The sequence below is a fragment of the Melitaea cinxia genome, chromosome 5 (genome assembly GCF_905220565.1).
Source record: "Melitaea cinxia chromosome 5, ilMelCinx1.1, whole genome shotgun sequence".
NCBI classification, from domain to species: Eukaryota; Metazoa; Arthropoda; class Insecta; order Lepidoptera; family Nymphalidae; genus Melitaea; species Melitaea cinxia.
Window position 1 is genome coordinate 11,530,000 of NC_059398.1, and position 72,089 is coordinate 11,602,088.

General features: G+C 33.0%; 2 protein-coding genes across 2 annotated transcripts; one reads left to right on the forward strand and one right to left on the reverse strand.

Annotated features, from left to right (window-relative positions):
* Window positions 1-14,455: 14,455 nt before the first annotated feature.
* LOC123653600 (cytochrome P450 306a1) lies at window positions 14,456-21,635 on the forward strand. The gene is made up of 8 exons (XM_045589596.1): window positions 14,456-14,574; window positions 16,838-17,156; window positions 17,234-17,379; window positions 18,874-19,073; window positions 19,145-19,595; window positions 19,661-19,807; window positions 19,925-20,099; window positions 21,384-21,635. The coding sequence occupies exons 2-8, from the start codon at window positions 16,838-16,840 to the stop codon at window positions 21,563-21,565; spliced, it is 1,620 nt and encodes a 539-aa protein (XP_045445552.1). The 5' UTR covers window positions 14,456-14,574; the 3' UTR covers window positions 21,566-21,635.
* A 172-nt stretch (window positions 21,636-21,807) lies between these two features.
* Window positions 21,808-25,061, reverse strand: LOC123653601 (cytochrome P450 18a1). The gene is made up of 6 exons (XM_045589597.1): window positions 24,536-25,061; window positions 24,075-24,196; window positions 23,758-23,982; window positions 23,469-23,673; window positions 23,104-23,368; window positions 21,808-22,972 (listed from the first exon to the last, which is right to left on the reverse strand). Exons 1-6 carry the CDS (start codon window positions 24,918-24,920, stop codon window positions 22,552-22,554), a joined length of 1,623 nt encoding a protein of 540 aa, XP_045445553.1. The 5' UTR covers window positions 24,921-25,061; the 3' UTR covers window positions 21,808-22,551.
* Window positions 25,062-72,089: the final 47,028 nt, after the last annotated feature.

Sequence of the window (72,089 nt, forward strand, 5' to 3'; positions counted from 1 at the left end):
TATGGTTTAATGAAGACGCTTACCTGGTTATTTATATAAAGTGTATTCAATTACTAACTGCGTTCCTTCAAATGAGAGATTCTGTAGATGTTATACAATTACTTCTGCATACCCGTCCAATACTATTTTGTTTGCCCTAAAAACGTCGATAAATACCTGTATAATCAATACCTGTATATACAAGTGTATTAGGTCGAAAGTAACAATTCATTCAGTACTCGAATAAATGTATTTTTTATGAAACGTGAGCCCACCTATGCGTCGTGTATAGTTTCTAGCTTTTTGCGAGCATATCGTGCTCCCCACCCCCGGTGTGGGGCGTGAAAGCACTGCGATCGTGTGCAGGCGTAGCTAAGTATGTCACGCAGGTCGACGAACGCCGGCCTAGACCCACATACTGCAATTGGGGCACAATCAGCGACAGTACAGCGAGCGCATTGACCCCGCGCGGTGAAATGCCCATCTTTCTCCTTTACACTCTTTCTCTCAACGTCGGCACTTAGCGACGGCTTTCCCATCGCCTTGTCGACTCTCCAGTGCTTCGCTTGTCTTTAACGTAGGGAAGTTGTTTGAAAGTACTAATTTTATATAAACATAGTAGTACTGTTTCGTTATAAGATAAAATAGGTATGATATGGAATTGTAACTAATAACTTTCACAGTATTCAAACTTTCGAAACGTAACCACGTATAACAATAAACAAAACCATCTTTCGTCTTTACGCCTTGAATATATGTACGTTATATAGAGATATCGTGTTACATTGTCAATGTTTTTAATTTCTCTCGGGGATACCGATTGCATGTCGCCATCCGAACTATTTAACGGAAATGACACATATGAAACTGTCATTAAAATATCAACTAATACGAGGTAAATTTTTTGCTCTAGGTACTTACTGGTATTTAATGCGATGAGATACAAGCAACCGCTATAAATTATCTCAAACGAACGCTGCGCGTGTATGGCTCGTGAACAGTGAGTTACGCGCGATGCACGTAAGCACAATAAACATTAATATTATTTCCTTTTCACTTTCATGTAAATGGACCAAGAATATATTTTCTGTTTTTGATGAGGTCTTTTAGTTTTTGTTTACGTAGCTAATTTGTAAACATTTCTCTATGTAAGTAAAAATTAATCGCCCAAACGTATGTGTATATTCTTTATTGCACTTAAAAAAAACAATTACAAGTCATTTTTACAAAGGATGTTGGCAAGGGCGAACAATTATCGATAAAACAAAAAACGATCTCTTACAGAGATAACTCTGTAAGACATCTCTACCAGTCTATTCATGGTGGTGAGAAATGATGTTACCGCGGGACTCATAAGCGCAATTGTGATAAAGTGAAAAAAAAAAAAAACTGAACAAGGTTAAAAATAATAAATGTATGTACGCGTATATCTCCCGAACAGCACCAAATTGGATTTTTTAAAATTTTTGTGTTCGTTATTGTCAGAACAAGATTTGTGTAAAACTAAAATTAAAAAAAAAATATTCTATCAATAATTCTATTTGAACATAAAATTGTAAGGTAGTAAAAATTAATTGCAATGGATCGCTTCATAAAAAATAAATATCTGTGTCTGTTAATTAAGACATTTTAGCATAATGTTAATATTCAGAAAAAGTACGTAAAATGAATTTGCGAGTTGATTACAATTAAAATAATATTAATATTTCTGATAACAACATTTTTTAAATTATATCTCTCTGAAGGACTGCTTTTATTGCTATTTAATGAAGGACCGGACCGGACATGTCCGATCTGGACCGGATGAGATATGTAACGCAGAAGATTTGACTGAACCTGATCAGGATGAGATGAGATTTCCTGATCGGGTCCAGATCAATCATCTGCGTTACATACCTTTCTTGGTCCGCGTCGAGTATGCCCGGGCCGGTCCTTTTAAAAAATACGAATGTATATTTTTGAAAAAATTGTTTAATAAAAAAAAGTGAATTGAAATTATATGTTACTTAACATAATTATTATTATATTTATTTCCGTTTATTTTTTCCAATGAATTATTTATTTTTATTTTTACTTTAAATATCAATTATTTTTGTTTATTTTTATATTGTTAATTACCTAATTGTTATTATGAATTAAATTTTATTTATTATCTTCTATAAATTAACTACTAATTAACTACTTTCTACTTACGACTGCTCCACAGTGTAGAAATGGACTCTATGTTAGACTGTCCTGATAACTGATATACTAAGTGCGCTTAAAAACATCGATAGCGCGATTCAGGCTCAGTTCGCGTAATTTCTGTCAGGCTATCCTGATCTGGACCAGACCTGGTCCTGATGCAGTTATGTCTTACCATACTTGATTATGTTTTACACCAGGCTATCTTTATCTGGACCGGACCAGGTCCTGATCCAGTATGCCTTACCAAACTTGATTATATTAGGCTATCCTTGTCTGGACCAGACCTGGTCCTGATAGAGCTCTGGATCTGGCATGCCTCATTCCATCCTGATTCGGTCCAGATACTTGATCTGGTTTGTGCCTGTCTTTTTTTCTAGTCGGGTGAAAAAATCAATTAAATGATAATGGAAAATATTATATTAGTGTTTTTTTATTGAGTTATTTATTAGTGCATACAAAAAAGTTATAACGTTTTAATTGTCCGTTTCTAACTTATAAACCAAAAAAATAAAGTTAGAATATGTAATAATAATGAACAAGAGCGAACGGAAAAGAAAGTAAAAATGAGCACAATGATATAAATAAGAACTAAGCTAACATGTTGTGAATCGAGAAACGTGTGCAAGCGAACGCAGTGATTCACCTCTTCTAGGGAGAAAAAGTGATTGCAATCCGACTGGAAACTTCGGTTTTGGAGCGAGTATTGTCTCCCGTGCTGTCTCGCGTTCTCGCTACTTGATGCAGTTGAATCACATTTTTCCCTACTTCTTCACTTTCTTCCTGTGTATACTTTCTAGGCTTTATTGTGAAACGTCTACGATTTCTAATGTAGCATTAGTGCAAGTTTTTCTTTCTTGCAATGAAAACGAGATGATTATAAATCCATGACCGTGTCGATTAGTTAGTTAAATATACAATATTGTTAAGGGAGAAGTATGATATTGCCAGTATACAAAATGACCCGCCTCTCTTTATCTATTATTTCGCTTTGTTACCTCCGTATTTAGGTTGCAATCTATATGAAGGCTTGCTCTGGAAATCTGCATAGACGGATGTTGGTGCTATTAGATATTGTAAGTTTCTCTATCGGAGAAACTTTTGGTTCGAGTTAAGTGTGTCGGGCCGCGGGCCCGGCGATTCGTGGTCGTGCACCCACGGAAATGGGTTCGCGACAATAAGCTATAAAACGTGTCTATGTAGGTCATCGCCGAGTGTCGCGGGCGCGGGATAGTCGTCTACTGATCGTTAACCGAGCACTATGCAAATCTGTAGGAACTTTCTTCCGCCGCGGCGGTGACTGCCACGCGGTCGTTGTATCGATTTCACCGGAGCAGGAGATCATAATCGTCAACCCGAAACTTACATATAGACAAAGTTATTTGTTTTGTATATTAGAATTTGCAACTTTTCCATTTTTTTTTAATTTAGAACATAATGTTGTAGTGTTATGGATAAAGATATCTAGTGCTATTTAGTAACAATTGTTTTTTATACATTTTTTCCTATATACTAAGATAACAATTTGTTTGATTTTAAAAAGTTTTAACTAAAAAAAAATATTTATATTAATCAACAAACTTGTTACATGAAAATTTGTCTTATTGCAAAATATACGTGATTTATGTTTTTTGTGGCTAGGTTGAACCAATATGTGGATGACCAACTGGTTGTACGCTCTTAGTTTCGGAGGTGGTCGAACCACGACCCGCGCAATACGGCTCGACGAGGTGCGGGCACGCGGGCGCTGCTGTGCTAACCTACTTGGCGTGCGTTGATCTCTTTGTTTGTAAACATGGCGTCGCCGTCGACGCTGCTGTCCACTACAACTTCCACGCCACGCTACACCGAATTTCCATTTTAATCACTTATACTCACATAACGTAGATATATTTAGATATAATTAATAGGTGTAGATGAAAATAAATATTTGCTTCAATACATATAAATTATTTAATTACGGTATTAATAAAAAATAGTAATATAATAAACATGTACGAGTATAACATAGGTACACATACGGTCGTCTGTTCCTACGGTAAGCAACTTAAGGCTTGTGTTATAGCCGACCGATATGGCTACATTTTTTTTATAAATACATATAAAAAACACTCATTTATAAGGAAATACATATATCACAATCGAGGCAGGAATCGAGCCTGTAACCACCGGAAACATAGCATTTAAAAAGTCACTGCTAAGTGTGCCAACGGGCAACGGGCTAAAATAAATTTACAATATGGTATCAACAAATCCTTAAAATAATCTACTAATTAATCTTAAGCGATAGCTATGGTAAATAAATAGTTTTTGAAACTAATTGTTAATTTATATAAATGTGATAAACTTTTTATATATTATAGTCCACTTTGTTATTTAAGTGTTTCGTCAAGGTATTTGTTTTTTTTTGGTTATAATTTACATAAAAGGTAAAGTGCGTACGTTTACTCTATACCAAAAATATTCCATGTCAAGCAATAATATAAAAATTACGAGAGGCTGTAATTGAAGTAAACGAGTTATGTTTAAAGCGTCTAAATATAAATAATTCAAAACTAAATAGCTTTAAACAAAAGCGTTTACAATTATATTAAAGATCTTAGTAGCGGTTTCTTATCTTAGTGCTTAAAGAGAATTAATAAAATACTTGAAAGTTTAAGCGGAATAATACTTTGTACCATTATTATTGTTATTTGGTAAATAAAATAAAACAAAGTATACCGTTAACCTTGATATGTGACGAGACTTGTCAGTTTTCAGTCCACAGTTGGTTTTGTTTTATAGTCCACTTTGAAATGTCAGGACTGGCGAAACTTATAATAACGATCTTGGATTTTTTAAAGCAACAAAACTTTATCATTTCTTTATTGTTCGGTACCTATTATCTTACGGTTAATTACTCAAACTACACATTTTTATTTAATAATGAAAAAGAAAAATAATTAAATGGCCATTTTTAGACCTAAAATTGTTATAGTGTTACTATACCTAAGTATTGTAGTAGCAGTATGAGTAAAATTTAATAAACTTTGTATCTAGGATACATTTGAGAGGTCTTATTAGCTAAATACTAAGCTACATTGTTCTAACATCAGAACACTTCGTGCGTATAATATATAAGTCGTTCGCAAGATTTGACCTCAATACTTGACTATTTATGCTCACGACGAAGCTGATATAACTTGTCAGATATTCAATGAACACTTACAGGTAAACACAGTACAGTTTCTCTATAAATTCTTTTATATTTTTTTCTTATATTGTTACAATTACTTCGTAAGCAATCTCGGTATAAAATGTGGAAAATATATCTTTCCAGAGCTTTCTTCCATCATAGACTAGCGATATGACTGACTAGCTAGGCAAATAATTCTTACGTCGACATGATGCTTGTAAATATTAGTTGCGCGATATTTGCCTCCCCAAACAAATATTACAACATATCCTTTTAGGTTTTGTTTGGACATGCGTGCAAAACGAATAGGTGCTAAAAATGTGGTTTAATTGGTTGTAAGTGTGATGAAATAGTTTTATATTATATTAAATGATTTTATTTAGTGTTTATTTTTTGTTAATTGCCTATTTTTAAACATAAGAATTTGTAAGCTATTATTACGACAGTATGACAATGACTGATGTACATTGAATAGCTATATTATTAAAAAGTACTCATATTATCCTTCTATTCGTTTGTTAAAAAGGATTCAAATACATATCATTCAACAATATAAATAGTGGTACACAGGCGATATTGTATCGGTTGCTATAAATAGTAAAGTGATCCACGTGTACGTTAGGAATTCTAGGAATCTTTGTGAATATTGTGCAACACCTGCCCCGACGTCAGGGTAAAAACCTAGAATACATTGCCCTCATCTCCATGGCTATCTTTTTTAAATAAAACAAAAACTAAAAGAGGAAAGATGTGTGCACGGGATGCGAACATTCTAGACTGGAGTGGATGAAAAAGGAATAAAATGATCTAGTCTGTTCAGTGGCCCCAGGTGAAGTAGACGACCGAAGTCGACGGCCACGGACATAGCCCAAGTTGATATGCGGTCGACAGTAAAAGAGGATGTAGACTAGCTTTGATTGTGATTACTTCGTTGCGCCCATTGACAAGAGAGCTCATTAGATCCTATTGATACTGAGTGTTGCGAACTTGCGACCGCGCCGCGCGCTTTAATCAAAATAGGCTTTTATTGAGACGAGTCTTTGGCAGATATAAATGTAAAATAAAATACATATGATGAATACTCACAATTGAGTGAAATTGCAGACTCCAAAAATGTGGTTACTCGATTATTATTTCAAACGATTTACTAGTTACACGCTTACCATATATTTATTTATATACGCAATAAAAAACCATAATATACAATAATATTTACACAAAATTTCATAAATGAAAATAAAGTACTGTTAAAAAAAATGAGTATTTTCAAAGATCACAATTTGCCAGTCACATTCTTTACGTAGTTGTTACGAAGAAAATGTTAAAATTATGTATATGAGGATAAGCAGTGATTGTATTTTTATCTCAACTAGGAACTAGTAAAAAGTTGAATAAACCCATTTTTCGTTACAATTTTCTTCGTGGTTTGTCCTGCTTGATTCGTTCGTGCCGATAATGTGTAAATGTCCTTTCAAGTGTTCGGAGGCAAGCTGTGCGGGCGTCTACCTCATGTTAACCTTGCATTGTGTCAGTAACACTGGTCGCTGGATAACTGTACGGTGGTTGAATGAAAATAGAAAAAAAAAGACCTCGATAATTCTGGAGAGTCAGGACTCAGAGCCTTCGAGGCGGCTCGTCAGCTGCTGTAATTACATATGGATAATCGAATTGTGTTAAAAGGTTTTCAATTTTTAATTTAGGTTTTCATGATAAAACAAGAATTTTCACTGATATGACTATTGTTAGTCATCATATGCATATAAAAATTTAGGAATTCTCAGGTATTTCTGATTTTTTTAAATACCATGGTATCTTTAACTTGAATTTTTGTGTAATGCATTTTATTTCTATAGGATTAAGTTAACTAGAAAAGCATTTTCTGTAGTTTAAAGGGTTTTTCTCGTACAGCTTGTATTTGTGCCATTTCAAAAGTATATTTGTTATTTATTATTAGATTATTTGAGTAAGAGATTATCTACATTTTATAATTTCCAATCAAACATCCTATCTACATTTTATGATTACAATTTTGTCGAAGTATACGTTCTCTGGAGCAAACATACGCAGAAATTAATTTGAATGCTAGTGAGTGTTTGTCATTTATACACAGGCCTCTTGTAGCAATGATCATTGAAGGCAGCACGTGGACAGGCATGTATGCATTAGTCGGTAGGTAGTACTAGAGCTAAGTCTGTTGATCGTTATGATTGGTCCGATAACAGTAGCTCGGCCGCTGACCGACCTTCACACTTCTCGCCGCTTGCGCCCGTGCCTGCGCCGAGCGCGACCTCGCTGTCCGTCTCACGCTGCTCAACCTATCTTATGCATTCATATAAACTAGCATTTTATTGCCTTACAGCCTTCCGCTACAGCACGAACGCCTTAATCTCGTAACTTAATTTTATTAAGAGAATAATAGCAACAATTATTGCTTTGACTTTAAGATTACATTTTTAATAATATGTTAATAAGTAAAATAACTTCTTAAATGTGAAGTTAATTAAATATACCTACGATACAAAAATCTAGCGCGGTTTGTGACTAAGATTTTTGAAGTTATAGGTACTTCGTTTGGCGCGTTAGAGAAAATGATGAGAGTACCTAAATTTTTACGATGCGCGCGCCCTGAATTTAGCTAGTCAACGAAGAAGAAGCTAGCAACGTGAAGTTAGTTAGCCAATGAAGTATAACTTCATAAGAACAGACACACTTTTTTATTTAAATTTTAACAACTTATTCGTTTAAGCAGTAAAATATTATTTGTAAATTAATTTAATAAACGTATTTAATTTTGTAAATTAATTTATATTAACCGCAATTTTGTAATTTAACGCCTATCTGTTACACTATTACAAGGTAGATCATAGCTTGCTTGTTAATTGCAGTTTAAAAAATAGTGACATAAAAATATTTTTGTGTCACTATTAAGTAATTTACTACCTGATAAGTATATTCGGAACTAATTCGTATCCTGTGATACCTGTACCTACAATATAGAGGAATAAATGAAGGAATATTTTGCTGATATTTAGAAACTCATTTCCAAAAGTAAGAAAAACGTTCCTTTCTTAGTTTGGTTTGGTTGAAATCTGAACGACTGTACCAATTTTTCAATGTAATTTTATACATAGTAATTATTTAATAATTAATTTTAATGTTCTTGTTAAAGCGTTAGGGCAAGTAAGTTGTATATTTAGGTTACAATATTTATTCTTATATCGCAGTTAAATCAAAAAACGCCAGTTTAATAACACGTGTTATATATATTAAGACTATTATATTAAACTTTACTTTAATATCAACCCATTTGACCAAGACATTCGCCTATAAATAAAAAAATAGGCATATATCGTATATTAGCGTAATAGTCAATTTTACAACTTGTGATAAAGAACCCTAAAAGCTTTAATTCACTTAATACAAATGGAAGACGGATCTTACAAGCAACATCTTTTCAACTAATTAACAAGAAGAAAACAAAACTTGCTTTATGCTAATTTTTAATTTTTACAAGTTCCATTAAATATGGTACCTTTAACCTTTTGGTTATTCTACCAGGAAGCTTTAATTTACAATATTATAAGCCTATTATTTCGTGTTATAATATATATATTTTTTATTATTATACTAACAACAACCACGGGAGGGATGCTCAATGCTCATGCCATTTGTCGCTCGTCGCTTCAGCCTGTAATATCTCACTGCATAGGCCTCTTTTCTCATGTAAGAGAAGGATCAGAGCGTTGCTCCAATACTGGTTGGTTGATAATGCCATTTGTATTACTTACATAAAATATTTGTTTCCCTATCCCTATCTTTTTTATTGATTCCTTATATAGCATCTTAAGTAATATAAAAACAAAAAAATTACTACTAGTTGGCGATCTTAATATTAACATTTTACCTAAACAAACAAATGATCGGTACACTAAAATCTATTTATCATAACTGGTGTACTATGGTCTTATACCAGCAACCGACAAACCGACTAGAAAACAGAAAACGTGTATAGATCACTTCACGTTAAAAACACGCAAACAATGGCAATCTTTTATATTTAATGAGTTAACTGACCATTCTCCAATTATGATCACCACTCTTAAACGACTACGACAGAAATAAAATTTCATACTAAAACAAAAATTGATTTTGAAAGTATTAATAACGCATTATCTATCACTACATGGGACGAATTTTATAAAATAACAGATGCTAATAACGCTGCAGAATTTTTAATAAGTAAGCTAAAAACAACAATAGAACAATACCAGAATATTAAAAAAATACATAATAGAAGAAAACCTTTGAAGCCATGGATAACACAAGGACTAATAAGATCAATACGCAATAGAGATAAGTTACATAAAAAGCTCAAAATGAGTCCGGATAGTGATTCTATTAAAAATCATTATATAAATTATAGGAATCTAAGTAATAAAGTAATTAAAAATGTAAAAAAGAAATATAATGAGACACAGTTTACTAAATTTTCAGGTAATAATAAAATGACATAGAAGCTCATCAAAGAGGTTGGGAATCTTACTGAGCAACCAAAATTGCCGAGCTCACTTCTAAATGTCAAACAAAACTTAAATAAATCTCTTGATGATGTTAACACATATTTTGCTTCTGTTGGTATAAATATGGCCGGTAACATTTTAGAAAAACTAAAAACTACAGACATACTTTTAACAGTTTTTCAGTAACCAACCTAATTCTTATTCTATGCTTCCAACTGATCCCTTGGAAATTCGTGACATAATAAGTGGTCTTAACAGGGACAGTGCTCCCGGATGGGATGGTATTTCTACTAGAATATTAAATGTATGTAAAGATGTCCTAGCGGGACCTATAGCTCATCTCTGTAACTTAAGCTTTGGGACGGGTATCTTTCCTAAGATATTCAAAATTGCTATAATAATACCTATATACGAAAATGGCAATGAATCTTTGCCCTCTAACTATAGGCCTATCTCACTCATAATACCACTCATTAAAATAATAGAGAAGGTTGTTCATAAAAGACTTACACAATATATGAAGAAATACTATCTTTTATCTCAATTCCAATTTGGATTTAGGCACAATAAATCCACTGATGATGCTGTTCTTTGCTTAACTTAAAAAATTGTTCAGTATATTGATAAAGGGCAAAAATGTTTAGGCGTCTTCTTGGACCTGCAGAAGGCTTTTGACACAATATCTATCCCTATACTGTTAGCACGCATGGAAGGATACGGTATAAGAGGTGTTTCACTCAACTGGTTTCGGGATTACTTGACAAACAGAAGTCAGAGAGTTAAAATAGAACAACACTTTAGTAATTTTTCAATGTGCACGTATGGCGTACCGCAAGGTAGTACGCTGGGACCGACATTATTTATATTATATTTTAATGATCTATGCAATTTACTATGTCATGGAACTGATACTGTTATGTTTGCAGATGATACAGTTTTTCTTTTTGAGGAAATGATTGGGAGACAGTATTCAAACATGCTGAAAGAGGTCTAACGAAAATTTCTGCTTGGCTAGAAGACAATCTCTTGAGTTTAAATATTAACAAAACTCATTATATTACATTTTGTAAAACTGATGCTACAAAACCTAGTAATAATCTTAAGCTGAAAATACATACCTACCCATGCAATAGAGATTTACTAAGCCCTAAGATATATAACTGTCCACACGTGTTAAAAAGTGATAAAATCAAATACCTTGGAATAATATTAGATTATAAGTTAACTTGGGAACTGCAAATATCTAATCTTTCAAATAGAATAAGGAAATTAATATACGTGTATAAGAACTTGAAAGAAAATATACACGAAAAACTCATGATGCGTATATACGAGGCACTTGCAGAAAGTTTAATTATGTATTGTATCAGTTCGTGGAGTAGAGCTTCAAAAACATACTTCTTAGAAGCTGAAAGAGCGCTACTTAAAGTCATAAAAGGCCTATCTATCATACAGATTCTCGACATGAGAATTATACAAGAAATGTGAAGTACTTACTGTAAAAAAATTATATCCTTGCGTAGATATCACCCTAACACCATACCTACACATATAGATAACAACAAAAGGATTACAAAATTACCGCTGCCACCTTGTAGAATTCAGTTTGCCAAAAGACATTTCAATTACAATGCCTCAAAACTATTTAACATTATATATAATAAAATTAAAATTAAAGAATTAGGATCCCATGATTTAAAAAAGATAATAACTAATTGGCTTAAAACACAAGATTATGAAAATATTGAAAATCTATTCGTACCAATAAAATAATAGGTCAAACTCACTCCAAATCACAGCAAAACGCAGACACATATTTACATAGTCATACGCACACACGTGCACATACAAACACGCAAACACACACACAGACACACACACACACACACACACACACCCACCCACACACACACACACACACCCACACACCCACTAACACACACCCACACACACACACACACACAGACACAATCACAACTAAACACATACTAATGAAAAATATTTTTTTTCCATACTTTAATAATTGTCAACCTTTTTTGTTTTCAATTTTTTGTTTTATTATTGTGTTATTGTCATCTTTGTCTACTCACTTATGTTTTCGCTATCTGAACGCAAAGTCTGATTATGTAACAATAAACTAATTTTTGGGGAAGACACTGTAGCCTGTAACACAGCTTTTTTTAAGCTAGCACGGGTCGCAGGGCTTCTAGATAAAGTAAAGCACATAATTTGAGCAAAATAAAAACTATTTTATTATTATTATTATCGGCGTGCGTTCTTTACAATAGTTTGACTTCAAACCGGCAGTTTTAAAACTATCTAGAATTGCTAGGATGGTCCAACAATGACAGCTTTTTGTTGGTATAAAGATTTTAAATATGTAATAAGTATTTCAAACATATAATAAATATATTAAATACATAATAAATACATCTAATATATAATATGATATAATACATTTTTTAGATTTTTTGGTGTTTTTTTACCACATTACTATATATACACATATAACTAAACTACTACTACTACTATTACTACTACAAACTACGTTATGACAATATATACAATACTAGCTTTTACCCGCGGCTTCACTTGCATTTTTTTTAATAAAAAAGTATCTCCTCTATTACTTCTAATACCTCCAAGAATATGTGTACAAAGTTTCAAGATGATCAGTTAAGTAGTTTTTGCGTGAAAGCAAACAAACAAACTTACATTTACATTTATAATATTATATTAGGGATGTCAAATCTCTATTTCCTAAATATGATACAAACACTATGCCTAATATCGAATATTCGTCTAATTTCATGATCGAAATGCTATTAAGGCATTTTCAATTTACTTTTTGTACACTTTCTTAACGTCTGTTGTCAGAGTCGCACGTAAATAATAATAGATACATAAATTTAATTATTATTTACAAAATTTAATGTAACTAACTACATAGTATTTCTTACAGTATAAATTACTACACTTCGCTACATGGCGCTATTAAGCTTAAATTCAGGCTGCAGCGCAGTAATAATATAAGTAAGCAGATATATTCAGAAGCAGGTATAAATTATGCAGGTATATATTATAAAGTATGAGGAAAATCGTTTGTTACATAGCCAGATGCAGAAAAAAAAGATTATTAATTTCTCGATTCAAGGTAAATTGTAAATACTAAAGTGCTTATTTGATAATTTAATGTAACTCCATTTCACGCTTTTAATAGAATTGGCTACTTGGCAGAATAACAGACAACATTAGTACGAAGCGAGGCGAATTTTTGTGATGTTCCTTACATTATTTTAGAAATAGAGCTAATGTTTAGTAGTAATCTTAAGTTAAGCAATATACAGACGCCGCGTTGCACGGTCACAGCACTGGTTTGTGTTGATTCCCGCACATGACAAACATTTGTATTGGCCATACAGATATTTGCCGTCAACCCGCATGGGAGCAGCGTGGTGGATTAAGCTCTGATCCTTCTACTACATGGGGAGAGGGGCCTCTGCCCAGCAGTGAAATATTATAGGTTAAAAAGAGAGTAAGAGATATAAAAGATTTTAATGAAAACACAGTTGCACACACACATATATATAGCCTTTGCTACCACTAGTTTAAGAATGCTAAATCGAAGGCTGCATATCTCCAAGTAGTTCCTCGGCGTAGTACTTATGCGCCAATAAGATCGCACTCGTATATGCCTACCTTAAATATATACGTATAAAACTATTAGCGCAACCCGTACTGTAATCGTATATCTCATGGCAAAACTGAGTTACATATTAATTTAAAGTTTATGCATTACTTACTATATTTTTTTATATCGCATCTGTGTTTTATAGTATGATTGTCATGTTGCGTCTAAAACAGACTCATAACAATTTAAATGATTTGTTGATGTAAAGATTTTCGTTACATAACCAAGAAATATTTAAAACTCTAGAGTTTAATACAAATTGATTAAAAATAATGGTATTAACAATGATGATAAATGTGTTTTAAATTAATATTCTTTAATAATATTACACCACAGCAATTTTATATTATCAAATTAGTTTGTATAAACACAACATAGTTATTTTTTAAAGATATTATGCTATAACTTATGATTACAAAATAGTACGACTATATTTATATTTTTTAAATATGTCGGTGTAGATTAGCCCGTGTAGGTATGTAGTTCGATTAAAAATAGTAATCGTCAGTACTCAGTATCGTTATTGTGAGAGAGGAGTCATGTGATCGTTGTAATGTGATATTCATTCATTAAAATATACAACATTTGATTGTTTTATTTATGTTATTCATTTGTGTATATTTTAGTCTTTAAAATAAATATTTAGTGTGAATTGTTTAAAACAAAGTGTTATTATGCTCATAAATCACATTCAAATTGTTTATTCATCAATCATCGAATCCAACAAATTATCGTAATATTTCTGAATACGTAACATTGAAACTGTTTACCTGAACGCCCTGATCCCGAATTTAAAATGAAGTGACCGTTCTGGAAAGATTTTTGCATACATTTTAAAATCAGATATCTTTTTGAATACCAAATTATTTCATGTAGCTTCACGCTCATAACTTTATTTGTCAGTCCAATATAGTCGAGCCACGTAACCAGTAGAGTCGTAGATGACTGCGCTGGATCACCAGTTCACTTTTGATCACATTGTGACATCATCGCGTCAAGAACACCTATTATAGACGAGCAGTAAGGTTAGTCTATTTATGTATTTAATGAACAACTTTATTCAATGTTTAAAGAACCGATAGTGTATTTATAGAACGCATGCCGAACTATGCGTCATATTCACGTGCGTACAAGTTAGCTAAGGTTGGCAGTACTGTTTATTGTGAACAATATTTCAAAGGTTACGCTTAATGACATTGAATATTACATAGATCAAATGTTATCGAACTGTTGATAGGATCGTTGATAAAATTTAATACTTTTCGAATGTATCGAATGTTTCTTTTTTCATCGTTTGCTATAGAATTTTTTTTATTTTCTTTATTTGTACAAATAAGTTTTGTCTATAAGTGGTCAGTGTTTTATCGATACATTTGAAATATCTACTGCGTACTATATGTGCATGCCGTGTGGTGTCGGCCGAGTAGAATAGCACCACCCCCTTTCTTCCCGTGGGGGTCGTAAAAGGCGAGCGAGGGATCAACCTGCCTCAAAATCATCACGGTCCTGAAAAAGGAAAACTTCATTTCAAACCCGGGATGTCTCCGTCAAGCATTCGTGGCATAGCTCTAAAATGCGAAAGACTCCTGCAGCCGAACTGGCTTCACACGTATCGACTCGTCGTTCCTGTGGGCCTAGCCAGTGAGGTCGAGAGGGTGGCGCAGAGCTTACACAACTCTGCGTCTTTCTGAAGAGTGTCCTAGGCGACACAGTGTCTGTCTGACACTGTCTAAATCGTCTGCAATAGACGGACTAAGGCCAGTGATGATGATGATCACTGTATGTGCATACTATACGTGTATACTATATGTGCATACTATACGTGTATATTATATTGACTCGGAATACCTCACCAATTCATTATCAGACCACGAATAACACGTATTTATAAACTGTTAATTGAGGTCAATCCATTATAACAAAAACAGTTGTGCTATGTATAGTACGAGAATGATTATAAACAAAATATTGTTTTGTACGTACGGTCTTTTTCCATCGGCCTTACAAAAAATTTATTTTCATTTAATAGATGATTCAACCTGAACATCTCACTGCTGTGTGGCTACGGCACCAAAGAATATAGCCACCCCCTCTCTTCAATATATAACAAGGTTCCACTACCACCTGGGCACTTAAGAAGCCGACCGGTGGCGGGATAACCATCTAACCGCTGGCTTTGAAAGACACAGGCCGAAGACGGGCAGCAGCGTCTTCGGTGCGACAAAGCCAGCCCTGCGGTCACCAACCCGCCTGCCCAGCGTGGTGACTATGGGCAACACACATGAGTTCACGCATTTTTGTTGCGAACTTGTGGAGGCCTATGTCCAGCAGTGGACTGCAATAGGCTGGAATGATGATGATGATGATCCCACTGCTGGACAAGCATCCCAGCTCCATGTAGGAGAAGGATTGGAGCATAATCCACCACGCTGCTCCACTGCGGGTTGGCGGATATGTTTTCTACTATGAGTAACGACCGCTATCAGGTTTATATATGACAACAACCGGGACCAACGGCTTAACGTGCTCTCCGAGGCACGGTGGGGAGACCCACAAGGACAGACATCCAAAGTGGAAAGAAATATTTTTACAAATACAAATACCCAATCCGAGCGGGAATCGAACCCGCGAACCGTCGGTGTTTTAGGCGACTATACGCATTACATCCAGAGATGTTGTTTCAATTCAATAGCTTTTAACGAAAACAATTTCTTAGAAAGTATTAACTACTAGATGTCACAATCTTGTATTACTTTTGATTTGCTAATATCGATTGAGAAGTTCTGAAAAATATCCAGATACAAATCAATCAAACCCTACCTCCTCTATGAGACTTGGGTAGTTCTAACATAAAAGAATAACACAAACAGAGACAAATACACATTCTGCTGCTAGTGCGCGTTATCGACCTTACATTCGACGTTCTCAAAAGCTCTGGCTATGTTACTCACTACTGGAATGCATGACTACTTGTGAGGATTATTGTTGAGTATTACTTCTGTAAAATTGAGGCACTTCCCTACTCAGGCTGCTCCGAAATCACAAGCTAAATATATATCTTGTATACCTCGATCGATAATTTTGTTTGGATCTCTAGGGATTTCTTTATATTCCCATCCTAAATCCCATATTATTAAAATTTAACTAAATTGTCACTACAAATAAAATTCTTCTTTATTTAACTTAATTATGTATAGTTTTCTAAAAACTTACTACAAAACATATTTTAAATTGAGAAATATAATTCAAATTTATGTTTATCATAATTACATAAAGTGTTAATTTTAGATGGACGTTTTTTTCTTGTGGCTTGGTACATTTGTACTGGGATTTTGGATATTCAACAAAATAAACCAATGGAAAAATCTACCACCTGGACCCTGGGTATTTCCTATAATCGGATACCTGCCATACTTGGACCGCCAGCATCCTCATTTAACGTTAACAAAACTCTCTCAACAATATGGGCCTATATACGGAATAAGCATGGGCAGCATCTATAGCGTTGTTCTTTCTGATCATAAATTAATAAGAGAAGCTTTTTCTAAAGATGTATTTTCCGGACGTGCGCCATTATACTTAACACACGGAATAATGAAAGGAAACGGTAAAATTTCACTTTTTGCATTTTTTTACTAAGATTAGTTCATACGTATTCAAAGTTAACAATTTGTACGATAACAGGAATTATATGCGCTGAAGGAGCACTTTGGAAGGATCAACGAAAACTAATAACATCATGGCTTAAAAGTTTCGGAATGAGCAAACACAGCATAGCTCGTGACCAACTGGAGAACCGAATTGCTATTGGAGTTCACGAACTATTACAAGTAATTTAGATTTTATGTTTAATAATCTACTTTAGCATGTAACTATATTTAGGCTTATAAAAACCAACAACTTTCGGTTAATGATAAAAACTAATAATAAAATTGAATAACCAAATAAAATGTTGTAAAGAAAAAAAAATCTACATATATATAAATTAGCAAGAATCACTAGAATAATTGTGTTTGCTCGCAAACGAAAAAAACCGACTTCAATTACATCGACGAGTAATACAACGTAGATCGACGAAAAAATAGTCAAGTAACTGCGCGTTATCAAAGATTACTCAAAAAGTAGTTATCAGATCTCAATAAAATTTATATGTGACCAGATGACAAACATCAGCTTTTGATTAAATTAAAAATTATTAAAATCGGTACACCCAGTAAAAAGTTAATGCAGATTTTTAAGAATTTCCATCAATTTCTCTGGGCTCCCATCATCAGATCCTGGTTTCCTTATCATGGTACTAAATTTGAGATATCTCCTTTCCAACAAAAAAGGAATTATCAAAATCGGTACATCCAGTAGAAAGTTATGCGGTATAATACAACGTAGGTCGACGAAAAAAGCGTCAAGTAAAAACGCATTATTAGATATAGCTCGAAAAGTAGTTGTTAGATCTCAAATATATATCATATCTCAAATATATAGTTATATCTCATAATATAATACTCAATACCGAAATAACTTTTTTTAACAATTTTTTTTTTGTGTCTGTCTGTCTGTCTGTTTGTTCCGGCCAATCTCTGAAACGGCTGGTCTGATTTTGACGTAACTTTCACTGGCAGATAGCTGATGTAGCAAGGAGTAAGTTAGGCTACTTTTATTTTATAAATTTATTTATTTTATAACTCTGCGAACTGAACAAAACCTTTTTGTTAAATTCCACGCGGACGAAGTCGCGGGCACAGCTAGTTAGAAATAAGAAAATTAATATATGTACAGGATGGTGGTGTAGCTATTATTTGCTTTTAACGTTATCAACGTAGAAGTTTGTGACGATATACGTTTGTTTCTTTTTCGTGCCAACTGAACTATATATTTTTAACGAACTTACGAAAGTAAGACTGCTTTTATTACAATAAATCTTTATGAATGCTTAATTATAGGTATTTAAAATGCTGACGCTGTCTAATTTTATAACTTGCTATATTCAATATAATTTTTTATAACTCTAGTAATCGATCGTGGCCTCGCTAAGATACGGTCAGATTAATGTCAAAGTCCGGACTAAGTTATTTTTATCTAGAGAAGCAGACCTCTAAAATTTGATGTTTTTATAAGCAACAAAAGACGTCATTAATTCTTAAAGTGACCTTTTAATGGCACTGACAAATGTGACCAAGATTCGAGCAAAAAATACGCTTTATATTTTTATAAAACGCTGGTGTTGCCATTCATAACGTATTTGGTTTTTATTTGCTTAACAATGGATTTATTTTGATTCAATGTGAAATATTCGCATATATTAAGTTATGAAATTATAATTTTAGGACATTAGAGAAGCTTCTGGATCACCAGTTTCACTGTCTAATATGATCACACACTCAGTTGGGAATGTTGTGAATGACATAGTATTTGGGTTTAAATTTCCACCGGAAGATAAGACATGGCGTTGGTTTAGAAAAATACAAGAAGAAGGTTGTCATGAGATGGGTGTGGCCGGTGTTGTAAATTTTTTGCCATTTGTTCGGTACGTACGACAAAATTTTACCTGAATATACTATTTTTATTTTTATATAAGCCCTTTAAATTATTTTGCAGATTTATATATCCGTCTATTCAAAATACCATTAAAGTACTTGTGCGCGGACAAGCACAAACGCACAGGCTTTACGCTAGTATAATATCTAGACGCCGACAAATGTTAGGACTACAAGTACCTGAAAAGGCTAAGTACTCTGAACATGCAAATTTATTTAATGAACATCCAGAAGGTTTTATTAAATGTATTAAATACAGCAATCTCGCGTCGAACACTGAAGTTCATTATTTTGACCCAAAAGTACTTATTGCTTCAAAAGACGAATGCATTCTAGATAACTACTTAATGGAACAGAAGAGACGTTACGACAATGGCGAAGCAATTGCATGTTTTATGACTGATGAACAGATGCATTTTCTTTTAGCAGATATGTTCGGAGCTGGTCTTGACACAACATCGACTACTCTTTCGTGGTATTTATTATACATGGCATTATATCAAGAGGAACAAGTATGTACTATACTTTTTAAACAGAGTATTTAGTTAACAATAAAATAACTGCAATTTTTTGATAGGAGCGTGTCCGAAAAGAAATTATTACTGTTTATCCAGAAGATTGCCAAGTAGATAGTTCAAAATTAACATACCTTATGGCTACGGTTTGTGAAACCCAACGAATACGTTCAATTGTGCCTGTGGGTATTCCTCATGGATGCTTACATGTGAGTAATCATTCATATTTATTAATTTACATTTTAACTGTTGCTCGTAGTTTGATTAATGACAGTGATTTTGAGTTTATGGATTGATATTTTCAATATTATGTATTTATGTTTCAGGATACTTATTTAGGAGGGTATCGAATACCAAAAGGAACTATGGTGGTACCTCTTCAATGGGCTATTCATATGGATCCTAATGTTTGGGAGAGTCCTTACGATTTTAGACCGAGTAGATGGATTGATGAAGAAGGCAATTTATTGAAGCCTCCTGAATTCATACCTTTTCAAACTGGTTTGTATTAAAATTTTGTAAGCAGAATAAAAAATGACAAATTGTTAAAAAATCGACGCTCTGAGGAGATGAGTGGATGATGTGTAATCATCCACTTTGGGTGGAAAACGAACGCGTAATTCTTGACGTTGATAGAGATTTTCATAGTACTAGAGAACTTATTACCTTAAGAAAAACAGTAAGCTAATAATATTATTTTTTTACTTTTCATGAAAAAAAAAATTGCAAAATAGTTTGATAAGGATCATGATAAGGATGAGGAGTCCGATTAGGACAAAAAAGGACTTTGATAAGAATCGTAACACCGAATCCTGATAACATCATAGTTTTTAAAAAATCAAATAAAAAGAATGGCAAAAAAGCCCGGTTTACTTTTTGAGAAACGAATTTAATCTCCTTTCCTCATTTAATATCCTTTATACATAGTGTTGGTCGGATCTACAATTATGAAGATACAATCGATGATAGACTAAAGTTCATTGGTCTGATTGCGGTAGGGCACAGCGGGGAATAACTTAATCCTATCTGGAGCAGTCCAACTGCAGAAGCATCTTAACGTTACAGAAGATTACAGTCACATAATTGGATCTTTTTGGGATACGTTGTGCAGACGGGAGAGTTGGGGTTTGCAAAGCGTTTGTTATTTTCTTGGTACTGCAGTCGTATATAAGTTGTAACCTCTTTTTTCCACCTTAGTGATATAAAAAATGTTCGTAGCACTTGCCCATGCTCGGTTTACTACTCTGGCAGATTTAGATAATTTCTTTATAAAATGTTAAAAAAATCTCGTGTTGCGGTGTTTGTAGTTAAACTCCTCCGAAACGGCGTGACCGATTCTCATGAAATTTTGTGTCCATATTGGGTAGGTCTGAGAATCGAACAATATCTATTTTTCATAGCCCAAGTTATAAGGGGAGGAGGGGGGGATTAAGGGGCTTTATAACATATATGGCAAAACATCGTTTGCGGGGTCAGCTAGTATATATATGTGGTATATTCGTTTTCGTACTACGCAATACCTACAAAACTTATCCAGATTTCATTTTCACAATTGTGATTGTAAACGTATAACTTACGGTGGTGTATTCTGGTATGCAATGCATTATTATCATCTTAATCACTAAACATTTTAGATAGAATAGAGAAATCTCATTGATCTGGTAAATTTATAAAATTTAGTAATAGCATACCAAACATCTAAATGAATTATGATAGTAAGTTTTTCATATGTACAAAAATATGTATGGAAAAATAAGATGATTAATTAACTAATTTTTCTTGTAGGTAAGCGCATGTGTCCAGGAGATGAGCTCTCTCGTATGATATCAGTCGGACTAATAGCACGGCTCTTTCGTTCATTTCGAATATCTTTGGCCTCTAAACCTCCAACAGACGGTGAAATGCAAGGAAAAGTTGGTGTTACTTTGTCAGCTCCCGAAGTTTTATTTAGTTGTGAAGCTCTGTAATAACTTTCTAGCAATTGTATAATATATTTTTTTTTATCTTGAAATAAATTTTCATACTTGTTATATTCAACATTAAAATTATTATTGAGATACTACTTAGAACATTTGTATTATTGTTTACTAGCGCATGTAATAAACATATTTTTATTTTATTTTTGTTTCAAGGAAAGGAACGTGAAATCAATAAGCTATTCAATAGATGGGAGAAATGAAAAGGTAGTATTTAAAAAAAAACCTTAACATTTATTTTAAAATACAATTTTATAATCTATTTTCATGAAGCAGCATTTACAAAGCGAGTTAAAGATGTACATTCATCGTTTTGTTTTAAAAAGCAACTTGGTTGCACACAATGTCGTTAAGAATATGTAAGATAAAACATTATTTTAAATATTGTTAAGTTATGTAATGTAATGATATACTTATAGCGACAAATGTTACCGCTCTTAGACTAGTTGCTGGTTTTTACGCTACCATGGAATGTTACTTAGTATATTACTCATGATAGGTACGTATTTAGCTACAAATATAAAATGAACACTTACAAACCTTAAACAAATACTACTAACTCTCACATGAGATCTCACACAACAAGCTACACTAACAAGTAGTACCTACGAATAAATAACGTTTTACAATGTATATTTATTTTGGTATAGGAAACTAGAGCTTAAATGTAAGTGAACTAACTACATTTCTATACGAAACTCTTTAATTAGATCCATACAAGTCACACCGATCTCATAGATCGATAATCAACACATAATACTGAAATTATATAATCGACAATCTCAACGATGGGAATTTCAGTATACCTAAAATAAAGTTCGCTTTAATATTTTATTGAACACTTTATGCACAGCCTCGACATTTACCTTAGCAATGTCGTTAATTACTAATAACTAAATTAATTTGTTATCGATGCGCTCTAAAACGAGTGATCATGGAATACTGGTGGGTATGTTGTGGTAATGTGACTGATGCGCTTAGTGCGCGCCGACATGGCGCAAGTGCAGGTGATCGTGCAGGACCACTGCAGGCGGAACGGGTGGGGCGCGTGGTACAAACATAACATCAAATTTTTGCGGTGAGATTGTGGCACCAACGGTGCCTTCAAGAGAGGGTGGTGCTGCGTCCGGCTCTATTTGTAAATCGAATTGATGCATCATACTCGCAAAGAACATGAATAGTTCCATTCGAGCTAAAACGTCACCAAGGCACATGCGTCGTCCAACTCCAAAAGGCATGAAATATTCTGGGCGTTTAATTTTTCCACTCTCGTCTATAAATCTACTTGGGTTGAATGTGTTAGGTTCATCCCATAAATTTGGGTCCATGTGCACACAATTAATGAGTGGCACGACTTGTGAACCCGCCGGAATTCTGTAGCCATTAAGATTCACATCTCTAAAAAAATATATATTTTATTAGTTTTTTAGTCTCCCAAATAAACATTAATAATAAATTACAAAAAATTTAACAAATTACAATAAAATTTAACAAATTACAACGAAATAAAAAGGATATATAAAACTTACTTCGTAGGTGAATGTGTAGTTGCTAAGGGGACAATACTGGACATGCGCAATGTTTCAAGTATTGTAGTTTCTGTGTAAGGAAGATTTGGCATATCTTCAATTGTAGGCAGTCGTTCACGACCGATGACAGTATCTATTTCTTCTTGAACACGCCTCTTAACATCAGGGTTTCGTAGCATGAAGACAATCATCCACAACAAAGATGATTTAATTGTTTCCATACCAGCAGAAAACAAATCTCCAAGAATTTGCTTAAGTTGTAATTCTAAAAAAAAACATTAATTATTATTATATATTACGTCTAAGGAACATTATTTAAACATCAATGAATTATTACTTAACATCAATTAATTCATAACACTTACCATGATCTCTTCCTTCAAATAAGTCTCCTTCTTTTCCTTCAAGTTTTGCTTTTTCAATTTCGATCAAATAAACGTCAATTAGATCTCTGACATTATTCGCATCAAGAGTATTGCGATGTTCATCAATCAGTTTTTGGTAAAAATCAAACATTTCTTCTCGATTTTGTGCTACCTTTTCTTGAATTAATGCTTTTCCAGGCAGATACTGTAAATAATTAGTTGTGTTAAGGTTTTCGTGTAAAATAATATAAAGCCACATTTTACAGTGATTTTAATAAAAAAATCTTACATTATAAAGTGGTATATATTCTCCGTAGTGAATTTCTCCAAATAACCTCATGCCTTCATCAATTAAATGATTAAGTCTTGTAAATCGTGTGTCGCCGTGACTGAAGCGAACAGACATAGTGATACCGCAGATTACATTTGATACGCCCAGAGCCAGTAGCGGGTTTGGATCTATCGACTTGCCTCCCGTTCTTTGCAGGTTCGCAATCAGATCATGAACTTCATTCTAGTGGCAAAATTATATTTGTTAGCGTTATAATTATATCAAAAGAAATCATAGAACTAATCTTATTTTATAGTAATAAATACGATTTATACCTTGATACGGCCTTCCATTATTTTTTTGCCATTGCCCATGTAAGTCATGCCAAATTCACGTAATTTTTCATGCAAGAATCGACGTTGGCTTTTCCAAAGACGACCCTCACTATTGATGATACCTGTACATAGAGAGGAAGTGAGGACTATGTACGTAGGCGTTGCCTTACGGCTACGGGTGAGATAGCGGGACGTCCCATGCGCATGTGGTTGCATGGCATGCATGCGGTGGATATATTATTATATATCAATATATATATTACTTAAAATTACTTATATATATTCAATTATGCAATGTACATATATATTTATATGTACATTGGATAGATAGCTCAATCATTTATGATACTGATATATTTATATGTTTATCTATTATATTTTAAAACAGAGAGGAAAAAATTATTTCGTTAAAAAGCTATTTTCCTTATTTATTTTACATAGCAAAAGTTTTTAGTATTTACCCAGTCCATTCAAAATGTGCATCAATGGAGTGCTAGGACGACCCGTGAACTCTTCCCGGCGAAACGCTTCTCTGATTAACTTATAGTCACTCATCACAATCGTTAGCTGGTTTCCAAGACGGGCGGAGAATACGGCACCATAGTTTCTAGCAAGCTCCAAAAATGTTTTGTGACGAACTCCGAGGAAAGGCAGATAACCAACGACGGGTGGACTCCATGGCCCAGGCGGCAATTTACGGATTTCACGAACGAAGTTAATCAGCTGCTTTGCCAAAAACATAGCGCCAAGGGTCAGCAGCAATAGCAGTGTTGTACGCGAAGAACAGTAGCTCACCATTTGCCACAAACCCCACAATAATTTAGAGTTTGTCAGCATTGTTACCATTTTGAAACTTTAGTTGTATATTCGTTACAAAGTGTTTATTTATAATCAACTAAACATAACATTAGTGCACGGAGTATAAATCGCGACGATGCAGTGTCCTGAACACTATAATCGTATACCGCGTGCGACTGTTGTCTGCGCACTGGCGCGATGCTGGCGTGGCCTTGCGAATAAATACGCGCGGGTGGCGCGCGCGCAGGCTCGTCCCACCGGCACTCCTCTCTCCGCGGCTTTTCCGATGGCCGGTTTGCTACGGCGCGCGTAGCATTTACGCCGTAGAGGTACTTTTGATTTCAGACACTAGTGAAATGCTTTTTAACCGACTTCCAAAAACGGAGGAGACTCTCAATTCAATTGTATATTTTTTTATGTACGTTACCTTAGAATTTTGACTGGGTAGACCGATTTTTTTCGTTTATCTACCTATTACTTGTCGATGTATCTAAAGTCGGTTTATTTTTTTCGTTTGCGAGTAAACACAATTAATTTTATACTGATTTTTTCATATTAATTTTATTACTACTTTTTTACTTAATCGCGTGCTACAATGATGTGGATATGAGAGCTGCATTAATAGTTAAATGAGCAGGCACAAAATTTGGCGAGGGGCGAGAGGGGGCATCGAGGTCGCGCGGGTGCGCATGCAGATGATAAGATTAACGAATTGCGTAAGCAAGGTGACGGCGGGTCGACGACTCACACCAGAAAGCCTTGAGCGAAGTTCTACGCAGTACGACCTCTAAGTGACGAAAATATCGCGTTCGGAATCTATTTATCTCTGATTTGATAATTTTATCACATAAAAAATATTTCTATAAAGAAAAGGATTGTTAGATCAATAAAGGAACGCGACATTGCAGACGGTTCTCAGTCACATCAATCCAAAAATATTTGAAAAAATTGAATTCGTAACTAACTTAAATCATATAAAAGCAGCAACACGAACGAAACAAAATAAAATTAAGATGCAAACAAGTATTGAGCTAAAGTAAAGACCATATGCAAAAAAAAAAATACAGTTTCAAGGCAATCATATTATTTATAGATATTTTTTGTCATGTTTTCAATTTAGCGGCTTATTATTAAATGTTTATGTATTAACAATACCTATAGATTTTATATTTATTTATTTTTTATTATGTTTTTTTTTTGCTATTTTTACTAATTATGTTTTTGTATTATAAGTATATAAAAATAAAATTATTCTAACACTTATGTACGAAACAATTTGCAAAATGAACAACATAATAAAATATTCTTGTATCATAATATAATATATTTAAAATAATACAGTAGAATTAAAGAATCTCATACAAAGCAATAAAAGAACGAAGCAGGTACATACAGGTGTACAACAATTGAAAACTGGTTATACGACTCAATAGGTATATAGAAATAATAAAACAAAAAAATTAGATTAACCTTTGAAAGACATGCAAAGATTTTTCAATAAAAAAAAGAAAAAATAAATAAATGTGTTTCACCGTCATGAATTTAAAAGATTTTTTAAAACCTTCATCAAAAATTATTCAAGTTAAAAAGTGCCAAAGTATTATTTATATCAGTCACATAGTAAATGTTGCTACTAAAGCATACTAGTCATTACTTGCACTTGATTGTCTATTCCTTTCTTTACAGTGTGTCTGGTGGTGATGATTTTTATTTATTTAAACAATATGTATGGCATACTTTTTAACTGGTCATTACATACAAAATTGTATCTAAGATTTTTTTACATAACTTAAATTTTTACGTTTTTTTTATAAATACATAACTTAAACTTATATCAGAAACAGAGGCAACAAAACTGAAATAATTAAAAAAAATATATATTTATTATATAGAACACCAAAGCATGTAAAAAAATGTCGTTTTTTGCGTGAATGTTATAGTCACAGTATAGAATGTCTAGATGTATACTCTATACTCTAACATATATGTTGGTCATAATATGAAAATATGAAATATTGAACCTAAAACTAATATAAAAATATATCACGATGTCATAAACTTAACCAAAAAAACCATAATTAATCATATTTTATGGGTATTTTCTTTTATACATTGGACTCTTTAAAATATTCAGTTTTACTATTTACATTTGATTTCTAATATACAACATATTATATCGAACACGTATAAGACACATACGCATATATTTTTATGACTTGTTTTGACATATATATATCAATATATTTTAGTACTGACAACTTTAATACAACATAATATAACAAAACTTATAAAGTAGAGCATTAGAAAATGATTGCAATATGTTTTTTAAGAGCTTAAACAACAAAAAAATATTTACTTACGCTTTATAGTGTCCGACCGAAAGGTCGGTTTCGGTTTCAGTCGAGTTTCAGCAAAAAACGGGTTTCAGGCTAGTTTCGGTTTCGGTGGCAAACCTGCAATCTGTATTTTATTTCTGTACTGCTTTTTTTTTTCTTTTTGTTACTACGTAAAAGTGTTTAATTATATTTATGCAAGAAGTAATAAATAAATAAGACCGAAACCGAAACTGCATTCAGAAGTTCTCGTGCTGCGAGTGAATTATTTAGTGCTGCTGGACAAATTTACTCAGACAGAAGGAGCAACTTACGTGGCAAAAATGTTGATGAACTATTGTTTCTTACATATTATATAAGATTGTTTAATTATGAATACTAATATGAAATAACGATTACATAGACAAACTTGAAATTATCAGTAACTAGTCGTTGACTTTTGCATTCTTATAATTATATTAGTCTATTATTTAATCGTACAGCTTTGTTTTTTCTACTTTAGTGTCATACAAAATGATAAATTTAACTTTAGAGGAAGTTTTGTTCTTAAGATAGAAATGATTGATTTTGTTTGGGTTATTATTTAAATATTAAATACACACACCTATTGTGATATTAAGTATCAACTTAAATAGGTAATGTTTAATATATTTTTAAAACTTAACTAAAACTAAACTTAACGATTTTCGGGAAAGGGGACGGGCGCTTTTATGGGACGCAACCTGCGTTGACAAACTTGCTCCGTCTCATGTCAGGGAAACTTAAGGTCTTAAAAGCGGGAGCCGCAGCGGAAAAAGCTGAAACGACTAAACGGCACAAATATTCGTCATTAATTCCAAATTACATCTTTGTGCCGTTTACAGTCGAAACACTTGGACCTTGGAGTAGCAGTGTTAAAAATTTTATAAATGAGATAACTCCTCGCCTTATTGCCTCCACTGGTGACAGAAGGGCTGGTGCATTTTTTGGCCAGAGAATCGGCATAGCGATTCAACGGGGAAATGCTGCCAGCATTCTTGGCACAATTCCACGCGGACATGATTTATACCAAAACTATCTGTAAATATTTAGTTCTTAAGTTGTGAATTGTAAATATGTATAATGTTTTATTAGAAAATAAACATAATTATTATAAACGATTAATATTTTTTCAAATAAATAATCTACCTACTCAAATAATACACCTTACTTATTCTAAGTAATGTGTAAATGTTGATTATCAGTAAGTGAAGATGTCAAAGACTGAGCCATTTTAATAACGTTTTCTTTATTTTACCCTCAAAACATGATCATTGTAAGAAAGTTTAGGTTTCGGTTTCGGCTGAAACTGAAAACCTTGCTAAGTTCGGTTTCGGTTTCGTTCGTAAAAACCAGTTTCGGTCGGACACTAACACTTTATAACTAAATATGCTAATAAACTTATTATTAGCTGTTTTTCTAAAAAATAACCTGTTTTTATAAAAGTATGATAATAATCTTATTTTATATATCACGCAAAGTTGGAAGAATTAACAATGTTTGCAAAAATAATATATTTTAACATTATTAGTATAGTATATTTTATCATACTTTTTTATGATAGACAAATAAAATTGTTTAAACAACCATAAGACATAATTATATTATAATTTTCGACATAACAAGATTAAGTTCACTGGTCACGAAGCAGGCGAGTAGGTACTCGGCCAAAAGAGCAACGACCGTCCCTTTCGATCTATCATTGTACTCCGTTGTAGGTAATATCACTTAAGGCGTGCGTATATTTGATTCATAAACGACGGCAGATTAGTTTTAAAAAGTATGGCAACGAGCGACTCGAGCCATTAAGAGACCTGTCGGCACAGGTGATGCATATAAAATAAAATGAATATATAAATGAGAGAAAAAAATTACGACATAAAATATGCAGAAGTATTTCGAAATCATTATCTCTAGACTTTGTGAAGATTGTGAAAATTGATTCATAAAACTTATAAAATATATATGACTTCTGACATATTATGTATTTTATGTACGACATAATTATATCGTCGAACAACGGATAATGTAAATGATTAACAAAAACGAAGTTCAAATTTCTTCTATTTTTACGTGTAATAAATATTTTTGGCGATTCAATTAAAAAATATCTCACGCTCAAAAGAAAAAACTCGGTATATCTTACATTACTTTAAGGGTCTAGTATGCACAAGTCGCAATTTTCCTGCTTTCACCATCGTGGCCTAGAAAGCCTTAAGAAGTTATACAATGCTGATATACTTCAATAATAATACAAATTATAGAAAATAAATAGTGAAAAATAATCGTATTCATATTTTTTACAATACAATTTTATTCAAATAGGCTTCAAAAGCACTTTCGAATCGTCATTTAACAAATTAAAATTTTAAGGGGATTATAATTTTTTTTTTTATAATAATTTACATTTAATAATCTACAAAGATATCTAATGCGCGTTGGCGGATATATTATACTATGAGTAACGATCGGTTTCAAGTGTACATAAGAACAACCGGGACCAACGGCTTAACGTGTTCTCCGAGGCATGGTGGGGAGACCCACAAGGACTGCACAAACACCCAGACCACGGCAAACATCTGTATGGCCAATAAAGTTTGTCATGTGCGGGGATCGAACCCGCAACCGCCAGCGCAACGGCTACAAACTAGTGCCGGGACCGTTGCGCCAACGCGTCGTCATTATTGTGTGCAGAGAAATTTATTACCTCAAACAATTTTCATTTACTCATGTTAAAAAATCCAGCAACAATTAAAGTTAATTTTTGTATTGTAATAACTTGAACTTCTTTTCTCTTTTTAGCCGACTTAAAAAAAAAGGAGGAGGTTACTCAATTCGACCGTATATATATATTTTTTTTTATGTATGTTCGGAGATAACTTCTTCGTTTATGAACCGATTTGGATAATTCTTTTTTTGTTGGAAAGGAGATATTCATAGTTTGGTACCATAATAAGGAAACCAGGATCTGATGATGGGATCCTAGAGAAATCGAGGGAAACTTTCAAAAATCGTAAGGGTGACTAGTAAATTTAATCATGTTTTTATTAAATACTATAAAGCACTACTATTTAATAAAGGTCTGGAGTCGATTTGATGATGGAGAAGAAAGAAAGTCGAGGGAACTCTTCAACAATTTATAGCAATTACGTGCTTTTTGAACTTAATTCGTTTTTATTGATGACAACTTTGCACCTGTATGAGTTATAAGTGCCATTACAGTCTGATGATGGAGACAAAAGTTAGGCGAGGGAACTCTTTAACGATATATAGCAATTACCTGCTATTTGAACTTAATTCGTTTCTATTGATGAGAACTTTGCATATATATGAGTTATAAGTGCCATTTCAGTCTGATGATGGAGACGAAAGATAGTCGAGGGTACTCTTCAACGACTTATAGCAATTACCTGCCGTTTGAACTTAATTCGTTTCTATTGATGAGAACTTTGCACCTATATGAGTTACAAGTGCCATTAAAGTCTGATGATGCAGACGAAAGATAGTCCAGGGAACTTTTCAACGATTTATGGCAATTACCTGCTGTGTGATCATCTGTGTCGCAGGACCAGGTTTGATGATGGAGCCCATAAACACTCGAGGGAATTTCTCAACAATTTACAGCAGTTACCTTTTGTTGTTTGACGACCGCTTTGATATAATGGTGCATGTGCCGTGTCGGCGGCGCCTAAACACCGACGGTCGCGGGTTCTATTCCCGCTCGGAGTGGATATTTATGTTTACACAAATATTTATTTTCGGTCTAGTTGTTAATCCTTGTGGTTCTCCCAACCTAGCCTCGGAGAACACGCTAGGCTGTCAGTCCCGGTTGTTATTACGTACACGACAAAAGTTAGTCGAGAGAACTCTTTAACGATTTATAGCAATTACCTGCTATTTGAACTTAATTCGTTTCTATTGATGAGAACTTTGCATATATTGAGTTATAAGTGCCATTTCAGTCTGATGATGGAGACGAAAGATAGTCGAGGGTACTCTTCAACGACTTATAGCAATTACCTGCCGTTTGAACTTAATTCGTTTCTATTGATGAGAACTTTGCACCTATATGAGTTACAAGTGCCATTAAAGTCTGATGATGGAGACGAAAGATAGTCCAGGGAACTTTTCAACGATTTATGGCAATTACCTGCTGTGTGATCATCTGTGTCGCAGGACCAGGTTTGATGATGGAGCCCATAAACACTCGAGGGAATTTCTCAACAATTTACAGCAGTTACCTTTAACTGTTTGACGACCGCTTTGATATAATGGTGCATGTGCCGTGTCGGCGGCGCCTAAACACCGACGGTCGCGGGTTCTATTCCCGCTCGGAGTGGATATTTATGTTTACACAAATATTTATTTTCGGTCTAGTTGTTAATCCTTGTGGTTCTGCCAACCTAGCCTCGGAGAACACGTTAGGCTGTCAGTCCCGGTTGTTATTACGTACACCTGATAGCGAACTTTACTCATAGTATGTCGACGCGTTAGCGCAGCGGTCACAGCACCGGCTGTTGCGCTGGCGTTAGTGGGTTCAATCCCCGCGCACGACAGACATTTGTATTGGCTATATAGATGTTTGTCATGATCTGGGTGTTTGTGCTTGTGTATTGTGTATGTTTCCGAACCCCCGACATAAGAGAAAAAGCATTCTTGTCAGGTCTACCCATCACTAAAAATTGTAAAATAAAATAATTTTTAACAAAAAAAAACCGACTTCAAAAAGAAAACTACATACATACATACATATAATCACGCCTCTTTCCCGTAGGGGTAGGCAGAGACCACTTCTTTCCACTTGCTACGATCCTTACATACTTGTTTCGCTTCATCCACTTTCATTATTCCCTTCATACATGCTCGTCGGTTTAGGGTACTCTTGACCTGGCCTTTTTTCAAGACGTCCCCGATTTGGTCTTGAAATGTCCGCCTAGGTCTACCCCTTCCAACACTTCCACTCACACTCGCCTTATACACTTTTTTCGTCAGTCGTTCTTCATTCATTCTCTCGACATGACCAAACCATCTCAGCATACCTTTCTCAATTTTTGTCACTACATCTTCTTTCAGACCACACCGTTTCTTTATCTCACTATTTCTCATCCTGTCACTCAGTTTAACTCCTATCATACTTCTTAACGCTCTCATCTCAACTGCATTTATTCTGCTTTCATGTCTCTTCTGCCATACCCAACTTTCACTTCCGTACATGAGTGTCGGGAGCAACACCCCCCCATGCACAGCCAAACGAGCCTTTTTAGACACCTTCCGACTGCTCATAAAGGAGTTCAAAGCTCCGTTCACCATGTTTCCTGCATTCACTCTTCTTTCAATATCACTCTCACACTTTCCATTTCTTGTAAACTTCGAACCCAGATACACAAACTCATTCACCTGTTCAATTTGTTCATCTCCAATCACGATATTACAGTCTGTCACTACCTCATCTCTTTCAAACACCATCACTTTCGTCTTCTTTACATTCATCTTCATTCCCTTTCTAACAAAAGCTCCACTCATAGCAGTTACCATCTCCTGCAACTCCTCGGCCGAGGACGCAAGTAGTACTTGGTCATCAGCATAGAGAAGACATTTGACGAGTAACTCACCCATTCTCAACCCACTTTCATTCTCTTTTAACTCTGTCAAGCAATTGTCCATGAACAAGTTAAACAGCCACGGTGACGCTACACATCCCTGTCTAACACCTTTTTCGATATTAAACCATTCAGTGTATGCCCCGTTTATCCTCACACAAGCACTAGAATCCCTATAAAGAGATTGTAGTGCTCGCATGAGTGCGCCGCTCACACCGTATACGGACAATGCTGACCACAATTCATTCCTCACCACTCTATCATAGGCCTTTTCCAGATCCACGAACGCGCAATAGACCTTTTTGTTTTTTGCTAAAAACTTTTCGGCTATGCACCGCAAGGAAAAAACCTGATCCGTACATCCCATTCCCTTTCTAAATCCCGCTTGTGCATCCCATACTTTTTCATCTGTTTCATTCACAACCCTTTCAATCAACACTTTCGCATACAATTTACCGACGACGCTGAGAAGGCTTATACCGCGGTAATTTATGCAGTCCTGCCGTGACCCTTTTCCCTTATACAACGGCACGATTACGGCTTTGCACCAGTCTTCCGGTACTTGCCCATTTCGCCAGCACAAATTGAAAAGGCAGTACAGCTGGCTAGCCACTATACCCTGTCCAGCCCTCAGCATCTCGACGGTGATCCTGTCATACCCTGCAGCCTTACCTAATCTCATACTTTTCAGCGCTTTCACTATTTCATCCATGCTTATCTCACTTTCATCGACATTTATACTACTCTCAATGGAAGGTGCCGGATGTTGTACCTGCACTTCCTCTCTTTCAAACACACTTTCAAAATACTCTTTCCATCTCTTTAACACACATTCTTCTCCATTTATAACGCTCCCATCTTGACTCCTGATTGTGCTCAGCTCCGAGGGAGAAATTTTTCCTCTGGCTGTTTTGATGGATTTCCAGAAAAACTTAATGTTTGACTGGAAATCTTCAGTGAGCCTCCTATCAAAATCATCCTTTCGTTCTTCTTTCTTTCTAGACACAACTTCTTTCGCTACTGATTTCAATCTTTTATACTTCGTTCTTGCTTCCTTTACCTCGTCATCCGTTGCCTTTTGAACCTTTTGGTTAGCTTTTGTTGCTAACCAATCCAACCACGCTTTCTTCTTTTCTTGCACAGCCTTTTGTACATCTTTATCCATCCACACATTATAGTTCTTTCTTCCTTTCCTTCTTTTAGCTACCCCGCACACCTCAATAGCACTATTCACGACCCCTTTCTTAAAAGTCTCCCACAAATTCTCAATCACACCTATCTCTTCTATACCTTTAAAACTTTCTTTCAGTTTCTCTACATACTCGTCTTTCTTTTCTTTTCCTTGTAGATTTTCCACTTTTATTCTGGCTAAAACACTCGTAGGCTCGGCCCCTCGGTGGCGCCATCGTTTAAAGAGGCCACGTATTCGGGTTATGACCAGGAAGTGGTCTGTGTCGAGACCAACACCGCGGTATGCCCGAGTGTCAAGCACTTTCTTTCTCAGTCTTTCATCCACAATTACAAAATCAATCATACTTCTAGACTCACCCTCATCTCTTGTATACAAATGGATCTTTTTGTGTTCAAACATTGTGTTGACCACGCAAAGATTCCATTCCAAGCATACTTCAAGCAGACTTCTCCCATTGTCATTCACTCTTTCGTCCCCAAACGTACCCAGAACTCTTTCATACCCATCACGCTTTACTCCAACCCACCCATTAAAGTCCCAAGAAAACTAAAAAGTGAAAAATAAATTTACTTAGTACATAGTAATTCGTATTTTGATTTAGTTAATCAGAAATGATTAAATAAATATTTTATAATTTTGAAGTTGGTGCCAAGTAAATACTACAACAACCTGGCTACAATAACAAATACAAACAACACACACACACAACAAACGAGTACAAAAAATATTATTAGATTTGTCAAAACAATAACAGAATAATAACAGTATTCAACCTAATAGTCAATGAAACAAATTACGAAAGAAAACTGAATACAACTTACGAGTAGATACTAGAGTAGTTTTACTTGGCACCAACTTCAAAATTATAAAATATTTATTTAATCATTTCTGATTAACTAAATCAAAATACGAATTACTTTGTACTAAGTAAATTTATTTTTCACTTTTTAGTTTCCTTTTTGAAGTCGGTTTTTTTTTTTTTTTGTTAAAAATTATACTTATTTGAAACTTCAAATTAAGTATTATTTGTGTATGAATAGAGTTATAAAATATACAGAACCGAAAAAAAATAATTTCGAAACCGGATGTGATGGTACTCGTAAATCTTAGGCAGATTTTTTAGGGTTAGCTATATCAATATGATAGGAACCTTACCTTTGGCCTATGCAGCTGGTCAATGTTATCGTAAACTGTCAATTACGATGATAGTTGCGTTACTCCAGGGTCTGTTTAGTTAATTTTCTCAGTCGGAATAGTAAAAAAAACTTTTGAGGTTAAGAAGACACCTTTTTAAAAGCTATTATTTAACTTGTAGTTTGTATGTTTGTTAGGACATATATCTTGAACCGATTAAGCTGAAATTTTGTACACACGTTACGTTGTATCACAATACATTGTACTTTTGTGACGTCATTCTAAATCGAAAATGGCGGACCATCCAAGATAGCGGACTAGTAATTTGCAATACATTTCTACAATATGAGTATCAAATAAAAGGATTTACTGAGAATACTAGACTGAGAAACTTGCCCAGTGATAATTAAAAATTAAATTTAAAGTAAATAACCTTTAAAAAAATTTATTTTAAATGCGCCAAAAATACATATAAAGTCACAATGTATATGATACAAAAGCTTGTCGCGAGTTTTACCTATGTATATACAAAGTAAATTAAACAACTTATTAGAATTGATTTATATTTTCATAGCTTTCAAACTAAGTAAATACGAGTACCTACTCTTTTAAAGTAATCTAAATCTCGCGATAAGCTTTCGTTTCATATAAAATGCGTAATAACGTTATATGTTGATGGTAAAAGTTTTGAAGGAAAAGTTTATTTTATTATTTTTAGCGCATTGAAGATAAAGGGTTGTTTTATAAACAGGTTTTAACTTTTATTTTACTACATTATAATAAAATGTTTGTAAGTAGTCGAACGGAATTAATTTTAAATTTATTTCAAACAAAAATAAATAAAAAGTTAAATTAATTACAAACTGTGCAAGCACATTAAAGTAAAACGTACATGTGATATATTATGAACATGTCACGAAAGACGATTATTAATATAAAGAACAAATAGTTCAATTTGCAGATCGATTAAAACAACTTTATTTCTATTTTCTATTTTTATTTGAGGTCATTGGTCTCGTAGTTTTTGAGTTTATTTTATTGTATTCTGCGGACGTCGACACAGATGTGCAAGGGTAACTCTTCGTTTATCCTCGTTCAAACACGCCTTGACATAAATAATTAATGTATTTTAAAAGCAGATAAAGTGCATAAGCAATTTAGAATACGCAAAAAGGAAAAATCCCCGTATCCTCAATAGATTGAATATTTGTAAAAGTTCTTTATACAATAATTTTATTTAATTTCTAATTATATGATTAGTTTAGGATTGTACATATTAGAAAGATTATTTCTACTATATTGATACTTGTTATCTCTGTAAAGTGATATAAATTTTTATTTAAAATGTATTTAATATTTATATTAAGGGCTTTTTGTGTTTTTTTCAAGTAATTTATTTATTTATTTACGTTTGAAAAATCTGTATCTGTCTTTATTTGTATCTGTATTATCAGATTCATTTTAAAATGATCGCTGTTTTCAAATATAGTAGTGATAAATTTTTATTTAAAATGCATATAATATTTATATTAAGGGCTTTTTGAGTTTTTTTTCAAGTAGTTTATTTATTTATTTACGTTCGAAAAATCTGTATATTCTGTCTGTATTTGTATCTGTATTATCAGATTCATTTTAAAATGGTCGCTGTTTTCAAATATAGTAGTAGAAAACAATTGTGTTTGCTTGCAGACGAAAAAAAAAACCGACTTCAATTACACCGGCCAATAATAAAAAGTTACAACAGTTAGACAAAAAAAAATCAAGCAAAACCGCACTATTAGAGATAGCTCAAAAAGTACTGGTCATATCTCGATTAAATTTAAATGGGGACATATGAAAAGCATCAGCTTTCAAGAAATCATCAAAAGAATCATTAAAAGTTACGCGGTTAAGACAGCGTTGGTAGACGAAAAAATTGTAAAGTAAGTAAATACGCATTATTAGATATAACTCGAAAAGTACTTGACATAGGCCTCCACAAGTTTACGCCAAAAACAGCGTGAACTCACGTGTTTTGCCCATAGTCGCCAAGCTGGGCAGGCGGGTTGGTGACCGCAGGGCCGGCCCTTTTGCACCAAAGACGCTGTTGCCCGTTTCGGCCTGTGTATTTCAAAGCCAGCAGTTGGATGGTTATCCCGCCATCGGTCGGCTTTTTAAGTTCCAAGGCGGTAGTGGAACTGTGTTATCCCTTAGTCGCCTCTTACGACACCCACGGGAAGAGAGGGAGTGGCTATATTCTTTGCTGCTGTAACCACACAGCATTACAGCACTTACTTAAATATAGTATGTTGTCAATCATTTCGGTTTCGACGAAAATACTATATTGAAATAAATATGTTTTTGCAAACAAACAACAGTTTTAACGTTGTCATTGTTACAGACGTATTATTGTATAAAGTTTGATAACCAAAAGCGTAAGATGACTAAAATTCGTTACATATTTAAAATAGTCATAGCTTTACGCAATTTTTATAAAGTACTAGCTGTGCCCGCGACTTCGTCCGCGTGGAATTAAAAAAATATATAGTTCAGTTCGCAGAGTTACAAATAAATAAAATTTTAAAATAAAAGTAGCCTAAGTTACTCCTTATTACATCAGCTATCTGCCAATGAAAGTTCCGACAAAATCAGCCCAGCCGTTTCAGAGATTAACCGGAACAAACAGACAGACAGACAGACAAAAATTGTAAAAAATGTTATTTCTGTATATGTACCGTATATACATATATATGCATTAAGTAAAAAGCGGTTATTTTAATATTATAAACAGACACTCCAATTTTATTTATTTGTATAGATTAACAGCATTATGTCGATCTAAGTACGTATTGATCGTTATTAACCGTCGTCATATTAAATAGTGCGTTGCTTACAATAAAAAGTGAAATTAGTCAAAACGCGTGAGTGTTCCACTTAGTTACAGCAGAACACCTACGTTTGTACGTGATCTCGATTGCGAAAAGCAATTGATCATCACTTGTTAGCGGCGCCGAAACGGCGAACGCAAATCGATAAAACAAACAAACACATCACAAAGATGTTAGATGTTTAAGATGCAAAGTGTTTGATTATCTTCAAATAACAATATTGCAGCAAGTCATCGCATCACATCAGCCTATCGCAGTCCACTACTGGACATAGGCCTCCACAAGTACGAGCCAAAAATGGCGTGAACTCATGTGTTTTGCCCATAGTCACCACGCTGGGCATGCGGGTTGGTGACCGCAGGGCTAGCTGTGTCGCACCGAAGACGCTGATGCCCGTCTTCAGCCTGAGTATTTCAAAGCCAGCAGCTGGATGGTTATCCCGCCATCGGTCGGCTTTTTTAAGTTCCAAGGTGATAGTGGAATTATGTTATCCCTTAGTCGCCTCTTACGACACCCACGGGAAGAGAGGGGGTGGCTTTATTCTTTAATGCCGTAACCACACAGCATATTGCAGCAAGTATTGAGTTTTAATGTTAAAACTGGCAAGGACTCTGCTCAAGATGCTGGAGGAAGGCGTGGGGTCCAGGTCTATGATTTAGTGACACAGTGCGGCGTTTGATATACAAATAAAGTAGGTATAGATATATAATAATTATATAGGTGTATGTAATGTAGTGGAATGTAAGTAAATAACAGAAATAAATAAATAATTAATAGATAAATATTAATAATAACTATATATAAATAAATATCATCATAATCGTCATAATAATCGGTCACCAACCCGCCTGCCCAGCGTGGTGACTATGGGCAAATCACATGAGTTCACGCTATTTTTGGCGTAAACTTGTGGAGGCCTATGTCCAGCAGTGGACTGTAAAGGCTGCAATGATGATATATAAATAAAAGCCCTTACTAATAGTAACATAGGCTAAGTGTATATTGTAAGTAGAACATAAGTGTAGATATATGGTAACTAGAAAATAAGTGTACATATATGATAACTAGCAAATAAGTGTAAATATAGACATTGATAAGAAAAATAATATGTTCAGAAATTATGAATAAATGAATGATGAGTGATCAAAATTTTTTGAGCCCTTGGGTGTTAATTTTTAAATAAATAAAAATCCTTAAAACTAGCAAATATATCCGCCAACCTGCATTGGGTCAGAGTAGTGGATTAAGCTCCGATCGTTCTCCTACATGGGGAAAAAGGCATATGCGCAGCAGTAGGATATTACAGGTTGAAGCATTTATCACATTTTCACAGAAATATGTAACAGTTAAGTAGCTTTAATCGAGTTTCGTAATCGTGAGTTACAAAGTCTTTAGTGATTATGCACGCCTTATATTTATGAGTAAAGCATTCCAGAACCGAACAGCTTGTACCGAAAAAGTGTTGGTATAAAAAGAAGAATCATGAAAAGGAGTTTTAAGAATGAGATTACTATCCGATCGAAGAGACCGATCGTGAGAATTTGACAGTAACTCAAAGTGCTCTTTTAAATAGCAAATCGTCTTTTGATTAAACGTAAGCAGTAGAGAAGTGATAGGATGTGAGTATTGTGGTGAAGTCGAATTGGGAGCCACCCGAGCTTTTTTGCGAAACTCAGAAATGTACCCTACTATGAGTAACGATCGCTATCAGGTGTACATATGAACAACCGAGACCAACAGCTTAACGTGCTCTCCGAGGCACGGTGGGGAGACTCACAAGGACTGCACAAACACTCAGACCACGGCAAACATCTGTATGGCCAATACAGTTTGTCATGTGCGGGATCGAATCCACAGCCGCCAGCGCAACGGCTACAAACTAGTGCAACAATGACGCCGCGTTGGCGCAACGGTCCCAGTTGCGCCAACGCGTCGTCATTATTGTGTGCAGAGAAATTTATTACCTCAAAAAATTTTCATTCACATGATAAATAATAAAAAATATTACTTAAACACAGCAAAAATTTGCAACGGAACCAAACAAAGTTAACGTTTCTAACTTAATTTTAATAATTAACTTTAACTCATAAAACATTGTATTACCCTTTTCTTAGTCTGTGAATTGATGAATTCAATTTATGAGGCTCCAGCAATAATTAAAGGTTATTTTGAATTCAATTTATTATTTTTCTATTGTAATAACTTGAACTTCTTTTCTGTTTTACTTATTTGCAACTTCAAATTAAGTATTATTGGTGTATGAATAGAGTTATAAAATATACGGAACCGAAAAAAATAATTTCGAAACTGGATATGATGCACTAATGTAGATTTTATCTATATATTCTGCACATAACTAAGGCAGATTTTATGGGGTTAGCTACACCAATATGATAGAAACCTTAACTTAGACGTATGCTGCTCGTCAATGTTATCGTAAGCTTATAAGTAAAGAGTAAGCTCGTAAGTTCTATTCATCAACACTTAATTACCTACATAAATTACTAGTGAATACTTAATAAGTGGATTATTAATTTTACAAATAAGTACTATGATGTATATGGGTTTATTAAAAAAAATATCACTTAAATCAAAATAGTCATTCTAAAAGTCGTCGGAGTGTCTTTTGCTAAATTTGTGTTCATCCACTTTCGATGTGTATCCGATCCTATTAAAAATATACCTAACCTAACCGAATTAGACAATCGGATATGCAGCAGATTAAAAAATTTAGTTGGTGAGAAATCAATCATCCTACAAAGGCTCCCCTAGTAGAATTGTTAAGAAGTAAAAAATCAGCTGCATACATCATACTATTTTATTATACTCTGAGGGGTAGCTTTTTAAATTTAATCCAAACAGACAGCACCGATGTCTAATAATAATAGCCTCAAGGTTTAAATCAGATAACTAAACAAAGTTTCGTAACGAAGTAACGAACAGCAGTTAGCAGGTGATGATTTAGTAAGTAAATAAATCTTGTCCTATACAAATACTATACAATACATATACAATACAAATATATATAAATATATATACTTTATTGCACTCAAAAAATACACGTAAAAACATAACATAATAGGAAGGTTTATGGCAAAGGTGGACTTAAAATATGCTTTAGTATAAATGAAAAACAAAAATAGACAAGAAATGAGACCAGAAAAAATTATATACTAAAGGCGGTGTTGCCGCGAAAAGATCAGAATCTTCCAGGATAACTTCTGGGAAAAAAAACGAATCGAAAAAGCCCATGTGATTTAAATATTTACTTGTTGGGTTCGTTGACATTTCTGTTACTGTAAAGTGTATCTTGTTGTTCGAGCACTAAGCCATTGTTACGGCGCAGCTGCGCACGATCATGGCATATTGCAAAAAAACAGGGCTGCCCTTCTTGATAAAAGTTTTATTACATATGTATAGAGAGAAATAAAATTACCCTTCTTACAAAGTGTAGTGTAGTGTGTGTTTGAAAAAAAAGCAGATGTAATTTAAGTACAGTTAAAACTTTTAAGCACCTTATTTTTATGTAGATAACTTGTAAATAATCTATTGAGTGTGAGTGGTTTATTTCTATACTATCTCTGCCTGCGACCTCGTTCGCTATTCTAAATGAAATTAATCCCCACGAAAGTCATACTTAATTTCGTGCTAAATAAATTCTAATTAAAATGTAAAAAAAGGTTGAATTATTTTATTAGTATTTTATGCAAAATTAGAATTTTAATGAAAATCGCATTAGAAATTACACTACACGCTTAAAATATAACTTTGAAATATAATCTGACTTGATAAAACTTTCTTTTCGGAAATGTATAAGGGTATTAAAAAATATAGCCTTAAGATATGATCATTCATTATTATATACCTGCACTTAGTATATTCAAACCTCCACTTATTTATTTAACTTATAAAGAAGTGTGAAACGTAAAGAACCTTTTTTGTGTAAAATTTAAACTGTTACTTGTCTCATACTTTTTTTTTATTCAAATCATATATTTAAGTAAAACTGTGCTAAAAAGGAATGGGCATTGCCAGATTAATATTGTAACCGTAAATCAAATTACTGTTATCTCATCTATGATTTGTTTTATAAAAATTTAAAGTAAACCTATCTATATATATAATTATCTCGTGTCACGATATTTGTGTAATCTTCGCAACTACTGGAAGAATTTGAATGAAATTTAAAAAAAAAAAAAAAATGTAGGCTACATTTATTTTGATCTATATAATTATTATATTAACGAAAAAAATAAGGCGATACGAAGTTTTCCAGGTCAAGTTTTATATGTATATCAAACAGGTCGATACTTTATTTAAGTTTTTGCGATTAATTAATCCTTTTTCATGCCAAATAGTACCAGCTTCCTTTATTACAAGCATGAATATTTACTCATCAAGTAGCTGAGCAAGGAGATCTGAAAGTTGCCCTATAAGCAGATTCTCTTCGCCTACTAATCTATACAATTGACTCAACGTAAATATATTGTCTATAAAGCAAATAATACACGCATTTGAACGCAATTTAAAAAAAAAACACAAAGAGATTCAAAATTGTCGTGTCATAACTATTGTTAGCTTTTATTCAGCAAATTTATGCAATTTTAATATTGCATAATTATATTGAATCATAGACGGAATAAACGTTTGTAAAAATACATCAAAATTAATATAACTTATTATTTGATTATAATTTAATTTTACGGTACAAAATACGTATTACAATAATCGTCATATTTTGTCGTGAAAATATTAATATATATGTTTATACGAGTGTCTTTGATAAAAACTTTTGACATTATTAAATTTTTATGATCAGATATTTTTGTTTTAATTTATAAAATATGTCGCAGACAAAATTTATCTCTTTGTCCATGACATGTGATATGACATATCATACAATAATTTTATATTGTATGAATTCGATCGGTATAAAATCTGAAAAAAAAATGTCTGTCAGTGACCTTCAATATGCAAAAGTAGGTGACACATTTTTGCTTTACCTCACGAGCGTGGGATGATAACTTTGTGATAACCCAAGCCCTACAATTAATGAGCGCATGTATATGCGTAGGTATATTTTTATACCTTTACTATCTTTATTAATGAAATTGCGACAGAATAATGTCAATTATTATACTATATCAAAAATAAAGAAAAAATAAATATTAAAAATGTTTATACATGAAACAAAAATATAACTATAATTTAATTTTTGTACTTATATAATTCTTACAAAATCATTCATAAACAATGTTGCCTTAACACAAACAGATTAAATTATTATGTTTATCTATGTATATTTTAAACAATTACATTCGAACCAGATAGAGCCACGAGAGCCGAAGCAGTTTACGTTTGTAGTTTTTTTTTTAATATTATTGGTCGTATATCTCAAATAGTAAACAAAACTCTGATTAATGTAAAATTTTAATAATGAAACTTTATATCTCGTATCGTAAATAGCTGTTACATTTCAGCTACAGAAACATTAAATATATCATAAATATATTTATACATAATATATGCGGCTGACGTTATTTAATAACTGAAACAATTTCATGTACCTACTACAATACTTACTCTAGAGTTTGTTACATAGAGTTCGTCACCAATATGCACGTGACAAGATAATTTAATAAGTATCATGAAGAGTAAGTACGTTAACATAATGTAGGTTCAGAGGTTTCGTATGTCATTACAAAGAATCGAGTGGTCGTCCGATCAGAGGTGTGTCGAAACTATAATGTCTTCCCGGGATTATAACGTAACCTGAAACGTTACTCGCGTTACGTAGCAGCAGTTTTATACTACATGCGCTCGTTATATAATATAGTATAAAAATAAACAGCTATGACAAAAGCAAACATAGCCGAATATCTAAGCTTTCAGATCTAATGCTTAACGATATAAATATTGTCATTTATTATTCGAAATAAAATATATCGAAACGATTGTATAATATGCTATAACAAGATTTTATCGAGCTACGTTTTAGAGGGTCGACAGTCGACACAAAGGAAACAAAAGGTTTTAAAGTAATAGGAAAAAAACTAACTATGGACTATGAACCTTGAAATTCTTCGAATCGACTTACTACACAATTACGACGAAATAATGCAGACTTTATTGTTTAAGCAATATAAAACGCTTATTTATTGCATTCTGTACGACTTTTGACAATCGGTGTATTTTTCATTTACTAACGTGAAGAATCCTCGCTTAATTTGTAGCGTTTATACCGTGTATTGGTATTATTTCTTATTTAGAAGTTCAGAGGGCGTCGTCCTCTTACTTTACTGTTGCGAAGAAACTTAAATTTATAACACGCACTAGTGAGTGATATAATTAAATTAAGATGCAGCTGCAAACACGATAATGGTTTCGAATCTAAGCGGTTATCTATGTGATATAGCGAAAGGGTTGTTGAACTCTGTGATGTAAAATAGTATTGCGCAGGCATACCCAATTGAACCGACATTTTATGCAATATATATATATATATATATATATATATATGTTTAAAAGATTAAGTACAAAATGACAAAAATTATTTTTGGTAAATATGCAACTTTTTGCACATGATACGTCTTGTCTTTGATTGGTTCCAATTAACTATGTGTATTAATTAATTTATCGTAACCTAATTAATTAGTGTAATTCTGAAAATAATAATGAACGTATGTACTAAGTATAAAAAAATCGACATAATTTGTATGTCAAACTTCAGTCTGTAGTGAGCAAAATTACAGATTAAGACGTTTAGTTCAAATATACGCAAAATTCTTATATAGTAACTAATCGTAAACATAGAATTTTAACGTGAACATTGGTATTACTGTCTATAATTTACCTGTTTTCATTTAACAAATAAGAAATATTGTTCCTATTTCCTATCGCCCTTAAACTTGAAGGGAATAAAAGGGTTTATTGACCCCTAGTCCCTGAGTATTATTACCTTGAATCGCAGGAACTTTTTGCCTAAAGTTCTAAGCCGTCTCGTCTACGAATTTGAAAACCAAAATTTACGACCTATTGTTTTGGAATAATCTGAATGTTCTTCTGTTTTAGAAAAACAAAAACTCAGGCCTTTTAAAATACAAGGTATGTTGAAAAGAAAAAGAATGCGACGTGAATCTACGAAGTAGATAGCAGGGAAGCAAGAAAATATTTTTAGTAAGAGCCTTAGAAAATTTCTAACAAAGTCAATTCTTTAAATTAGTGTTAGCAAAAAGTAAGCTTTCAAATCGCTTCCCCTGTTTCTAACTGAATACGCTAGGTTATATTATCCATAATAATTAACTGCCGACACACATTGAACATATAGTTTTTAAAATGTTACAATTTTTACTACATTAAGTTGCTTTTTATTTAGGATAACGTGTCTTCAGGGTACAGTATTTTTTTAAAATAAGTAACGATGTAATCTAGATGAGAGACTTTAGCCCTTATTCTGTGCTTATTAAGACTGTTTCAATTGAGTCCCTTTCGTAGAATACGATATGATAATATTTACAAAATTAGTGTTTATATAAATATTCTATATAGATAATATATACATGCTTATTTTTCTACGACCTAAGCTAACAAACCAATACAAAATTTATAAATTAAATGCAAATTCTTCTTCTTCTTCTTTAAATGGCTTTCAATTAAATGCAAATTTAACTTTGCTTTTAGATTCTAATGACCTGTGACGTCACCTCAAATCTAACGACGCAATTCGTTTGCGCAGCGATAACCCAATTTTCTGTACATATAACGCTCTAAAAATATAATTAAATCTTAGTATTATTTAATAAGATAATGTTAAGGATATCCTAATGAAATTATTTATTTTTAACATACATCAAACAAACAGACACCAAAATTCTTTATTGTATACAACTTATTTATTACACGGTGTAAGTAACTTCATGCTCTTACTGCTAATAAGTACAAAATGTGTACAAAATCATCGTTTAAAAACTATAATTTCAATTGTATTTCATTTAACTTAAACTAAGATGATGCAATAAAATACCCTACTCTTCAATGGATAACGTAGAATACAAATCGGTCATTATATAAATAGTAGGCACCTTAAAGATAATTTGGATGGCATTTAACTCGGGTCACCTTGTTGATAAAGCTGATAATTTGATTCATACGAATCATATAACTGTCACTTTATATTCGTTTTATTTACATAACTTATCATTTAGAAATTTATACATTCGTGTGACTTTTTTTTAAATTATATTAACAACATCCACGAGCTCTTGGTTGCCGATGCCATTTGTACTACAATCATTTGTTTTATTATCGCCGTGCGTTTTTTTCTACAATAGTTTTCGCGTGAGTTTAGTTTAAAAAAAAATACTTCTTATTTATTTGGATATATTTAGGCAAATGATTTAATATTCATAAATCTATTTAAAAAAACCTTGCGTTTTTTGAATCTATGCAACGACTTAGGACACTGAATATTTTCTACCCCAAAAGTAAGTACCGTTTCATTTGGAGAGAAATGAAGAAAGCCCAAATGAGTGATTGCGAGTCGCTGTACACAGCAGCTCGTATACGACTCTTTTCGCTCTACCTTAGTGCTCATTTGATTTACTGGACAGTATATTTTGAATTTAAAAATAATGAAATAGTAGTACAGAATTTTTTTCCAGTTCACTTTCAAGTAGGAAATTTTACGAAGATATATTTAAAGGATACTGGTTGACCGAAATTAAAATTTTAGAATACGGAAGGGTTACGAGAGAGGGAGATTACGTTACGCTTCCGCATGTAATGCCCCACTGCTGGTCATAGGTATCTTTCCTCACTTAGGAGGAGGATCAGAGCTTAATCACCCACGCTGCTCCAATGCGGGTTGGCGGATATATTCCCTACTATGAGTAGCAATCGCTAACAGGTGTACATGATAACAACCGGGGCCGACAGCTTACCGTGCTCTCCAACGCACGGTGGGGAGACTCACAAGGACTAACAACCATACCGGAAACAAATTTTTGTATGAACACAAATCTCATCTCCATCAGCTCTGAGCGGGGATCGAACCCGTCGATGTTTAGGCGCCGCCGACACGAAGAGATTACGTTGCATTGTATCAAAAAAATATCTGTATAATATATGATAGATATATATATAAACATTTTTTTTAATATCATATCAAAAATCGACCGTTGCAGCGGGGATCGAACCTGCATCTCCGGCTGACCGTGTCGGTGCTCTAGCCAATTCAGTTATGGAACGATGTACCACCTAGATCGAAAATTTTGAAATGATTATTTTATATTCGGTTCTAAGCGATATATATATATATATATATATATATATATATATATATATATATATATAATTAGGGTGCCCAAAAATTTTTTTCTAGTCTCGTACCAAAATATGTAAGTTTACAATGTTGTAGGAGTTCACTACAAACGGCAGGTCCAAAATATTTTTAAGCGTCACCAAATTTAAAAAAAAAAATTGTTTTCAATTTAGTTTTCATTATTTGTTCTAACTTGGGAGATAGGGTAGTTTTTATCTCAATTGGACCCGGTAGGTGGCGCTTCTATAGGTATGTAACTCCGAAACTACTGAATCAATTTTTATCAAATTTCGTAAACATCTGTAATTTGGTCCAATTCCCGACCCGGTAGGTGGCACTGTCATTTGTATGTAAGCAAAAAAAATCAATAAAATTTGGTAGCTTTTTCAGGTAGTAGGGGTAGGTCCGCTAGTTAATATATATACATATGAGACTGGTCCAAAAAAACTTTTATTTCTATTTTTTAATGATACGAAACGGAAATAATTTTTAACAAAAAAAAAACCGACTTCAAAAAGGAAACTAAAAAGTTAAAAATAAATTTACTTAGTACAAAGTAATTCGTATTTTGATTTAGTTAATCAGAAATGATTAAATAAATATTTTATAATTTTGAAGTCGGTGCCAAGTAAAACAATAACTACTCTAGTATCTACTCGTAAGTTGTATTCAGTTTTCTTTCATAATTTGTTTCATTGACTATTAGTTTGGATACTGTTATTATTCTGTTATTGTTTTGACATATCTAATAATATTTTTTGTACTTGTTTGTTGTGTGTGTGTTGTTTGTATTTGTTATTGTAGCCAGGTTGTTGTAGTATTTACTTGTTAGTATTTAGTTACTGTAGAATTACTTTGCACTAAGTAAATTTATTTTTCACTTTTTAGTTTCCTTTTTGAAGTCGTTTTTTTTTGTTAAAAATTATTTAATTTTACGATTTTTAGTGACCGTGACCGTATATAAATATATATATATTATCTATATCCGAGACCGTATATATATTACATAGACCGTATATATATATATATATATATATATATTTACAAAAAAATCCAAAATCGAAACGCAAAATTGAAAAAATAAGTCAATGTTTAAGGCACGATTACAAGAAACGGCTTGTTTTAGATTAATTTACCAAGAAAGCTTTTTTCTAGGAAATTTAATTTCCTTTAAGAATACATATCGTTAAAAATTTTCAGTTTGATAATTGACGAGTTTTGAGTATGAAAATGCGATTACTTTTAAAAAATCTAAAGTCGTAACAATACACCCCTTAATATTATTATTAAGGGCTGAAACTTTCACGATTATCTTTTTTATCATCATCAATACTGTCATAGTATCATTAAAAATAAAAATAGAAGTTTTTTTGGTCCAGTCTAATATATATATATATATACTTTGCGAAAGAAATACTCGTGATGGGCCCCGTAAAACTTAGGAGGTTGTCTTAAACCTCACTACATAATTATTACTAAGATGGGGTAGGGGTTAAAAATTGCTAAAGCATGATATGATTAATAAACGACCCCTAAGATTCCGAAGTATTTAACGTTCCAAATAGCTAAAAGGATTACTGTGTACCTTTTTTTATATTTGCAAAATTTCAAATTTTAATTGAATTTAAATTCAATTCTTATAAAGACTAAATTAAAACATATTATAGGGTACAGATTTATTAACAAAGATAAATTCTCGAATTGAAGCCTGAAATGGATTCTGTTGCTGTTCAACTCGTTCCGTTTATAGCTGAAAATTAACCTCGAATAATTGTGTTTGCAGGCAAGCGAAAAATAAAACCGACTTCAATTATATCGACAAGTAATACAACGTAGGTAGATGAAAAAATAGTCAAGTAAATACGCATTATCAAAGATTACTCCAAAAGTTGTAATTAGATCTCGATGAAATTTAAATGTAACCACATGATAAACAATGGCTTTCGATTAAATTAAAAATCATAAAAATCGGTACACCCAGTAAAAAGTTATGCAGATTTTCGAGAGTTTCCCTCGATTTCTCTGGGATCCCTTCATCAGATCCTGGTTTCCTTATCATGGTACATCACCGGGGATATCTCCTTTCCAACAAAAAAAAAAAAAAATTATCAAAATCGGTTCATAAACAAAGAAGTTATCCCCGAATCGACTCGATCGGTCGAATTGAGTAACCTCCTCCTTTTTTTGAAGTCGGTTAATTAGCGTATATAGTTAAAGTTTTACGAAAAGCTTACTTGAATAAAATATTTTTATAATTTTTTCTCTGGAAAGGAGATATCCCACGGGTGGTACCATGATAAAGAAACCAGGATTTGATCATGGCATCCCTGAGAAATCGTAGGCAATCTTCGAAAATCGCAGTGGTGACTAGTGCGCTTGTTAATTTTATTCGTCTATACTTACGTTGTATTATTTGTCGATGTAACTGAAGTCGGTTTTTTTCGTGTGCTAGCAAATACAATAATGTTTTTTAAAGTTACGCCTTTAAAATCGCAACAGATAGGAACACATAAAACTGATAGTACTTCCAACAGTCTAAAGTGACTCGAGCATACGAATAATAAAATTTTAAATTGAAGCAGTTCCTCGTACAAGATATTTGTTTTTATAAATTCTAAGCTGAAATAAAATTAACTATATGCTTTTAATATTTGTTGATTATATATAGCGATACGGAAACTTGAACATTTTTGCATCAAGCTATTATAAAATTTATTATTTTACCGAAATGTATTCATAAGTATAGTTCAAAATTTATTACCTTGGCATATTTTGTATATCTACGAATACGATTAAATGTATGAATTTATTGTTAATAATATTAATTCCATTTATTGTTACAAATTATTTATATATTAACTAATATGTGAAGGAAAAACTTTGTACCCCTTTTTACGAAAATTGCGCAGACGGAGGAGTATGAAATTTTGTACACTTATAGTTTATATAGAGCAGTATGCGAATATTTTTTTTAAATGATGCATAAAATATAAATTAAAACAAAAAAAAAATTACACACACTACCATGTATTTGACACACACAAGCATATATACTCTTTTGTTTATTATTATAGAAGTATAGTGTAGTATTTGACAACGGAACCGTAATAATGTTCAAACTTATAATTTAAATTAATTATGGTTGAATTTAGACCACTTGGCGACCACTACTTTTTATGTGTTAAAGAAAAAAAAAAGTGTAACTACGGTAAAAAATAATTGTTAATTTTTAACAATCATTAGAATAAATGAGCCACTATCTTGAAATACCTAAAAAGTTTTAAAAAAACGTTTATTAATACTAAGTATTACATAACAATAATAAGGCTACGATATACGCTATACGAGCACAAGCGACCGATCGGATATAGTCAACGTCAATGGCCGGAGGTTTAATTCTTACCATGTGAAGAAATTTACGATACGCTACAGACTGTAACATTCCACTCCTGGGCATAGGCCTCATTCTCCATCTAAGAAAAGAATTGGTTACAATTATATTTCCCACTACATATCCCGAGCGGGAATCGAACTCGTAAACCGTCGGTGTTTTAGGCGAGTACACGCACCACTAGAACAGATCAGCTGTTTTTGAACGGTTAAGAAATTTATATGGGACATAATATTTGCTTCTGGTCTGGTTGTTAGCCTTTGTCTCCCTACCGTAGAGTACAGCATATGAAGTCGTGAACTGACGGTTACTAAAGACAGTTACTCTTCATAGTAATGATATCAGACAACTAGAAATGATATTCAACTCGTGGCAGATTAAGTCTCACATGTTCTCGTTTGTAAGAATAGATATATAGCTATTGTTTATATCTCCTATTTGTATTAGTAGTTTGATTTTAATCACAAAATATAAGCCTTATATTATAGTATCGACCCTTTTGTGTTAATAGAAATATATCAATGATATCGATTTTGTAGTTTTACTACAAAGTAGGATAGTGTATATAGTAATCGTTCACTGGATTTTTTTTCATTTCTTCATATAATCTAGACGTTATTGACATATGAAAAGAATCGTAAGTAGATATACGAGTATATCTTATAGTTTTCATATTAAAACAGGCTTTAACGTAGTATAATACTATTATACTACTCTTTCTACTATACTATTATTAATTGTAATTAGCATATTATTGGCTGTTGTGAGGTTTTTGGGTTGTGCAATCCTGTAGTTTCTATTCGTACTAGGCTAGGCATACTAGGCAGTTTCTTTGAAGTTTCTATTGGACGATAAAAATTTTAAAGGTCTTGTTTTTCCAGCCGCTTTAGAGACTTTCATATACAAGCAACTAACCAAAAAAAAAATCTTAATCAACATTTATAACTGTTTAAGAATAAGTGAACGATATACACTTTATGGAAAGTAATAAATTTATATACCTAAAGTACAAATTTAGGAAAGTATTTAATATTTAGTTCATTTAGTTATCATACATATATTCCATATAACATTTTTTAAAGTGTAGTGAAATATCACATAGTTATAAAAATTAGAGACAACGATACGATCGGATCTGTTGTCATCTACTATTTGCAACCTACGAGAGGAAAAAATATTTGCTTTATTTTTAATATTAATAATTTTTTTTTTTATAAAATGCTTAAGCCCTTAGTATTATAATCTCATATAAATTATTTTTTAATAATAACAACGAAAAGTAAATAATTTCAATACAATTTAATCTAATTTATATAATCAAAAAAAGTGCTTGATTATGTTACGATGTTTAAAAATAATTACATAGTATGAAACATAGTTCCCGCTGTCTGTATGCTTAGATCTTTGAAACTACGCAATTTCTTTGGTAAATAGAGTGATTCCAGAGGCAGGTTTGTATATATAGTACATGCATAATTTAGTAGAGGAACACTGATAGTTTTTGCAACCGTACAAAGCCGGGGCGTAATTTAATCATCGCGTCTCTTGTATTCTTATATAATGTTTTACTCATGGTTATCTAAATTATGCATAAAAGTATATTTTTTTTACACGAACAAACCTGATCTCCTTCATTCTCATTCCATTGATCTTTATTTAACATATTTAAATGCTAATAACTTTTAATATACACAAAACTTTACATAATGTTATTTAATTTTTTTTTATATTTCCACAGGATATGACTCAAAATAATTCGTCTCATCTCTCACAAACGAGGGGATTTTCGCAATGTTCAAATAATAAATAATAAATAACGCATCAAACTCAATGCTCCCCATTAGGATTCACTTCTGTGTCGGGGCAGGGGTCTGGAAACACACACAACACATAAGCACAAACACCCAGACCACTACAAAAATTTGTATGGCCAATACAAATGTATGCTATGTGCGAGGATCGAACCCGCAAACGACAGAGCAACAGCCATAAACCACAGCTGTGATCGTTGCGCTAACGCGTCGTCCACAGTTCAAAAGTTATTGACAATATAATAATTGTGTTTGCTGGCAAACGAAAAAAAAAACGACTTAAATTACATCGACAAGTAATATAAGTGATAGTAATATAGTTAGATGAAAAAATAGTCAAGTAAATACGCATTATCAAAGATTACTCTAAAAGTTGTAATCAGATCTCAATGAAATTTAAATGTGACCACATAATAAACATCAGCTTTTGATTAAATTAAAAACTATCAAAATCGGTACACCCAGTAATAAGTTATGCGGATTTTCGAGGGTTTCTCTCGATTTCTGGGATCCCATCATCAGGTTCTGGTTTCCTTATCATGGTACCATACATATCTCCTTCCAGGATATCTCCTTTCCAACAAAAAAAGAATTATCAAAATCGGTTCATAAACGACGTAGCTATCCCCGAACATACATTTAAAAAATAAATATATACGGTCGAATTGAGTAACCGACCCCTTTTTTGAAGTCGGTTAAAAATGATTCAACTGTAAAAGTAAGCAAAGCCAATTGACGCATTACTAGTGAAATGATTAAAATTAATTGCATAATATCACCGCAAAAACTATATTTTTTTTTTCTATTTCTTTGAATGAATTAAAGTTCAGTAACCTCAAATTTAAAAGCTGATTACCATCATTATTCAATGAAATAGTATTCGCGGAATTTATTTACGTAGTAATTTATTTTCCACAAACGTAAAAATTTATTTGATACCGCATACCTTTTTGTTTGTTTATCGTTAGTTACTGCGTACTTTTTATGTACTTCGGTATTTATTTTTCGAAATGCATATAATTGTAGACTAAATTCCTTAAGATCATTGGAGAGACATGTATGTTTTTTTTGTTTTATTAAAAATTTCTCTGTAAGTCTTCAAATCACACTATTATTTTATTACTCGTCCGCATGTCAATAAGCGAATTGTTAACATCTTGTACATACTCAATAACAGATAGTGCAACATTGTTGTAGCTGAGTGGCACTGCGCAGTATTGTTACTAGGAAGTGCATTGTAGATTCAAATACGAATTATATATGTACACTTCTAGGAACAAACAAAGGTAAACGTAATTTATTATAATAAACTGTAGTAAAGAAGTCAGAGGGTTCATGGTCAACATCATCTCGTTTAATTAAAATTTGTCTGAAGCTTTTTTATCGTTAGATCACTTTGTATCTTTGAATAATTATTTATTTATAGTACAATTTTTATTGTCATATTGACTTGATTAGCATATTATACAGTGTTAATTTGATTTTATTTTTATTACAATCATGTATAGATCACGTGATAATAATCCCGAACCAATGACACGATGAAATGATACATATTAATCAGTTTTATTTATTTGACCTAAAATACTCAGAATCATTATGTGACGAATACTTAAGAAATTCTCTTTCATAAACAATATTCTCCATTTTCAATCGTAAGCAAAATACCTATCTTATTGTGTACTAATCGTGCATGACACAAATCATCGGACGATCATTAAATACTTTTAAGAAATTCATCATAGAAATGTATTTGCCGTCTATTTAAAACTTATGTTGCAGAATGTCATTACTTTTATTTATATTACTAGCTGCCAGCCTGGACAGACTTCATTCTGTCAAAAGTTGATAGTAAAAATTATTATTTTTTTCAACTTATTTTTACTTTTTTTTTTTGACATAAGGAACATACAAAAAAATAAATTAGCCGAATTGGTGGAGCCATTTTTATTTATATGTTTTGTGGCTTTTTGTTCCCTTCGTTTCGTTCAGTGTCGTAAGAGGCGACCAAAGGATAACACAATTCCAGTACCATCTTGGAACTTCAAAAGCATATAAAACCGCCTGCCCAGCTTTGTGACTATGGGTAAAGAGTTGACATATGAGTTTACACCATTTTGACGCGAACTTGTGGTTTGTTGTGGAGGTCTATGTTCACCAATGGACTGCGATAGGCTGAAGTCTGCCTCTTTCATCTCATACTCAAAATAATCTTAATAAATTTAGTGTTTGATCGACTTTCATTGGGTTTGGTTTCCCTCATAACCTTCCCTCACATTTCATCTCTCACTCAACCATAGACTGTTCCATACAGATATATATTTTTTTATCAATAAATAAATGTAATATATAACAAACACGACGAGCTAACAAAACTACACTTAAAACAAATAAATTGTAGTGGGTACTTTATTTTCGTAATAGATACGATTTTTGGGTATGGTCAAAAGATGTCAAAAGAATGCCAACATACTAAAATACGAATAATTGTAAACTGAGATTTCTTTTTTTAAGTATTCTTTTTTTAAACGCTACTCGGAAAGCAGGTTCCCGGTTTTTATCATGTACACCTGATAGCAATCGTTACTCATAGTAGGGAACATATCCACAAACTCGCATTGGGAAAGAGGCCTATGCCCGGCAGTGGGATACTACGTCGAAGCGTTGCTCATGCCAAAATAGAAAATAAATAAACCATTTTATATCATGTTTTCAGATTCATCAAAACAAGTCTGTGTTTCATTCAACTTAATTTATATTCTCACGGGTTCATTTATTTTGACGTCAGCAGCCCTGGAGTTTGAGAATTACGTAATATAAAGTAATAAATTCGCAGAACTAAGAAGAACAACATTCGTGTAGCCTTTGGTAAGAAAAATTTGTGTTGTTTGAATAATAAATTACTAGTCTGAATGACGCTATAAATATTTCTCTAGAGCCAAAAATTTTTTTAACTTGTTTACTTATCTTACAATAGTTGAGTTGTCAGAAAAATAACAATATCTGAACGTTGGTATAATATATAAAGAGGAGTATTTATTTTTAAAAGTTGTGATGATTGATTCGTCCAACAAAACAGATTTAAAACATTATTATAATTTTAATTAAGCTAAAAGTTGACATGGGAGAACTCTAAAAAAAGAATATGTTAAAAAAGATCTCAATCACTGTACCCAATATATAAAATAATATAAAAAGTGTAAAGAAAGAAAAATATACATAATAATTGTGTTTGCTCGTAAATGAAAAAAAAAACCGACTTCAGTTACATCGCCAAGTAACACAATCTAGGTAAACGAAAAATACTCTAGTAATACTACGCGTATTCAATGAATGAAAGTATCAATGATCACTCAAAAAGTTCTTATTATATTTCATTGATGGTGTCGTGACAAATTATTGAACAAGACCACACCGCCCGCACGTCCCCGCACCGCCATGTAAATACGCGTCATCAAAAATTACTCAAAAAGAACTCATTACATCACGATCAATATTTAAATGGAACCGATCGGAACCAACCGGAAATATATAAATCAAAATCTAATACTTGTCATGACAAATATTAGATTTTGATTTATACAGCAAACATCAAAATCGGTAAAACCCAGTGAAAAGTTATGCGATATAATACAACGTAAGTCGACGAAAAAATAATCAAGTAAATACGCATTACTAGATATAGCTCAAAAATTACTTGTCGAATCGCAATTTAGTTTAAATGGGACCACATGACATTTATTTTACCTTTCGATTAAAAATAAAAGTCATCGATATCGATCTTCTCAGTCTAAAGTTCTGAGGTAACATACAAAAAAAGTACAATCGAATTGAGAACCTCCTCCTTTTTTGGAAGACTGTTAAAAACGATAAAAATAATATAAAATCGCGGTAAAAGTGATGACTATTAGATATAAAACTTATTATAATATACTGTTTATTTGTTACCTACTGATTAAATACATAGCGGCGATACACATATCCAACTAACAGTTATCCTTGGCTGAGGATCAAAGCTGAAGCGAGCAGCGTAACTAATCACGATGTTATGTAATCAACGGCAGTGTACTACAATTCATATCATACTTATACAATAACAAGGGCACGTAAATTTTATCATGCGTGTGATTTTTTTAAACTATTCATGGTCGTTATTTGAACTCGGCATCGTACATACATACCACGGAACCACCATAACACGGAACAGAAGTCATCTTACGTAAGTCCGGTATTTAATGGCCTCGAGGTGTTTTTATATCAATAGGAACGTTTGATGTTAATAATAACCCGGAATAAACATACATAATTATGTCAATGTAAGAATATTGGATCTACTACAAGCTCTCGCCCTCGACATTGTATGAGCGGAGTTTTGAATTCAGATTCTTACTCGTCTCATACTTTTTCATTCGTATCATACTTTTATTGAATTGAAAGTAGTGGTAAATGTGAAACAAAAAAAATGTTTGTTTTCCAATACTCTTATAGGTATATATTTCTAATATATACATATTTTAATGAACATTTAAATATTTTTTAGAGGTTTCAATGAGAACTGTTTCTAAAAATCCACTATTCGTCTATTACTTTGTCTTCGTCGTGTCTGAATGTATAAAATGTTAAAAATAAAGGATCTAATTCGGATTTTGACTTCAACCTATTTTTTTTCTTCTAGAAATTGATAAATGATAATATTTCGATTTGATAATTGTGTTTGTCGCCAACGAAAAATAAACCGGCTTCATTTACATCGACAAGTAATAACGTAGGTACTAAAGTAAATACGCATTATGAGAAATATCTCAAAAATTACTTGTCAGATTTCGACAAAATTTAAATGGAACCACGTGACAAGTACCAACTTTTAATTAAATAAGTTATCATCGAAATCGGTCCACCCCGTACAAAGTTATGAAAAAATAAAAAACTCCTCCTTTTTTAAGTCTGTTAAAAATAACTGAAATAATATTTTTTCTTTAGAAAAAGCTAGGACTACATCTACATAATGAATAGTACCTAGCCTAATAGTTTAATTTTATTATAATTTTATAGAATATAGCATAAAAAGTTACAATAGTTTTAAATCACCATTACACAAAATGATATATGCATATATAATAATAATAATAGTAAATATAGACCGCAAAATTTTAGCTGTATATTTATTGTACCTAAATATCAACGGATATGTATCTATACTAATATTATAAAGAGGAAAGATTTGATTGTTTGTTTGTTTGCGTTGAATATGCTCCGAAACTACTGAACCGATTTGAAATTTTTTTTAACTGATGGGAAGCTACCACTATCCGCGGGTGATATATATGGGCTATATTATATTTTCAAAAAAAAAAAATAGAAAATAAATTTATGTTAAAATTTTTGTAAAATACCCATGCATAGCCGGAACGGGATGCTATTTATTTATATATTAATAAATGAATTAAAAACTTTATACCCCTTTTCACGAAAATTGCGCGGACGGAGGAGTATGAAATTTCGCACACTTATAGTTCATATAGAGAAGGAGTGCATGCATTAAATCAATAAAGAAAACATTACACACTACCATATATTTGACACACACACGCATATACTCTTTTGTTTATTATTACTTCGAATTTAGACCACAGGGCGACCACTAGTTCTTATTAATATAGCAGAAAAAAGTAAGGATTATTCATATACTACTAACAATTAATATTGTTAAACATATCATCATGAGTTATGGTAAAAATAGTGAAGTAAAAAAATAATATTCTCGCTAACCTAGCGAATATTAAAAAAGCGGTCAAGTACACATATGAGCAAAAAAATAGAATTCGCTAATTTCCATAAACGTAATTAGTAAGAATAAATAAATGCTGGACCCAAATTTGATTACTTTAATTTTAAAACTAAATTTGACGATAATAGATGATGAATTGTAAGTACTCTAACACAGTAGATAGAGTTGATAGTAGGTTACTCATGTCTGACAAACATACGTTTTTTGAAACAAAAAATTTAAAGTTCATATATATAACTTCAAATGAATATTACGAATTGTTAAACGACTTCAAAAAAGGAGGAGGTTCTCAATTCGACAGTTTTTTATTGCGTGTTAGCTTATAACTTTTTACTGGGTGGACTTTAATAATTTAATTTAATCGAAAGCTAGTGCTTTAAGATCTGGATAAGTACTTTGTAAGCTAAATTTTAAAACTTTATTACACAATTTGAAAAAAAAAACACGTAATGCGTATTTACTTGACTATTTTATCGTCTACCTATGTTTTATTACTGGTCGATGTAATTGATAAGTTAGTATTTTTTCGTTTGCGAGCAAACTCAACTATTTTGTGTCATTACTATATATAAATAAAATTAAAGTTATTGTCTGTGAAATAGCTGTGTTTTGTCAAGTGCATTTATAGTTATTTACGTGATACTATATACAACCAAACGATTTTAAAACTTTTGTTCGTCTGTGTCTCTGTCTTTCTCTGTCTTCTCCGGAACGGCAGAACCGATTATTTTGGTACTTCCATTGAAAATAGTGGAAGTCGTGGAGCAATATATAAGCTACTTTTATTCCGGATTTCTAACGAAATTAGGATTTACGCGGGAAAGGCCGCGTTTACTGCACGCGAGGATCAATCGCCCAGATAGATATAACCAATTTTTTTTTTTACTAAAAACGACAATTTTTACGAGCAAAAGCAACTAAAATCCCAAAAAGTTTACATTAAAAAATATAAAATAAAATATATAAATAGTATATAAACAATTAAAATTAAAATACTACATAAATAAATAAATATCTACACAATACACACATGGTCGTCTGTTCCTAAAGTAAGCAACATAATGCTTGTGTCATAGGTAACAGCCGACTGGTATTTAGCTACATTTTTTTTTGATAAACATACTTATAAATAATACAAATATAAATATATAAATAAATATTTATATTACACCCAGACTCGGGGTGGGAATCGAACCCACAACCCTCGGAGCAGAAAGCAGGGTCACTACAAATTGCACCAACGGGTAGTTCTGTAGTGTGTAGAGCATTCTGCATAACAAAACATTGAGTCATACTTTATCTTGTCAAGTCTGTATAGTTATTTTTTCTACTTAATTGAGAAATTTAAAATCTTTTAATTATTTTTATTTGTCTCTGGAACAGCTAAAACTGGATAAAGTAGGTCACATGGTAACACATATCTACTTTTATCCCATCATTCTAACGAGTTCAGGATCACACCGTTAAAAAAAATAAGTATCCAGATATAATCTCTCAGCGAATGACGAACGAATTCGTGGGCACCGCTGATATGTGAATAAAAATACATTTAATGCCAAAGACAAACCACCGAAATATCGAGAAAAGTGTAATCGTGTGTTATTTTCAGTTCATGTACAAAGATAATAATCGACAAAAAAATATTTGAATTATTTGGGTAAGGATAAAGATTTCCAGTCCGCTGGTGACCTTGGAAGTTTGCAGTCACAGTTGTCGGGAAATTGCGCAACATCGGGTCAAGGGTGGGAAGGTGCCGTCCTCAATTTTTGGCGGTAAAAAATTTCCTACACATATGTAATATAAATCATTCTCATCGTGACTCGCTTTAATACAGACGTCGTTTTAATTTATTAGTTTACGTCATTCGTATAATATTCGAGTCGGTATGATTAGACTGATGGTAGAAATATCATATTATTGTCAACATGAGTGAATTGAACACCTGAATCGCGACGTAATGGCAGTCACCTCTTGGAATTGACCGATTCGCAGAAAGTCCGAACCTGTATTCGTAAACAACTAGACACCTGTGCGCTTTATATCGTTAGAGCATTATTTTGAATAAATAAACAACTTTATAAGATTCTTGCTAATAAGTTCATAGTCTCATCCTAATTTATTAAAAAACACGTGAAGGCAAAATGTACAATTCTAACTTCAAAAGAACACTTAGTCGCTTATGATAATAATAATATGTAAAGTTACCGTGGTAAAATTTGATTGTTTCCTCTTAAGATTATTTGTCAAGATGAGGTTCTCAATTCAACTGAATTTTTTATGCGTGTTACCTCCTAGCTTTTTACTGACTGTGATGATTCTTTTTTAGTCGAAATCGTGTGCTTTTAATATGCTCCAATTTAAATTATATCGAGATCTGACGATCACTGGAGTTACCTCTTACGTTGTTATTACTTGTCGGTGTCAATTGAAGTCGGTTTTTTCGTTATTATTTATTATTAATAATATATCTTTCTGAAGAAATTATACATTTAAAAGTGTTTTTACTTAATTAGTTACTTTTGGTTATAAATTACATTATACCCCTTCCAGACATATACATGAAACCAAAAAGTCTGTATAATGGTGATTCGTAAGTAATTGAAATAGCCAAGATGAATGAACTATATTTAACTAACTAATAAATTACATCTGTTCTAGAGCGAATTCGATATTAGACAAAATTATACAATTAATTTACGGAGCCAAATTTTGGCTCCAGACAATTTATTAACGTCGCCGAATTATAATAATGTGCTCGGGGCGCCAAACCACTTTTTGGGTGATCACAGGGGCGACCTTGACCCGTCCGATCACTGCCAAATTTGCTACAGCACTAAAAGTAAAAGCTTTCGTCATTAAGGTGACTTAATCATACAAAACTACCGACTTCTCTGCCGACACAAATCAAGAATAAATGTGTAGTGATGCTCATAACTACGTCAACGTTAATACGCTTTTTATCACTAAGAACAAATTTTTGACGAGTAATATATATATAATTCTCATGGTTTCTTTTACAATGTATAAATGAATATTACAAAAGAATTATAAATGGTTCCTACAATATTAATACTATAAATTACGAATATGCTTGCAGCGTTATGCAATAAATAAAGACGAACATATTTGTCTAATTTATTGAAATTTAGGTAGCCAAATCTATCATTAGTACTGAAATTTAAACATTTTAACGAATTTAAAAATTCCAATTTAAACAATATAACGAATATATCCGACAACCCGCAGTGGAGCAGCGAGCTGCCTGTAACGTCCCACTGCTGGGCATGCACCTCTTTATCCATTTAGGAGAAGGATGAAAGCTTAATCCACTACGCTGCATTTATGATAATAACCAGGGCCGACGGCTTAACGTTCTCTCCGAGGCACAAAAAAAAGCTAGCTTAAATAGCTCTTTTATCACAAATAGAATCTATCTAAAGGCTTTACCGAAATTCAGTTTTGTCAAAATTTTTGTTTTCAAAAATGTCTAATTTGAATAATCTATTTCATCAACATTACATATTACAACTAGGACACTGCCCGGATTCACTTTTTAATTTTTGCCAGCGTTGCGTCGAGTTCACAAAAATAAACAAAACATAAATTTCCTGTAGCATCATTATAAATCTACAAGCTTCTGTACATAATTCAGCAACTGCAGTACTCACCAAATTCATTAATGAGCAGATAATCTGTTATCGTACTTTGTTCAGCCCATTAATGAATTGTAAATGAAAGGTGCTCGATAATCGTAAACGTCACTGCTAGGAATACTTCTTGTATTTTGACAGTTAGTTTTGTTATTCACTATAAGATTTATTAGATCATTGGCTGTCGAGCTTAACAAACTGATTTAATAACTAATAAAAAATACTTACGATTGCTCAAAAAAAATGAACTACATATCTCATAATATTAATATTATGTACTAGCACTACTATTAAACTGCTAGCAATTCGAAAGAAAAAATCCGGCTGTTTTGACCGTTTTTACTAAAATTCTAACAACATGTCTAGCATATTGCCGATAACGCTGTGCGTGATTTTGGTAACGATTGTATTAAAGTTTTTTCTAATTACTACTAGTGAGAACGTAAAATTGTTTTCTTTCATACTTTTACGCTCTCGATAGACAGGATCTAAATTTTTTATCAATTGAAAAAATTGTTGAAAATAAAATGTAGACGCCACGTTGGCGCAACGGTTACAGCCATGGATTGTACTTATTGCGCTGGCGGGTTCGGGTTCGGGTTGCGGGTTCGATCCCCGCACATGACAAACATTTGTATTGGCCATACAGGTGTTTGCCGTGGTATGGGTGTTTGTGCAGTCCTTGTGGGTCTCCCCACCGTGCCTCGGAGAGCACGTTAAGCCGTCGGTCCCGGTTGTTATCATGTCCACCTGATAGCGATCGTTACTCATAGTATATGAGTAACGATCGCTATCAGGAATATATCCGCCAACCCGCATTGGAGCAGCGTGGTGAATTCAGCTCTGATCCTTCTCCTACGTGGGGAAAGAGGCCTATGCCCAGTAATGGGATATTACAGGCTGAAGCGAAAAAATTGTAGAGCACCCTCACCCCATCTCCTTACCGTTACACTACTACAAAACTAGTACAAGTAAAATGTAATTTCATTAAACATACAAAATCAATGCAAGCAAAGCAGCGCGCGTGAACTAATGATAACTGATTTAAATAAACACATTATCATTTTAATTTACATTTTAGTGTTTTGGAATGCTGTCGACTCAGATAAATGATGTCATCGATAGTAAAATTAAACTTTGATCTGAAGGATAATTGTTCATATAATATTCGTGTACCTTACGCTCCCTTTTGCCTGTAATTTTGTCTGCCTTGTAGGCAATTTATGTCAAATTTCTAGTAAGAAACTAATGCAAAATAATAATAATAAATAAGATTAGTACAACAATTGTTTTTATAAATAATGGTTAACATAAATGTAGACAAAGTTAAAGTATCTGCTAAAGTATATATATATATATAGATATATACAAGAATTGCTCGTTTTATAGTATTAGATTAGATATGTGTGTTAAGGAGAGAAAATGAAAACCAAAAACATGTGTATAAGTAATAGTGTGTGTATATGCGTGTGTGTGTGTGTGTGTGTGTGTGTGTGTGTGTGTGTGTGTGCTTGTGTGCGTGCGTGTGTGTGTGTGTATGTATCTGTGATTCTGTGTGTTTTATAATCTTTATATGTCTATGATATGTATGTTTTTTTTTTTAAATCTATGTGTTGTCGATAAATTTACAACGAGTGTATATATACATCTGTCATTTAATATATGTTTTAAAATTACTATTGAAATTTGGTGGGTAATAATGGGAATATAATTTAAAGGTTTTCTGTTTCCGTGTAAGACTATTTTTATTGGTTTGTAGCACTCTAAAAAAAATTTATTCAATTTATCATATAAATATGGAACTAATAACATAAAGAATTTTCTTATGAAGCTAGTCTTAATTTTTTTTTGTATCAACTGAAAGTTTCTTGGATCTATATCTACAACTGTATTACCGTAAGTACCTAGCAGTTGTAATAGACTTGCGGTGTTGAGAACATAAAAGGTTTAAATGTAGCTACTAAATGGCGTTGTAAACTTTCAATTATTTGTAGCACCGTTTTACCTGTCCCTCCCAAGCTATATACTGTATATACACCAATTCATCCATATGCGTTTAGTAAAAGGGGTTATTTTAATATTACAAACAGATTTAAGATTTAAAGTTGATTTTATTTTTAAACCCATAGATGCTAATGAAATTGTTAAGACATTAGAAATTAAAAACACCGCTAACTTCTGGGGTGTATCTGTTAAAATTATTGGTACGATTGTTGATATCATAGCACGTGGGGTGCTAGCTTAGCGATTATATTTAATGAATGTATTATAAGTGGTGAGTTTCCTGATGTTATGAAGCACAGTAAAGTTATACCTGTGTTTAAGTCTAGTTGTCATACAGATCTAATAAATTATAGGCCCATTTCTATTCTACCTGCCTGTAGTAAAATATTTGAAAATGTGATTCTCGGTCAGCTTTTAAACCATTTCACAAGAAATAATCTTTTACATAACAAGCGGTTCGGTTTCACTAAAGGACGCTCAACAACTGATGCCGGTTTAGAGCTTTTTACTTCGATAGTCAATGCTTCAGAGGAGTCGCGTGATGCTTAAGGTGTATTTTGTGATTTATCTAAGGCATTTGGTTGTGATCATCATAACACATTAATCTGAAAACACAGTCACTATGGCATTAAAAATACCGCACTAAAACTTCTGAGTTCTTATCTTAGTGATAGAACTCAGATGGTTGAAGTAAATGGTACTAAGTCGTCTGGGTCTCATATACAGATGGGGGTCCCACAAGGCTCAATTCTTGGTCCATTCTTGTTTTTATTATACATAAACGATCTACCGTATTTAGTAGAGAAGAAGCATGAGATTGTATTGTTTGCTGATGATACTTCATTAATATTTAAATTACGTAGACAAGAAACCAACTATAAAGATGTAAACAATGCTGTCTCTGAACTGGTGCACTGATTTAGTGTGAATAACTTACTTCTCAATACTAAAAAAAACTAATTGTATCAAATTTTCTGCCCCAAATGTAAAACAAATTGATATGCATCCAAAAATCAATGGTGATAAATTGAACTTAGTTAACTCAACCGTTTTTCTAGGATTCACCATTATTTCAATGTTGCAGTGGGGACCCCATATCTGTCAATTGATGAATAGACTGAGTTCTGCAGCGGACGCGGTTAAAATAATAAGGTTATTAACACATGTCGATACAGCTAGATTAGTTTACTTCAGCTACTTCCATAATATAAAGTCCTATGGCATTTTGCTATGGGGCAATGCGGCTGATATTAATGTCATTTTTATTCTGCAAAAAAGGGCTATCCGTTATATTTACAAAATGGGATGTAAAGAATCTCTGAAAGAGAAATTTAAAGAGATCAACATTCTGTCCTTTGCATCGTAGTATATTTATGAAAATATAATGTACTCACGGAAAAATAGGCTATGGGTTTAAAAATAGGATTTGTTAGTCGTAGTGATCGACATGCCTACGTTACGTTATTTATGTCTTACTGAGGTTGATTAGATAAAACCGTAAGCAATGTTTTGAAAAGTAAGTTTTAGCTCTATGTAAAAAAAAGTTTCAACCATTTTCTCAAAATAAAGAATCGTGTTGTTCTTTCCAAAATGTCGAATACATATAAAATTCTAATGTGTGTAGTTATTTACACTGGGTATATTACCTAAGTTTGTAATGTACTCAATGTTAAGATACATTTTTTTTATTTTATTGTTTGATTTTTTTGCTACCTTAACTTTCTTTTATTATTGTCGTTTTTTTTTAAATTTATTGTTATTATTATTTTTGTAAATGACATTATTTTGATTTTCGTTAAGTGTGTATATCACCTTATGACGAAATAAATGTTTTAATTTCATTTCAGATACTACAATTTTATTTATTTGTATAGATTAACAGAATGCTTATAATTTCTTTATGCATAAAAAAATAATTAAAGAAGAAATTACACCACATCAAAAGTTATTACTTTAAAAAAAAAAAATTCCGTCTTGACATGGTGCTAATATGAAAATAAACTCATCTACGAACACATTATAAACTGCAGACACTGACGAAGGGACAAATTTACAAGCTAGTCACTCAACATGCTATAGAAGTAGCTATGCTTGGAGTCTCTCTCAATGATAGGAAATTAGAAGTGAGCTAAATAGGTAATCTCATTCATAATTGAACGAACGTGATAGAACGACAGTAGCCGACAAGCTCGTAGAATCAGCAATTTAAAATAACACTGGACTGACCATTGCGCCGCAGAACCGAGGCCCGCTGGACCGACGATCTAGGTAAGATCACCAGCGGAGGCTGGATAACAGTTGCGGACAGCCGAGATGTTTTGGCGCGTGCTTGGGGAGGTCTATATCAAGCATTGGACTGCGCCAGGGTGAAGAAATACGAAAATAATAACTATGTCAAAATTTGTTGTACATTTTAATAATAGTAGTCAATGTTTGCCAAGGATTTCTCTATTCTGTCGTAGTAAAAAGATTACTCTATATAAGAATGATTGTGCAAAAAAATCAATTTACGAATTACAAAGTACCTATCTGAACTTGTTTTATATTTCTTCAAATGCTACGCAGACTAAAACATTGTCTACTCAATGCATGACAGAGCCGAACAACAATTTAACTATGATTTATGTAATTTCCAGTTGTCAACGTGAATGAAAGATGATATACGAATCGGACTAGGCTTCCTTGTCGAGATGCAAGGTCACCTTGACATCTTTATAATTCCATATCATTGGGTATGTTCTGCTAATAATCTTGTGTTATATTACGTGTAATTTATTTATGTATAAGTAATAATTTATATGAGTATAGCCTATTTGTTTACTAAACATCTTTTGAAGTTTTATCCTTGTTGCTATTCAATTTATGGCTACCGTTTTCTAATCTAATGTAATGTGATTTTATAGCCTATGTAGATAAGTATTATAGAAAAGTTTTTAACACAGCATCCCCTTTGAAAATTTATGGTAACACTGAAAATTCTGTCAAATATCATGTGAAGTGGATGAAATGCACAGAGGCCTGGTAATATGATAATTTAGATGTAGTAATTTCAGGAACTATTTTAGATAATCTAATAACTTTAAGGAAATAGAATAAAGTAAATAAAAAAGAACAGTAATATTAAGCCTTCCATTCATCGTTACATCTAGAAGATGACCTCCAACGTATGAGAAAAATGGTAATTCATTCTATTTTCTACTATTTCTTTTTAGCTCTCTTATAAGTGACATGCAGGCATATCATCCCGCATCTGATACAAGTAGGTAAAATCTAGGCTCTGATACATATTGGTACGCAAATAGAAACTCCATTTTGCAATGTAAAATATTGGCTCTCTAGCTGTATGATGCAGGAAACTCGTGTGAAATGTTGTCATAAGACATGTAATTTAATGCTGGTTCTACTTCACGAAAGAACAGCGTCACATTCATTTATTTTCTAAAATATTTTGGAAACTTCTTCTTCGTATTGAACACCCCTGTGGTCGGTGATGTGGGTAACAGTAATATGGTAATGATTGAGAAAGTTACCAAAAATTTTTATCAGTGCTTGTTGTCAGATAAATTATTGTACAGCAAAAAACTGAGGTAGGGTACAGCAGGAATTTCCTGCTCAAATTATGGAGCAACCCGACTTGGGTAGTACCGCGACCTTACAGAAGATCAAAGCAAAATAATACTGTTTTCAAGCAGTATTGTGTTCCTGTTGGTGAGTAAGGTGACCAGAGCTCCTGGGGGGGATTAGGGATTGGGTCGGCAACGCGCTTGCGATGCTTCTGGTGTTGCAGCCATCTATAAGCTACGGTAATCTCTTACCATCAGGTGAGCCGTACGCTTGTTTGCCGACCTAGTGATATAAAAAAAAATATTCTGGAACATTTTGACGTAACATTTCGCACTACAGACTGGAGATGTATTAGTTAAATTCTTAAATGATTACGTGAACGAGGCTTTGTTTATAGTCTTAGTAACGTAAAGTGCGAAAATTGTCAAAGGATATTGTATCTGTATTGCATCTGATCAGGCTGAATACACCAAACTGTATTAATATATTTGCAATTTTAAGATTGAGCCTAGTTAGCAAATACATCAGCGGAAAAAAGGAAACAAATATGTTTGCGTTTTAATGTAAACTTAGCTTCCAAAAGAAAATAAAAGTAGTTACAACTAAGAGTCTTTGCGTTAACAACTTTCAAGTTGCGCAACTTTTTACTATGGTTTTAAGAGAGAAGTTACCTCCGGACGCTGCAAACAAGCACTGGTACAGTCTCCTAACAAAAAATGTTTACAAAGTTATTGACTATTTATATATTACAAGGTTATTTTTGTCGTATGGAGAATCGGAAAGCGAGGGGATCTGACCACTTACTGAATTCTTCTGAAGTTTGAAACTCGTTGCGCTCTTTTCATGTTCTCATATTTACTAATCCATTTACCTGCATCTTGAATGTCTCGTCTTAGCAATATTACTATTATAGATATATTTTTTTATATTTTACATTTACAATACATTTTTTTTAAATATTTTACAACTAAGAGTTTTTGCGTTAACAACTTTCAAGTTGCGCAACTTTTTACTATGGCTTTAAGAGAGAGGCTACTCCGGACGCTGCAAACAAGCACTGGTACAGTCTCCTAACAAAAAATGTTTACAAAGTTATTGATAAATAATATTTAAAAAACTTGAGGTCATTTTTGTCGTATGGAGAATCGGAAAGCGAGGGGACCTGACCACTTACTGAACTCTTCTGAAGCTTGAAACTCGTTGCGCTCTTTTCATGTTCTCATATTTACTAATCCTTTACCTGCATCTTGAATGTCTAGCCAGTGGCGTCTTAGCAATATTACTATTATAATTTTATACACAACCAAATATGTTCATTCAAGATGGTTGTAACTACATAGGAATCAACGCAAAATGAGCACTTCAAAAGCGTGATCAACCTCAGGTGATCAACCTCTTGATTACAGAGAACCATCTGGAGCATAGTGTAAATATCTAGAAAAATACGGTTGAAGTGAGCAATCTCAAAATAGAATGATTAAATGGCGAACACCGGAATACATTTAGCAGTAGCCAGCCTCTTGCGCCATTCAAATAAGGATTAAAATAGCTGTTTAGTGAAGTGTTAGGTATATAATCGCAAAATACTATCCCAAAACCAAGAAACAATGGTCACGGGTACACAATAGCGGATACGGAAGACAGTGCCGGCCAGCTTAATATCTACGTGCTCAAGAGCTTCAGATCACGGAGATGAAGAGACTGAGATGGATGTAAGATATCATATTGACTGAAAAGTAAAGAGCGTCCATAGTCATAAATATACGTATCTTCTATATATATATATATATATATATATATATATATATATATATATATATATATATATATATGAATGAATGTTTGTCTGTATGTCCTTTATGGAATCATAAACTATGCATTTGATCATGTCATGATCTTTAGCAAAGTGTTATGCATGAGTTCACGAAGATTTCTGAGTGGGTATGACCAAAAAAAGCGTAGCAACGCGCGCAGGATACAGCTAGTTCTTTAACTAATAATTTGTAGATACAGTGCCTTATAATTGAAATTGCTGTTGCTCGACTAAAAAGCTTTCGTTACATTGATTTTGTGAGTACTAAAATAAGTAGTGTTTTATATATTCACCTTAAGATACCGAAACACAAGATATTACGTTATAGAGATAGTGTACCGATCAGCTTCCTTAATTCAAAAAATTTCAAAAATTCGGGCTACACAGATTTTCCTGCAACAAGAGTTTAGGTAGGTTTTCCCGCCACGGTTCCTTAAATGATACCATAAAAAGAGCTCTTGCCACCGCCGACGTTCCTAGTTTTATCGAACCTACTGGAATTAGTCGCGATGATGGAAAGGACCTGATGGGTTGACGTTGGTTCCCTGGGAAAGGGAACGGGCGCTTTTGTGAGACGCAGCCTGCGTTGACACACTTGCTTCGTCTCATGTCAGGGAAACAGCCATAAAAGTGGGAGCCGCGGTGAAAAAAGCTGAAACGACAAAACGGCACAAATATTCGTCACTAATTCAAAATTACATCATTGTGCCGCCTGCAGTCAAAACACTTGGACCTTGGAGTAGCAGTGTTAAAATTTTTTTAAATGAGATAACTTCTCGCCTTATTGCCAACTCGGGTGACGACAGGACTAGTGCATTTTTTCCCAGAGAATCGGCATAGCGATTCAACGGGGAAATGCTGCCAGCATTCTTGGCACAATTCCACGCGGACATGATTTGAACCATATTAACAATCTGTAAATATTTAGCTCTTAAGTTGTGAATTGTATATATGTATAATGTTTAAAAAAATTGTTTTTATGTCCAAAATAAAATGTTATCCTTTAAATATACTAAGCATCTGTTCATCCAAACACATTTTGTACCCTCATAATTTTAGATATACTGTGAAAATTAAATAGCAATCAAAGTTTTATTCACAGCCACTTGCGCTCGTGAACGATATATACGTACATTCTAGTATAAAATTGATGTCCTTGCTTACGCGAGATATTACTATCAAGTGTTGCATTTTACATTTCCTATGAGAGTAACATTAGCGAATGTATTGCATAACGCAGACGCCCGCAGACATTGGCCGGCGCCAAGCTGACATTAGCCTAAGGTCAAGGCGACACTATTATCCTTGTGACGTCATGATATTGCACAACCTAGTGCATTTATCACTTTTATGGCAATAAATAGATGCTTATACATTATCATAATCATTAAAAATATTTACCAAGCAAAGTCCTATTACGTTAGCAGTAAATGTCAGGACGAGTGACAGCATCGATAATAATACGTTTTCTGGTTATAAATGTCATTAATTTATTGGTTCAGCGTCTAACATTCCACTGCTGGCCATAGAACTCTTTCTCAGTATAGAAGAAGGATCTTAATGTAACTTTATTATTTATTTTTGCCTTCGTAAATATTAAAAACTAACGAATCAATAAACGTGTAAATTAAAAAAAAATAACCTTTAAACTAACTTTTAAAAATAGTTTTTCTGAAACAATCTAGAAATCGAAATAATCAAAATTAATACTTTTTTAATAGCTATTAATCTTAATAAGCAATACAAACTGAAATAGCTGACGAGAAAGCAAGCGTCAGTAGTCATAGTAGATACGTGATATTTTTTCCACCTCGTACATGTTATGCTTATAGCTTGATCAGGTCGCAGTGTGCAACATACTTTTATTTTAAATATCACGTGTTCACGCACGCTTGCTATCTTTTACAATACGAGCATGTTCTTATCTATGTACTAACATTTATCTTTTTTTTTTTTTTTTTTAATAAGAAATATGAAGTTCGTAATAGCGAATATTACATTTTGAAAAGAACTGGCGATTTTTACAAATGTAAAAAATTTGACGCGTTCTCTTAACGGTCACAGCACTGGTTTGTGGCTGTTATGCTGGCGGTTGCAGATTCGTTACCTGCACATGACAAACATTTGTATTGGCCATGCAGATGTTTGATTAAGCCGTCAGTCCCGGTTTGTATTATGTACACCTGATAGCAGTAGGGAATATACCCGTCAACCCGCATTGGAGCAGCCTGATGGATTAAGCTCTGATCCTTCTCCTACGTTGGGAAAGAGGCCTATGCCCAGCAGAGGGATATTACAGACTGAAGCGTAAAAAATTAGACTGACTACGCATAAATAGAAACCCTGAATGAGAGCGACAATGGAACCTCAGTAATGACAAACATGCGCCATTGACCTCATTGTGAGCTGGATACATAAACAAAGTAGCTGTCGGCTATCATTTCTATCCTAAGTGCATCATCTTAAATGTTGACATCCGAAAGGATGTTATTGTTTATATTATTTACATTGATAAATTAACAGATATGATTAAATATTATTATAATCAGGGTCTTTCGATGAACTATAACACGTCTATGATATTACGCATAGTTATCGAATAGATCTTTCTGAATCAATCTCGAAGTTTTCTGAGATTTAATATAAAAGACAATGTATAAGACGTATAAATATAAAATATACGATATCTTGTACTTGTAAGCAGCGAGTTTGAGTTTTTCTGTTTAATTAACT

Coding starts and splice junctions, on each gene's coding strand:
- LOC123653601 (XM_045589597.1), bottom strand. CDS start 24,920: ATGGTAACAATGCTGACAAACTCTAAATTATTGTGGGGTTTGTGGCAA. Junction 24,197..24,535: donor GCACATTTTGAATGGACTGG/GTAAATACTAAA, acceptor CTCTATGTACAG/GTATCATCAATAGTGAGGGT. Junction 23,983..24,074: donor TAATGGAAGGCCGTATCAAG/GTATAAATCGTA, acceptor TTTTGCCACTAG/AATGAAGTTCATGATCTGAT.
- LOC123653600 (XM_045589596.1), top strand. CDS start 16,838: ATGGACGTTTTTTTCTTGTGGCTTGGTACATTTGTACTGGGATTTTGG. Junction 19,074..19,144: donor AATTTTTTGCCATTTGTTCG/GTACGTACGACA, acceptor ATTATTTTGCAG/ATTTATATATCCGTCTATTC. Junction 19,596..19,660: donor CATTATATCAAGAGGAACAA/GTATGTACTATA, acceptor ATTTTTTGATAG/GAGCGTGTCCGAAAAGAAAT.